The sequence below is a fragment of the Lactuca sativa genome, chromosome 5 (assembly GCF_002870075.4).
Source record: "Lactuca sativa cultivar Salinas chromosome 5, Lsat_Salinas_v11, whole genome shotgun sequence".
Taxonomy (NCBI): Eukaryota; Viridiplantae; Streptophyta; class Magnoliopsida; order Asterales; family Asteraceae; genus Lactuca; species Lactuca sativa.
In genome coordinates, this window is record NC_056627.2 from 301,246,437 (window position 1) to 301,318,525 (window position 72,089).

A 72,089-nucleotide genomic window follows, 5' to 3' on the forward strand; every position below is an offset into this window, starting at 1 on the left:
TCCATATATGGATTGAAACAAGCACCTCGCAGATGGAATCTTTGCTTCGATGAGAAAGTAAAAGAGTTTGGCTTTTCGAGAAGTGAAGATGAATCTTGTATATATGTCAAGGCTAGTGGGAGTATAATTAGATTTTTGGTACTGTATGTGGATGACATACTGCTCATAGGAAATGACATCCCAACCTTGCAGGAAATGAAATCCTGGCTTGGGAAGTGTTTCGCTATGAAAGACCTAGGAGAAGCTGCCTATATCCTCGGGATAAAGATTTTGAGAAACAGGAGTAAAAGACTAATTGGACTTAGTCAGAGTACCTACTTTGACAAAGTGCTGAAGAGGTTCAGTATGGAAAATTCCAAGAAAGGAGATTTACCTATTCAGTGTAATGCCAGACTGAGTAAAACTCAGAGCCCGAGTACAGATGAAGAGATAGTTGAGATGAGTCGAGTCCCATATGCTTTCGTTGTAGGCTTGATCATGTATGTTATGACTTGTACTCGTCCCGATGTTGCTTTTGCTTTAAGCATGGTTAGTAGATATCAGAGTAATCCTGGCAAGGCTCACTGGACTGTAGTAAAGAATATTCTCAAGTACCTGCGAAGGACTAAGGACTGGGTCCTTACCCTTGGTGGGAGTGATGACTTGAAAGTAGAAGGGTATAGTGATGCTAGCTTTCAGACTGATAGGGATAATTTCCGCTCTCATTCGGGCTGGGTCTTTACCCTAAATGGAGGGGCAATTACTTGGAAAAGTTCCAAGCAAGATACAGTGGTTGATTCCACTTGTGAATCAGAGTATATAGCACCAAGTGAAGCAGCAAAGGAGGCTATATGGATAAGGAACTTCATCGGAGACCTTGGAGTTGTACCAGCTACCAGGAAAGGAACCAAGGGCTCACGGGAGATCCATGCACATCGACATAAAATATCATTCCATTAGACATCGAATAGAAGAAGGAATTCTCGTGGCAAAGAGGGTATCATCAGATGAGAACCCGACAGATCCCTTCATGAAGGGACTGAATGGGGTTTAGCATCTTCAGCATGCTAGGAGCATAGGGCTAAGAGATGATATTAGTTTTAGAAGTTAGATAATTTTGAAATATGTAAAGTGTAATTGACATTTGATGATAAATAAAAGTTGTTGTTTATGAGTAAAGTGTTACTATCTCTTGTCAATCATTTACTAGTATTTCTTTTTGCATGTTTTGACTTCCAGAATAATTATGTTATGGTATATATCATATTATTCAAATTCTCCACAGTCAATCATATGTTGGAAGTACATATGAATCAAGACTGTCATGGGTTGGTTTGTAGAGGTCCAAGATGTTGGATAAAGGGGGCTACAACACTCATGAGTGCTCATAAGTTCTGAGTATTGGATTCAACCCACGCTCACTGGTATCACTTCATGGAATTTATCTCGAGTGATCGTGAGATGGTAATATCATATAAGTCTTCAAACCTAGACATATGATTTGTTACCTATGAGTTGGTTATGCATTAATTGTACGAAAACGCATTGGTAACTCGATGTTATAAAATGTACCTTTGTGTGTAATTCAACAAGTAGTAGAGCAAACATATGAATTGAAGTTTATCTGTTCCTTCTTGGATTAGAAGCGATATCTGGGCCCCTCAATGATTTTGTTTTGACCCATGTACCGGGCCCGGCCAGAACTGAATTGATGTGTTCAATTAAGTTCTATGTCAAACAAATCGGAAATCGGGAAACAACTGCTAGACAATAGAAAGACATTGTTCCATGTGTTTGTCCGACTGATATCTAGAACAGAGGATTATACGATCACTTATCTAAAATGGCACACCATCATCTTCTCGGTTCCGAGAGATCTTGAAAGAGCTACGATTTCTGATCGGTTCCTGAAGTCATACTTGCAACTATAGTTATTAGACTTATCCAAGTGGGAGACCGTTGGATATAGTGTCTAAGTTCATAACTATATTTGGTATGTACTTGACCCGACCCGACATGGTCCATTTGGGTTGCATGGCATCATGCACTTGGATAGACTAAATGAGAGAAATAAGACACTTATGGTTTATTAATATATTATAAGTTCTAATATATTAATAATAAGAATAATAATATTAAGTTAGTATTGATCAATAATTAATTTAGAATTAATTATGTGATCAAAAGAAGACTAATTAAATATATGGGTTGATTGTGTCAATCATCCATAACTTATATAGTGGGCCAAGGCTTCATGGATTATCAAGTTGGGTTAAACCCATAAGATGCTCCATGGGGGTTACATAACCCATGGGTCATGGAAATGAAAGGTCATGACAATTAGGGTTTACATGGTGTAACCCTAATTGTAACATACTATATAAAGAAGCTATTCTTCACCATTTTCGGCAACTAGAGTGAATAAAAGAGGGCTAGCCGAAAATACTAAGTGTTCTTATTCTCTTAAGAGTTTATTCCAAGTGTACTTGGTGTTGTGTGAAGCATTTGAGGCATCACACTTGAGGTGCTAGGCTCACAAGGTTTCAAAGGAATCCAAGCTACAAAGAGGTATGTAATTCTTACTAACTATTAGAATAAAAGATCCCCATGTATGCTAGATAGGATTATGAACCTTGGAAAATCATTTTGCATGTATCTTAGTCAAACATAGATCCAAGATTTCTAGGGTTGCATGTACACCATAGGAGTGTTAGAATGATCAAAACCCAACAACATAAACATAACAACCTGTGGTTATGTCAGGTCCGTATCAACCCCCGAGTCTGTAGCACCCCAAAATAACAGCAATAAGATGTATCGAATCCGTATTAACCCTTGGGTTCGTATCAACCCCGAGTCCATAATGACTCCGAGCCTAGATTAGCTCCATACATAAATCATGCAATCATATCAGTTAAACTCATACAATATCATACATTCTACTCATACAATACAGTGGGCCGGCCTTGGTGCCTTCGACCTACTTAAGATGGTAAGAAGACTCACCTCACAAATAGACGGAAAATAGCTAAACGGATCCCTGCTCCGTAAATCAGCTCCACCGGACACCTATTCCAAGACAATTGACCAAACTCAAATATAAATAAAAATGTCCAAAGTACCCATAGGTCAAACCTAGCCAAAACAATGTCAAAAATCAAAGTTAACGGCCAAGGTTGACCCTCCACATCGTGGCCATCCTTGGCCACATTGTGGCCTTCAAATGACAAAACAATCGCGTTTCTCCCAGTCGCCACGTCGTAGCAGCCTAGGCCACACCGTGGGAACTGGATCCCAAAACATCCTAATGAGTTAAGTTGAATCCTCAAATTCCAAAAGTTCCAAAGTTCAAATTTGATCATTTCTAACATCCAAATGGATATCGTTTCCACATTTATCCCTTAAGATCTACCAAGGACTCTAAATCTCAAGTCCTAGATCCAAAAAGGCTAAGAAATGGCAAGGAATTAACCAAGAAGCACTTAATCCCTTAATTCACAAGCTAATTTGCTCTAGAAGAGCTTATAACACCAAAACCATCTTGAAGATTGATGTTTTATAAACTTGCATGTCCAATGCCAGTATTAGACTCAAATTAGGTTAAAATGGGATCTTATGACCAAATATTTTGCATGGCACAAACCAACCATAAAACTTTAGATCTAACCCATGAACTACTCCAAATGATCCAGAGATTCATAGAGCTGCAACCTTTATGAAATTTCTCCATCCCATTTAACAAGATCAAGAGGAAAATGGGACAAGCTTGAGCTCGGCTCGTTTAATTTTGAGGAAGCTCGAGCTCGAGCTCGAGCCTTAAAACGAAGCTCAAGCTCAACTCGTGAACAATTTAGTGGGCTCGCGAGCCTACACACACACACACACACACATATATATATATATATATATATATATATATATATATATATATATATGTGTGTGTGTATGTATGTGTATATATAGGCTTGTTTAAGCTCGTTTAGGCTCGCGAGCCTACTAATTGAAGCTCGGCTCGAGCTCGTTTAATAAACGAGCCTCATATTTAGGCTCAAGCTCGGCTCAGGCTCGTTTAATTCGATCTCAAGTCGACCTTTTAACGAGTCGATCCCGAGTAGCTCACGAGTAGATCAGATCACTTACACCTCTACTTATAATAAAAAAGCTTAGAACTTGTGGACTTACAAGAGTCCAAAAGGTGCATAATAAGATGGTAAGAATAGTTGCTTGCTGAATCCAAGACTAGAAGTCACTTCCTTCTTCTTCAAATCTTCAAAAATCAACACATAAAACTTAGAGAGCAACAATAGAGGTTAGGGTTTGCTTGGAGGCTAAGAGAGTGTGATGGAGGCTGAGGGTAAGCACCCCTTAGCCATCACTTTCCTTTAAATAAGGCGCAAACCCCATAAATTAGAGTTTCTCATTAAACAACTGTCACGTCGTGGCCATAGGTTACCATGTCGTGGCAGACATTTAAAATATGTGACCCAACGGGCATCACCACGTTGTGGGATGCCTTCACCGCGACATGGAACTACCCAAAATCAAAAATATATTAATTTAAATACCTCCAAGAATCTGGATGTTACATCGACCTATCATTAGTGTATATATATTCCATACAGAGTATTAGGTATTATTATTTGCTTGTCTTCTCAACAATTCTACTTCTAATATTGTTATATAGTATTATCTATTATTATAAAATAGAATCATATTTGGTTCACACATAGCATTGCATATATATATATATATATATATATATATATATATATATATATATATATATATATATATCTTAACATATAATCCATGAAATAAGCATATAATTCACATACGACTATCAACAAATATTTAATACTTTAATTAATATTTGTATTAAATCATGTTCATGAAAGAGACTATGCACTCACCTAATAAAATTGGTGACTGAGGATTTTGGCAGTGCTTCACTTTGTACTTCCAAAGAGACCTAGACGTATAAATCACTAAGCCTTAGTCTAGTTTCATAATCCTGGCGACTATAATAATTATAGTCTAGGTTCCTAAATAATTTCAATGTCTACATCAAGATATATCAAGTAACGAATAACCAGGTAGGATCATATCGAAGGTCGAGTCTGTTTGGTATAAATAATATACTGTTTGGAAATCCCACTTTAAACACCTCACTAAATCCAGCCTAGTCATCACTCCCGTAAGTAGACCAATCAATATAATGACTTGGAATCACTGATAAATCTTAATTATAGGTTCAGAATAACGACTATGACTACAATTAAAAGTTACACTAAAATAAAATAAGTGTAGATTAACTTATAGAGTAATCTAGCAAAGATCGGGAATTATGCAGGCAAAACCCTGATCCAGGAGATTCTATTCATCGGCTACCCGACACCACAAGGCTTCGCCGAAGGGGCTGGAAACTTGGGAGTAAAAGGGACTAAGGGTGGAAAGTGTTCTAGAGAGAATCTAGGAGAGTGGTGTGAGGAAAGAGCTGATTTTCGAAGGTTTATATAGGCTAAATTAGAGTGTGCACTGTGCATTAGGTCGGAAGAGGGTGACGTGTTGCTTTTTGCATGGTGCCACGTGTCGCATTCTGGGTGATGTGGCAGTACGTGCTGCACATGCTGTCTGTGCATGCATGAATTTCTGTTTTCTTATAAAATTCACAACTTGCTCATACGAGATCCATTTTTATGGGTTTTATATCCATGTGTAGCTATCGACGAGATCTACAACTTTCATTTATACTTTGTCAACTAATTTTGACTTTATTTTTAAAGTCATATTTTAAACAGGATTAGACTATTAAAATCCGTTAAATTTTTATAACTCTCTCGTTCGACGTCCATTCTCGACTGTCTTTATATTATCGAGTTTTTATTAAGGAGATCTTCGATTATTGTTTAGATTGTTTCGGCTAACAATCAACCGATCTAAAAGGCGATATCAGTGTTGTACATTGCTACGTTGGAGCTTAGAAAAATCATAACTTCTTCTTACGAAGTCAGATTTGGACATTCTCTATATGTACACTCTCGGTTTAACGGCTGCTACGATTTTTGTTTAGGTTACTTAGGCTAATAAGCAACTTATATCCGATTCACTATTTACCATACACTGATCGATCATGAAACTTCAGAAGTCCACGACTTCTGCATATTGTAACACTCAAATCAGGTAAACCATTTTAATCTCTTTAAATAATCCAGTTGGCAAAATGGTCCCTTTTTAGTACGATGGGCGTACCTAAGGGTACACTTAGCGTACCATGGAGGAAGGATCGCGGAGGAGTTTCACGTACGCGGGGCGTATGCGACATAGGACCAAACCTTAATTTTCTGACTTAAGACCTATATAAGCATCCTTATCTCATTTGATCCTCACCCTAACTAGCATTCTTCACCCTCAAACGTCCTTGAAAACCCTAAAATCATTAGAGTGTGTGTTCTTGAGCATATTAGTGTTTAAACACCATCCTTTTGGTGTGTTAGCTACAAAGAAGAGGAGGAAACAAGCTTGAATGAAGAAGAGCTTATGGATCTTACATTTTGAGTAACCTAGGAAGCTTAAGGAGGTAAAAAAACTTTCACCTTTGGTCATTATTTTCATTTCTAGAGCTAGGGTTTTCTCTTTAGTCCCTTTTTATGTTCTTGGACCACCTCTTGAGAGTTTGAGCAACTCCAGAGATTAGGGAGGATAGATTTGAGGTCCTTTGGCCCATTCCTAGCATAAAAATGGAGGCTTGATGGGTGTTGACCTCATGCATGGATTGAGACTCTTGGAAAGGTCTTAATGGGTTGTTGGGAGCATATGGAACATGCAAAGGCATAAAGTTGCCAACTTTATGCCTTAGGACGTCTTAATGAACTTAGATCTAAAGATTGGACATTAAAACCTCAAGTATTAAGCACTTAATGGAAAAGGTGCTTAATCTGTTTGTACGTTGGGCGTAGCATAGTGTACGCAACGTGTACAACTTAGGGACTCAGTACCACAATCTACTATTTGATCAATGAACCATCCAAAACACATTTTTTGTTAGTTATTTAATCAATGGATTATCTAGAAAAATTAACAATATAACCACTATGATCTGACTACCGCAATCCGCTCCATGCTTTTCTACGAGCTTGCTCCATGCTCTCATTAGAGGAACAACACATGTCTCAAGTTCCCATATCTCGGCTGACCCATAATAGCTAGTCTTTTTCGTCTATAATACTTCACATATCAACTCAAGTCTCTAACCCTTCTATAGATCCATTGATAACTCACAATGTAACCACTACTCCAATCGTTCCTCTAACAAACGGAGATGTGAACATTATGAAAACCGACGTCCTCATGCGCTAATCGGCGCTTACAGCCAACCTACTTTTGTGTGGCTTCCATACAGTGTACTATGTCACACTTATGGTTGGGCAATGTCAACTTTTGTGGCCTTCTCCTCACACCTCTGTGGCCTTCTCCTTACCTACTAGCCACTTCCTCCTCACCTAACAGTCACTTCCAACAGCAACAACGCCATCAAAACAAAGCAACAACCAAGTTGTTGCCTCATCACAATCGAGTATAACCAACGCAACTCCCAACAGATCTGTGTTGCCGCCTCGCCAACACGACAACACCAATATGATGCACTTCATGCTGCCACGCCTTCTCTTTACCATGGGAGTGGTTCCCACCTTTTGATAATCAAGCTACCGACTTGGTTTAAGCCTTTGGCGCTATGTCCATTGATCAACCCGACACCGATCAGTATATGGACAACTGAAGATACTTCTCATTTAGACTCAGATACATCTCTATTCATAGATTTCAAAAACAATTTAGACGTTTTCAAACTGCAATGACGTAGTAGAGTATTAGCATGTTGTGCATTATTTTGTATAGGACCATATTTTATGTATTACCATTTATACATATAGATTAACCCATCTGATTGTAAATTATATTTAGAGAAATTAACTATCTTCCTACCTTGTGTTCCTACCAATCATCTTACCCATTTAAATGATGACATGTGTCATGTTAGTATCCTAAAATATCATTAAATTTCAATAAATGAACATTAAATGTTATATATATATAACTATTTAATTAGGTAGGAAAATATGTAGAAACAAAAAGTAGAAGAATATTTAATTTCTATGATATTTAATCTCCAAAATAATGCAATGTAACAAATTAAAGATTTACCTAAAAATTAACACAATATCGTTATCGTGATTTGTTTGACATTCACACAAAAAGAAGGTGAGTTGTCAAATGCAAATAGGCACATGCCATCTCTCTTATTTTCCACCTTCTTGAATGGCCAACACCATCAACCGAAATCGAGGAACCAAATCGGTCAAAGCAACCCCCTTTTAATCCACCCATCAAACCCTTTTCTAAAATTTTCAACAGAAACCGACAATTTTAATTCTTAACTCTTTTTTCACAAAACATTTGGTGGGGTTCCTCTATTTTCACAATTTCAAGAAAATCCCCCTGTAAAAAAGTCTCTAAAACATCCATTCCTCCCTCCTCAATCCCACCAAACCCCCCCTTTTTTATAATCTGTTTGGTACACTTTGAAAAAGTTGTTAATTTCTGCAGAAGTTAATACAATAAAGAATTAATCTTGATTGTCTCGAGTGTTGTTGTTTTTAATCCTGGGTTAGTATAAAGATTGGTAATATACGAGAATATGTTCTTTTCATTTTAATACTATATAATTAAATTTAGTTTTATCTTGAAAACAAAAGATAACAGTTGTATGTAACTGTAATAGTAACATGATCCTGTCGACCTTTACGAATCAGCTCTGCAAATTACAGAGCATAATTTTATGCTCTTATAATAAAAAAATCGAAACCCTTTTTGGAGTGTTTCAAGGAACTCCATCTCCTTCTCTTCATTGCTTGTCGCTCACTGTTTGTGGGTGTCCTTTGATCTAAACCCTTTTTCTCTCTCTTCTTTTATTGTTGCTTCAAGTTTTTACATGTTCAGTCTATTATTATAATAAGTAACAAGAGTTATTATTATTTTTATTATTTGGGTTTGATTCTTTTTGGATCAATTTGGGTTTTGTGTTTTGGGGATTACTAATTCTTCGTATTCATGGGATGGGTTTGATGGTGAAGTACTTCTTCTTGGTGCTTCAAGTTTGTGCCATTGCTAGTACTCTGGTTCTTGAAGTATCTTCAGGTAATTCCCTTATTACCCTTCTCAAGATTTTGGATTCTGTAAGGATAATATCCAAATCTAGCCATTTCTTGAGATCCCATTTGGGAAATTTATGAAATTTCGAAGTGGGTTTGATTGTTTCTTCCTTTTTGATTCTTATTCTTGTGTTTGAGCTACATTCCTGATAAATCTCGATGGAGCAAGCTGTTCTTGTTTTGTGATTACTAATTGCGAAAATATGAATTACTGTCAAAAAATGTGAAAACATGAATGGTAATTCAATCAATTTGTAATCATGATTTGATGTAATTCGATGAATCTTTGCAAATTTAGCAAAAAAAAAACTTATATTCGTCATTAGATTCGGAAGATTTATGATATTTCCAGAAAATTCATGAACTTTATCACCTTTAAGAAAATTTAAAAAATAGATTTCATTCTTGTATTAAAATATATTTATACTGTTTACTTTCAGGGCAAACAATATCACCATCGGCTAGTTTTTCTGGTGCTCCTCCCATTAATGAAGGCCAAATAATTAGCAATTCACCTGGTCCAACATCTCAACCAAATGGTAAAACTTTTATTTTATAAAAAAACATTTTTTTTTTCTTTTAAATCTAATTCAATTACAAATTCCCTTTCAGATCCTCCCCATTTTGAATCTCCAAATCAACCACCACCAAATGCAGGAGGTATATGCTCATTTACACTTTAATTTTCAAGGTCAAAATTTGAAATTTACATGGATTTGTTTGCATACTTCAAATGATTTTGAACTTTAATTAAAACTCAAAATAAGTCATATCAAAATTAATGTGACATTAATTGCAGGGCCAATCATATCAATCCCAGAAAGCTCACCACCAAGCCCGCCAGCTGTCCCGCCAACCGTTCCGGTATCCGTGCCACCAATTCCTCAACCGGAAAAGGGACCGGATTCCAAATCTCCTGTCAGTCCACCAACCATGTCAGGTAAACTGTGTTGTATGGATAAATGATATTTAAAAAGTAGATTGATTTGTAAAAAGTTAGTATTTAAATAGGAAAGTCTCCTTTATGTGACTTTCTATATTAAGTTATTCTTTTTGCAGTAAGTTAAAAAGAAACACCCTTATATATACATAGTTTACCAGATTAAGTCATGTCCCCATTAAGTCAAAAGGAAACACTCATTGCATTGACTTTTAAGAATTTTCAATGCAGTACAAATGGCACCACCACCACAAGACATGCTTCAAAATCCACCACCCGTGGCTCAAGTGCCACCATCCTCCCCCCAATCACCACCAATCATTTTGCCTGGTGCGTGTGTGTGTGTGTGTATATTAGAATATGATTGTGAAAGTTTGTATCTAATGAGGAATTATATTTAAAATTTGATATTTTATGTGTAGGGCCCATGGCATCGCCTCCAAACAAGTTGCCAGAGGCATCACCACCAACAAATCCTACATTGCCCATAACACCTCCTAACTTGCCACGTAATGGAATATCTATTTTTTTTTGTCTTTATTTGAAAATCCCAAACTATATAAGAAAAGGCGTATTGGAATTTTTAGTTTACTAGATGAAAACCGATATAAATTTTGTTTTGGAAATGTTTCTTCAGTGTTATATATATACAAAAAGTGCATTTGGGTGTGTGTAAATTGTAATTGATGTTTATTATAAGGTTTCTTGAAAAAGGTTGTTGTTGTTACCTGATATTTCCTGTGTTATTTGGTATGCAGTTCCTGTTGATTTACCACCAAGTTCACCGCCTACATTGCCTCCATCTCCTCCTATCTTGCCAGGTTTAAATTGAAACTGAAAATTACCTTTTTACCCTTAGTAATCATTGTCTTAGGATGTGCTTCTTTTGTTTGAAGTTGTAATCATCATATAATTAGTATTCCAAGTGTTTTGAATATTTTAATTAGTTAAAGAACTAATATATGAAATGACCAAAAGAAAAGTGACATTCTTTAAAACTTTAAAATATGATTTTTTCTTTTAATGTTATTTATCATAAATCTTTATAAATATGTGCAGTTCCTGTTGATTTACCCCCAAGCACATTACCAAGTTCACCTCCTACATTGCCTCTACCTTCTCCTAACTTACCAGGTGACTACAGATAAAGTTTACATTCAATTGAAAAAATTACCTTTTTGCCCTTAGTAATAATCATTACAAAAATAATATTTTGACATTTTTCCATAATCATAATCAGCCCCTTCTGCATCACCTCCAAGCACATTGCCAATAAATTCACCTCCAACTCCGCCTATATCCACCATACCTCCACCAAATTCACCAGGTGGGATAAAATCTTTTGGTTGATATTTTCATAAATAATATTTTTTAATTTGATTTTACGTTTTTTGACTAATATTTTCTCATAAAATTTGCTAATCAGCCCCTATGGCGTCTCCCCCTATCACATTGCCAAGAAATTCACCTCCAACTCCGCCTATATCCGCCATACCTCCGCCAAATTCGCCAGGTAAGCAAAAATCCGTTTCTTTAATAGTTTAAATGCAAGAAATAGCAACGTACTTTCATTAATTAGTTTGTTATAGCAATTTCATTTAATTATAACCAATTTTTAATGCTATAAAAAAGATTGATTTCCAAATACAATGCTATAATGTTGTAATTAAATGAAATGAAAGTAGGATGCTATAATACACAAATTAATCAAAGTATGTAGCTATTTCTTGTATTTTGTTCATTTGTGGCATAACTCTAACTACAAATTTATGTCATAAAATTTACAATCTTAGTGCCTATTGCATCACCATCACCACCATCTCCTGTTGCATCATCACCACCACCATCTTCTGCTGCATCACCTCCACCACCACCATCTGTTGCATCATCACCACCACCACCATCTGTTGCATCATCACCACTACCATCTTCTGTTGCATCACCACCACCACCATCTGTTGCATCATCACCACCACCATCTCCTGTTGCATCATCATCACCACCACCATCTAATTTACCAGGTGAACTATAAATGCATATTTTTTATGCAGCTTATCTATTTCCATTCATCTGATCTTTTTTTTTTTTTAATTAAATTTACAGGGCCTGTTGCATTGCCTCCAAGAAACTTGCCAGGAAATTTGCAGCCAATCCACCATAACTCATCCATTCCTCCTCCAAATTTACCAGGTGTCTTTTTTATTTTTTTATTTTTTATACTTCATCTATCCCAAAATATATATTGGTTGTTTAAAAATAAAAGGCTAAATGCAAGAAATAGCAAAGTACTTTCATGTATGTGTTTATTATAGTATCCTACTTTCATTTCTTTCCATTCAACATTCTAATTTCATTTTTTTGTGCTCAAAGTAGAATGTTGTAATAGGAAGAAATGAAAGTAGGGATGCTATATAAACATATAATTAATAAATTAATTATTAATTTTGCAGTTTCTCCCATATCAACTCCTATTCCAAGAGACATTTCTCCGGTTTCTTCTCCACCAAATCGAACAACCAACATCACTCCACCTCCACATTCTCCAGTTAAAGGTTTCTTTTTCTTTCTTTTTTTTAAATTCCTTATATATTTTTATATTATATGGAGTATAACCAAAAATTAATATTTTAATAATTGTTCTTTCTTTTATGTAGCTCCAGTTGTGCATCATGCTCCTCCTCCACATTCAGGTTACAAGTCACCACCTACAAAATCTCATCCGCCACCATCTTTACCACCATTGTATCCACCACCACCACCTGGACCAGCAAGTAGGCCAATGCACCACCGCCTACCACCACCGCCACCAGGTCCGGCGAGTAAGCCAAGCCACCATACCCCTCCACCACCAAGTCTAGGTATGCGTTATCTATGCATGCACACTATCATTTTAATTTTTTTTAATCTTTTCTACTTTTATATTGCAAAAAGTTACAATTTTTTTTTTCAAATGATTTGCAGATTCGGCTGTGCCTCCAATTGAAAACTCTATTTCACCTTCGTTCTCTCCATCTACAACACCTCCACCTGTACACTCTACAAGTAAGAAACTCCTCAAATGTTATCTGAATAAATGATGTGTAATATTTAATTGAGAAAATGGCAACACCCTTAGAAAAAAAAAAAAAAAAAAAAAAAAAAAAAAAAAAAAAAAAAAACCTAAATGAAGGAAAATTTGTTAACAGATAGGGCTTAATGGGGGAAAGCCTTCATTCCTTGACTTTCTCTATTAAGTCGTTCTTTCTGAATCAAGTCAAATTTGTAAACAAATAGGGATTAATGTTGTGTCAACAAAAATTGTTTCTTTTTCAGACCGAATGAACAGTCTGAATTTGATAAAAATGACCATTTTACCCTTCAAAAGCTTATCTTTTTATGATCTTTATATTTGCAAGTGCCGATTCTCTCTCCTAAAGTTTCCCCTTCTCGTTCTCCACCAATGATTCCAAAGCCATTTCAAGCATTACCACCTCCACCTCCCAATGAAGGTATGTAGATAAACTTTGCTTATTGAGTTATTTCTCTCATCAAGAATCGATTCAAGATTTCTTGATTTTACTCTTTTTATTGAATTTGTAGATTGCTCATCAATAGTATGTGTGGATCCATTGACAAACACCCCTCCTGGAACACCATGCAAATGTGTATTACCAATGCAAGTGGAGCTCCGCCTTAGCATCTCATTATACACCTTCTTCCCATTGGTATCTGAGCTGGCATTTGAAATGGCTTCTGGACTCTTTCTAAAATCAAGTCAAGTTCGAATCATGGGAGCAAATGAAGACAACCAAGATCAAGAAAAAACAATTGCTATAATCAACTTAGTACCCCTTGGTGAAATTTTTGAAAATTATACAGCATATGTTGTGGCTCAAAGATTATGGATGAAACAAGTCCCAATTAAGTCCTCACTTTTTGGCGATTATGAAGTTCTTTTCGTGAAATATCCAGGTATATGAAGTGATGATAATGAGTTTGTTTGACCTGAAAAGTCAAAGTGCTTATCTTGGAGAACTTTTTTTTTTTTTGAATTCAGGGCTTCCTCCATCACCACCTTTGCCATCTTCAAGCTATAATGGTGAACCATATGGTCATGGAAACAATGGAAGGGATGTGAAACCATTGGGTGTTGATGTGAGTAAACAGAGGCATAGCAATAAGCTGAATAGTGGTTTGATTGCTATAATAGCTTTCTCAGTGGTTGTAGCTGTGGTTCTAGTTGGTGTTGTGGTTTGGGTTTTGGTGTTTAAAGATAGGAACAGGGCTCAATCAGGGTCAAACCCACCGGCTACTTTGCCTTCTGTCACAAAATCATCAGGTAACTCAAAATTTATATAAAAGTTTTAGTGATTATAATTGTCATTGAACTATTGAAGAAGGTTTTTTTAGGCTAAAAAGATGAAAGTACACTATACTATGTATTTGGGTTCATTTACACCAAATCTGGGTGAAATTATACTGAAAAATGGTAAAATGACTGTTGTACCCTTGAAACTTAGAAGTACACCGAACGATGTAACTGGGTTCATTTACACCAAATCTGGAAGAAATTACACTGGAAAGTGGTAAAATAGTCATTATACCCTTCAATTCTGTTTTGAACTTAAGTCGCTAAACAAAAACTAGCCCATAGTTTGGGGGCTTGTTTGCCACGCTTACAAACCTCAGAAAAAATAAGTAGTTGAAAGTTATATTTTTTTCTGTATTGGACTAAACAGATGTGTATTAGGGCTATTTTTGTCATTTTTGGGAGGATGTGGTTTTGATGAACCTGATTGTATAGTTGGGTGTCCTCATTCGAAGTTTTTTATAGTTTGAATGACCTAAACGGAACTTTAATAATAGTTAGGTGTTTTTCCTAAACTTTATTACAATATCAGTAAATAAAGTTCATATTGGTTTTCAATTTTTTGACCCTAAAAGTAAAAATATAAGGTTGGCTATACATACATACATATACACACACATGTGTGAGCTTTATTGACGACTTTTATCTTAAGATAAATGATGTTTAAAAAATATTCGAAAAAACGACAACATGCCCGAGGGCAAATTTGTGAAAAACTTCCAACTAGATGTGGAAGATTTTCTCTATCAAGTCATTGTTTTTGTATAAAGTAAAAGAGAAACACTTATATATAGCTTATCAGATTAAGTCGAAAAGAAACAACACCTCATTTTCATATATCTAAAACTTGTATTTGCAGGGGTGGGTGCATCAATCGGAAGTGGGCCCGAGTCAAATTCACTATCATTCCGTTCTAGTATAGCATACACGGGATCCGCTAAGACATTTAGTTCAAGTGAAATGGAGAAAGCAACCGATAACTTCAATGAATCAGGAGTTCTTGGTGAAGGTGGATTTGGGCGTGTGTATAATGGTGTTCTTGAAGATGGAACAAAAGTTGCAGTTAAAGTACTTAAGAGAGATGATCAACAAGGGGGTCGGGAATTCTTGGCTGAAGTCGAGATGCTTAGCCGCTTGCATCATAGAAACTTGGTCCGGTTGATCGGTATTTGTACCGAGGAAAAAAACCGGTGTTTGGTTTATGAGCTCATCCCAAATGGAAGCGTTGAATCTCATCTTCATGGTATAGCTATGATATATTTTTTAAGATTAGCAGTGTGAGGACTGAGGAGGGTATTTATGTCTTTTAAATGGACGAGAAAAAGAGCGAGTCTATGCAGTGTCTTTTTGGGTGAGACAAAAAATTGCAATTTTTGTCTCGTTGACTTTGGTTCCGGTACAATGCATGACAAACGCAGTATAATGTAGTTTTTTTCCCATTGACATCCTAATACAGTACAACGTGTTTTGTCATGTCTTCCATCTTTTTAGACAAAAAATTACAATTTTTGTCCCATTGACATTTTGTACAACCTGTCATGTCATGTCATGTCATCTGCAACATAACAAACGTCAAATGTCATCTAAGCCAAAAAAATATTTTAGTCGACTTTGGAAGCTCAAAATGGTTGACTTTTTATGCTCTACTTTTGTTTATGAAGATGGTAAACTTTGGTTGTTTCAGGAATTGACAAGGAAACCTCACCCTTGGATTGGCGGGCCCGGTTAAAGATAGCCCTCGGTGCAGCCCGTGGGCTAGCTTACTTACACGAAGACTCAAGCCCACGAGTCATACACCGCGACTTCAAATCTAGCAACATTCTCTTAGAAGACGACTTCACTCCAAAAGTTTCCGATTTCGGGTTGGCCCGAACCGCTTTAGATGAAGACAACCGACACATCTCCACCCGTGTCATGGGCACATTCGGGTACATTACATCCTTCGATTTCTTTCCCTCCAAAAAAAAACATTTTACACTCCAAATCATACAATTTTCTTGATTTTTTTTTATGTAGATACGTGGCCCCCGAGTACGCGATGACGGGCCATCTTCTTGTAAAGAGTGATGTTTATAGCTATGGTGTGGTACTTCTCGAGCTACTGACCGGAAGAAAGCCCGTTGACATGTCAATGCCATCGGGCCAAGAAAACCTAGTTGCGTGGGCCCGACCCTTACTCCCGAGCCCAGAAGGGTTAAACTTGTTGATCGACCCGTCATTGAGCCCGGAAGTCCCGTTTGATAGTATAGCCAAAGTGGCTGCAATCGCTTCAATGTGTGTGCAACCCGAGGTGTCTCACCGGCCTTTTATGGGTGAGGTGGTTCAAGCTTTGAAATTGGTGTGTAATGAGTGTGAAGAGACACAAGATTTGGGGTCAAGGAGTTGTAGCCAAGAGGATTTAGCGTCCATGGAGTTTGACCAGCGGGCCGGGCCTGAATCAGGCCCGACCCGGTCCAACTATACGGGCTATGAGAGCCCGTTAGATGTGGAGAGCGGGTTTTCAGGGCTCGGGCTTGATGTAGATTCGTATAGGATAAGCTCGAGTTCCGGCCCATTGAGGCCCAGGAGACGATTGCAGTTATGGGAAAGAATGAAGAGGTTTTCGAGTGGGAGTATGAGCGATTATGGTGAAGTTTTGAGGTTATTGTCACGGTCACGTTGACTTTTTTTTTGGGGGTTTGTTTGACTTTTTTTTTCAAGGTTGTTTTGGCGGCAAATTGTGTTGTATGTGAAATGTATAGATAAAATGTTACATTGTACTAGGAATTTGTTTCCTTGGTATATTTGTAAATATACACATAATAGCAACAAATGAGAGGTTGGGCCGGTTTTTATAAAGTAGTAGTTTTTGTGTAACTTTTTCTTTAAAAGTTTGTGCATAATCATAATTTTTCAAGACTTGAAGGGCCATCAAGCAAATTCTGTAAACTTAGTGTGCGTAGTTGTATATTTAACATCAGGAAAATTGAAAGCACTCCTGAGTCGAAATTAGAAAATAACTGAAATGAAAGAAAAATAAAAAGCACGGGCAGAAAGGTTATAACTTGAAATCTTAATAAAGTATAGATTTTGAATATAACTAGACATAAACAGCAGGGATCTGTTTTGAAACTTTAAAATATTTGATATTGTAGAGGTATTATTTATTCTAATTTCATTATCAGAACTCAGAAGTGAGAAGCCAAAGGAGTCTTTCCCGTGATTAATAAAAAATAAAAAATTTATACTTTTTATTTTGTATAATTTAGTTATTGAGTTTTTTTTGTCTATATTTTTTTTATATACATTCGGTTAAAGTTAATTTAGAAAAAAATTACTTAATATGGTAATATAATTTTCATTTTGCATACATTTAGTCCTTAATATTTGTACATGCATTCAATCTTTATGACCGATTTCTTCATTTTTTTCACATATTCAATCTTTATAATCGGTTTCTTTGTTTTTGTGAACTAGGGATGTTATTCGGTCGGAACCGGACCGAACCGACTCTAACCCGAATAGCCTGAAAACCGAATAAGGGTAATTGTGTGAACCGAAAACCAAACAAAATAACCAATACGGGTACCGGTTCGGTCCGGTTCGGTTCGGGTATTAATCGGTTCAGTTCGGTTATTACCCGGATAACATGTACAAGATAATTAAGGACCTAATATAACTGAAAAGAATCTATAACCCAAATAACATTTATAATATGATTATAAACATTGTATTTTTTATGACTTTTGTAGTTTATGATTTCATAACAAATCTTTTAAAGAAACAAATTTGTTAATTAAAAATAATACAAAGTATATATAACTGTTTCAAAGGTGCAAAAAACGGTTAGAATTTGCGTAGTACGATCGAGTAGAAAGTTGACTTTGGAATACGATGCAATAGGGTTTTTTTTTTTTTTTTGAATGGACGACTCGATCACCGAAGGATGGACAAAGAAAAACACGACCGGATCAATTAGATGTAGCAAGAAAAATACGATTACAAAAAATGATTTTTCAATTCCGAGTCAGGTATTTAGAACCGAATAACTCGAGAACCAAATAAGCCTAATATAGATACCCGAGAATTGAATCGAATTGCTTATTCGGGCCTAATTCGGTTTGGTTGTGTTCGGGTTTCGGTTCGGTCGGGTTTTTGAGCCAAATTCTCATTCCTATTGTGAAGCATGTCTAAATTAGGAAAGACTCTAAACTTTTTGCCGAAGTATTCTTTTGTCTCAAGATTGCAAATTCGAGTTGGGAGAAAGCAATCGCAAAGAATCGCATTGTTTGTTACGGAGATAGATGAAACCGAAGCTGAAGACATCTTATGTTTGGAGAAAACTATGACATCAACATTATTTGACCGATTCATGAATTAGGTTGTTGATATGAGTGATGGACGAACCACGTATAAGACACCTCATTAATGATTGTTACACGTAGGATATCATGAATAAACCTAAAGAAACCAGTCACGAGGATTGAATATGTACAAAAACATTAAGGATTAAATATGTACAATCTGAAAATTATATTATCATATTAGGTCAGCCCGTTGGGCTGAATGTGTACAAAAAAACAAGTTATCTGATCAAATATAAATAAAAAAAACTTCAACGACTAAATGTGTACAAAATAAAAAGTAGATTACCCTCTTAAATATTAAGTCATTTTCCCATTAAAAAACATAAACTAATTTTGAGATATATCGATTCTTAGTGAAAAAAGTGTACGTTAGAAGAGTCCAACTAGAACCGAATTCATTTGGTGAGGTGATAGAAAGTTATAATATTTCATATCAATGTAAAATTTAATATTTCAAAGTTAATATAAGGACATAACATGTGTTTATGAATATTTTAGTTGCATAAAATTATATTCCGCAAGACATTAGTCCACTTTTTACGATAAATTACATCCAACATTGGGCGATTTGGAACTCTTTTGAGTTATTTTAGAGTAGATGGTTGGTTGGTTTTTTTTAGTTGACTATTTTTTACTATGTTTTTTTTTTTGGATTGGATTGTGTCCTTGTAACTATTTGTAATATGTTTAACTGATTTTAATAAATAAATATTCTAATATGGTGGATATCCATCCGTGTCATCCCTGCCTTTCGAAGCCATATTATCTCCTCTATCACCTTTTTTTTCTCTCTTTTCTCGTTATTCCACTCATTTCTCTAAACACATGTAAATCATGATCATCCCTTACACCCCTCATATTTGGGTACAACTAAGATTTATAAGATACAATGTAAAAGAAGAAGAAAAAGGATAGGATGCTCAGGGAGATCTTCTCTTAAATGGTTTTTTCCCTAAGTAACGGGACATTCGGGGCAGAAAAGGGGAGAAGAACGGAAATGAGAAGAGAGAGATAACAGGGTTGACTCCACAACGAGGGTTGAATTTGTTGGTGCCTCCGACATGCCCATTGGTACCCGATGTCCAGTGGCGGATGCAATGTACAAGTAGTGGGGTGTTTGGACCCCACTTAAAGGTGGGTCCCAATATATATATATATATATATATATATATATATATATATATATATATATATATATATATATATATATATATATATATATATATATATATATATATATATATATATATATATATATATATGTAAAGGTTCAAATGAGAACCAAAAAAGGTTAAGAACCGTAAGAACCTCTAATTTTAGATGTTTATAAAAGGTTTAGGGTTTAGGGGTTAGGGTTTAGGATTTAGAGTTTAAGGTTTAGGGTTTAGGGTTACCCTAAACCCTTTATAAACATCTAAAGTTAGAGGTTCTTATGGTTCTTAACCTTTTTTGGTCTAAACTGGAAAAAAAATACAAAATGTAGGGTCATTTATGAAAAAATCAATTAGTTTATCTGTTGGTGACCTAGGGTCCGAAACAACAAGTTTTCAGTAAACTTTGGGTCTTTTTCAAAAAAACTAAAAGTTTTAGGTTTAAAAAGAAAAAAATCAAAATATAAGGTTTTTTATGGAAAAAACCTTTCGATTTCTCTCTAAACCTGCTGCTAATCGACTTTTTTCAACCTCTCCTCTGATTTCTGTTTTTGAGTTCGATTTCAATCACCTCTCGTTGTTAAACTGATAAGACTGAGTTCGATTTTTTTTTTCAATCTGAAGTAAGAGACAACTAACGAAAGCATCATCATCAATTGATTGTGGTAAGCTCTCTTCTCTTCAACTGATTTCTATTTTTCTTTATAATTTCTTTCTTAAACTGTTGCCATCAATCATCACTTATGGACCGATTTGTTTTAGCTTTTTAGGAGTTGGAATGTTAATATAAGTAGAGACGGTTTGACTTATAGTTAGTTAAAGGTTCTTGATTTTAATATGCATAATATATTAGCTTTCAACGTTTCATTAATTATTATTTTTATGTATTTTTTATATTTGCTTTCACTCCCCTTGGAGAAGTCGGGAAAAAAAATGGGTATAAGTCGGAAAAAAAAAATCTCAAGGGGCTTTTAATGCATAAACCCAGAAAGAAGCAATTTAACAAAATATTGAATTAAAACCCTCCCTATTAACTCGTTTAGGTCATCTCTCTTCACTGCGCCACCATCACCTGCTCACCGGAATCCCTCCTCCGACCCCTTCTCCGGCCACCACATCCGCAGGCACCGGACGTTGACTACACCAACACGGGCTGGTCAAATCATAAGAAAATGGAGATACAGGTACGTATCTCTCGCAAACATCCCAATGTTTATCGTGTTTTATTCCTCTGTGTATGTGTTTTAGTTGTAATTTTGTTCTCGTAAATTGTCTGATGGATTATTGTTACACATGCTTCTATCAATATCAATACAAATTAATAATATGAATTCTATCTACTTAGCATGCGGATACTTACTTTGGTTTCAGGATTTTTCGGATGACATCGATGTCAAAGTTAAAAAATACCAGAGAGGTGAAAGTGCCGACTTAGAGGTACAACTCGCATCATTGATTGATAACCACAACACATTCGGCTTTGTTAACATTTCAATCTGAATTATTCCTCATTTTTGGTAGGGCTTGAAAGACAAAAAATTGAAAGGCCAGCTTGCTAATAGAGAAGAACTATATAAGAAGTCTGCTAATGCTGCTGCTAAAGCCGAGAAGGTGAAGTTTCATTGCTGTTGTGTTACACTTGTGGTTTTCTTCAATGCGTAATGTGTTTATGTGTTTACATCAGTGGCTTATGCAAACTGAGAGTGGCCTTCTGGAACCTGAAGGTATTGAAAAGACATGGAGGTTCAGTCAACAGTCTATTGCTCAGGAAGTGGATGTTGCTAGTAGAAAGAATCAATTTGATATCATCTTACCAGGTAGGCTCCCACCTGTTATGAATCTAATGCTCAAGTGCTTAATAACCTTCTGCACATAATTCAGAAGTGTTGAAGACATTTCACTTTTCTAGAAAGCTGAAATGATCTATATCTTTGTTATGTAACTAATGGTCTCATTTTTCTCCTGATAATGTTACAAACTGAATGTGGTTGAACAGATCTTGGTCCTTACACCATTGATTACACCTCAAGTGGGAGATATATGTTGACAGCAGGACGCAAAGGCCACCTGGCGATTATGGACATGCATACTTTGAAACCTGTTAAGGACTTTCAGGTAACTAGATTTATACTTTTTGCTTGTTTCTTATTACTAATCTTAATTGGGATTCTGGTATCTTACTTCATACAACATTTGTATGACATGATTTAATCATAATTACTTAAAAATTTGACTTGTTGATTGATTGTTTCAGGTTAGAGAAACTGTGCGCGATGCGGTGTTTTTGCACAATGAATTGTTCTTTGCTGCAGCACAAAAGAAGTAAAGATTCTTTTCCTTTTAGTAAACTAAGTTATAAATTGGAAAATCATCCTTATTTATATATCGAGTAAATGATTTTTCTTTTTTCTTTTTAATTATATACAGGTACACATATATTTACAACCGTGCTGGCACAGAACTTCATTGCCTGAAGGTCAGTCCCTCCATTCATATACTTTGAACTTTCTTAATGCAAGAAATAGCAACATACTTTCACTCCTATAATTGGATAGATTTTTCAAATTATATGTTTTTTTTTTTTATTTTTTGTTCTTCAGGAACATGGAGCAGTGTTGAAGCTTCAATTTCTCAAAAACCACTTCCTTCTATCATCCATAAACAAATCCAGCCACCTCCGCTTTCAAGACATCACCACCGGCCAAATGGTGGGAAATTACCGAACTGCCCTTGGCCGGTCAGACGTTTTACAACTAAACCCTTACAACAGTGTCATCACCTCCGGCCATTCCGGCGGCACAGTCTGCATGTGGAAGCCCACCACCTCCACCCCGCTAATCAAAATCCTCTGCCACCATGGCCCGGTCACCGCCATCTCCTTCCACCCAAACGGCCACCTCATGGCCACCGCCGGAATGGACAAGAAAATCAAAATCTGGGATTTAAGAACCTACAAAACCCTACAAACTCTTCCCGGAAATGCCAAAACCCTAAGTTTCAGCCAAAAAGGTCTCCTTGCAGCCTCCACAGGCTCATTCACACAGATTCTACAGACTTCAGATTCTTCAAATTACAATCGATACATGATTCATACAATGGCGAAAGGTTACCAAATCAATAGAATCCAATTCCGGCCTTATGAAGACGTGCTCGGAATCGGACATTCCATGGGATTCTCCTCGATTCTGGTTCCGGGATCCGGTGAACCGAACTTTGATTCGTGGGTGGCGAATCCGTTTGAGACGGTGAAGGAGAGGCGGGAGAAGGAGGTGAGGGTGTTGCTTGATAAATTGCCGCCGGAATCGGTGATGCTGGACCCCACAAAGGTTGGGAATATGAGGGAGGCGAAGAGGAAGGAGAAGAAGACGAAGGCGGAGGTGGAGGAGGAGAAGGCGGCGGCGGTGGCTGCCGCCAAGAGTGTGGCGGTTAAGAAGAAGACGAAAGGGAGGAGTAAGCCGAGTAAGGTGGCGAGGAAGAAACAGGAGGGGATTGAGAATGCAAAGAGGGGGTTTGTTGAGGAGAATGAAGGAAGGGATAAAAAGAAGCAAAAGAGGATTACTGAGGTGAATGAATTGCCGATTGCTTTGCAGCCTTTTGTTAGCAAAAAAGGAAAGTGAGATTTGGAGTTTTGGTTGGGTTTTTTGAGAAATTTTGTTAATTTTGTATTAGAGAACATAGAATCCAGAGCTTGAGAATGAATCTATTTATCAATCAGACGCCAAAATTTTGAAATGAATAGAATATGTCACATGAATTGGAATCTAAATTAAGGAATTGGAATGCAACTGATGTAGAAAGACTAGATTGTTTTTTTTTTTTTTTTGTAGTTCCTTTTCTTATTTTATAATAGTGACACAATGCTATTTACTAAAAGTTTACATTTATTAAGCTATATTTTGAACTCAAAATTTAAATAAAAAATAGCTATCCATGGCATCTATAAACGAAAGCTTGTAAAAGTTTTGAAAAAAATTGACATCTCCAGCAATAATGTCTGTCTGAATCTGAACAGATGAAGCTCATTCTCTTCATTTAACCCAATAACTACAAGACGTGTATCTATTTAGTCAAAAGAAATGTTTTTATATCTGTAGGGGTATATGTTATGCCCCTTTTTAAGTCATCAAGTAATATTCAAGTTTATAATTGTTCCACCTATACGATTCAAACATTTTATGAGATTTGAACATTCGAGTTAAGATTTTGTCTTTTTTTCTTTGGGGGGTGAAAGTTCAACCTATGTTAAACAGGAAAATTAGTTTTTTACTTCTCCATATGATTTTTTAGTTTTAAATTATCAAAAAGCTAGACAGTTTTTGAATCATTTTTTATACACAACTATAATTATTGTATTGTCCTAAAATTCCAAAAATGATATTAATTATTTTACAACACCAACTTCTAATTAAATGGTTTTAGGTTGAACATCTAAAAACTTTCAATAAAACATAAGGAACTTGATACTTAATTCTTTTATAAAAACTAAAAAATAATAAAACTTTATTACTACTAAATCACATTTACTGTTAATGTTAATAATAATAATAGTAATATAACATCAGGTAAGAATTGAAATAAATATAAAAATGAATAATTACAAAAATGACCCATCTCATAACATAACATTTGGGATTCTGATGAAACACCCGATTAGGCTAATTGGGTTGTAGTCCTTGAGTTTTTCTCTTCATAAGAGAAAAACTCCATTACATATACAACTGAACTTATATCTCATTATAATCAAATCTGTTTATTTTATGCTCTACACTTTAAATAATTTCAAACTAACAAAACTGTTCTCGACCATAAAAAAAAACGGATGGAACTATCCCTCATTTTCACCAAACATTCAAACTTTCTTTCTTTCTCTCTGCCTCAAACTTGACCATTTTGCCCCCATATAAACAAAAATAGAGTTGGAGATTCTTCTTTCAACATTAATTATTGCATCTTACTTTGAATTTGCCGATGAACATGCACCAAAAACTCAACATATGACAAACCATTTGGAGACTTGTCTTCCACCATATAAGAAAAGAACATCATTCCTGAAATAACATTCAAGGGCATTTTAGACATTTTATCAAACACTAAAATTATATTATCAACAACAAACCGCTATGCCTTACCTGATTGGTCACCTTTCTTGCATAATTTTAACCTGCAAAAAGTACAATGCCATTAAAAAAAACAATCATTTTATCTTCTTTAATTAAAAAAAAAACATACCTTAAGTAGTTACATCTTTGGCTTCGTATCTCATTTATGACCTCATGTAGCTTCTTTGACAAAGGGTTCTCATACTGCTGCAACACAAACTAAACACACAAACACAAGTCAGAAAAAGATCTTGTCTTTCACTATTTACAAATTTGCCCTCATTCATACATACCTGAGTAGGGATTTCACCAACAGACGATATACCAAACAGTTTTTGTGTTACATCAGGATCAACAGAGCTTCCAACATAAACTAAACAATCTTCACCATTTTCAAGAAGATAGATTCCTTCATCACTCACATGTTCACTAGATAAAGGTATAGGTGGAGGAATAACTGATCCAGATCCATCTGTTTCCTGTGGACTCACAAACACCAGATCAAAACCCAAAATGTATAAAAGATTCAATTTTTTTTTTAATGATTCATTCTATACCTTTGAAAGAAGGTCATGAACACTTATCATTCTAGGATACACAAGTGGGATTGCTAATTGAACAGAAAGAGAAGTCACATAGCTGATCCAAAATGATCTATCATCTATTCTCCCATCCGTTCTCAATCCAATACTTTTAATCAAAGCTGAAAAAAAATAAAAAAAATCAAGAAATAGCAATCGATTTTCTCATTCGTCTATTTATTATATGATTAAATGAAAGTAGAATGATATAAACATACCAAGAGTGTATAAAGGCAACAACTTGAGAGCTTCAGGAAGAATAAGTTGTCCAGATGATGAAACAGTTGCACAAAATTTCCTATAAGAATGAAGAATGTTGATACTAAGATCTGTGACTCGATCCCTCACTTGTAATAAGGGCGTAATAGGGATTTCATTTGCAGCTGTAAATATCAACATAAATGGAACTTTTTTAGCATATAAAAACAGAAAAATGAAAAAAAAAAGGAAGTTTATTTATTATTACCTTGCTTTAGAAAACAAGAAAATTGAGTGTCTAAATCAGCTGAACGGAAAAGATTGCTAAGCATGGTGGTGCATGGTAAGGATAAGGTGGACACTCGTATTCTTCTTTGTCCATATACAGTAGTATAAAGAAGTGCACACTGGATAAAATCATAAAATAAAAATGTACTTTCATTTAACACATTATTATACTTTGAAAAGTCAACACAAATATAGTGAGTTTAAAGTTTATACCTGGAAAGAACATTCTGTGCCATCAGTTAATTTATCATCATGTTTCAAGGTTACCATTAGAGATTTATCACAATCAACCTGAAAAATATCATTTTTTTAAATAAAAAATTAACAAGAATGAAGAATATATATATATATATATAAAGGTTGAAGTTTAGAGATTTGTATAAAACCGCAGGTAAGTCAACATCTGTAGGAATGCGTTTACAGAAGTTTCCTGAGTATTCTTGTACTTGAAGACCCTACAGAAAACAAAAGAAAAAAAAAATCAACAAAGGAAAAAAGACGAAAATGCCCTCCTTAAGATGATAAGCTCTCACCTGACTGCATCTAACACGCATCACAGCTTCAAAACCTTGTGGCCTTGTGACATTCCATCGAAGATCATTGTAGAGTTTTGCAGGATCAGAAAGGGCGGAAAATGGGTGGTAATAATATAACTGAAAAAAAAAAGTGAAATTTTTAAATATATAAAGTGTTAAAAACATCAAGAAAAGTGAAACAGAGTGTTTGATGATTGAATTTGAAGCATAAATATATACCTGGCCTCCAGTTGTCTTTGGGATAACAGAGATTGAAGCAATGTCAACATAACTTTGAGTAGTAATGAATACATCAACAGAGACCTGAAAATAATATTCATTTAAATTGGTAAAATAGTTATGATTTAATCATTTAATCAAAAAGAAAAACTTAAAAATTATAAAAAAGCTTCACCTGGTATTCTGCAAATTCAATAGCCATTGTCTTCATAGTATTGTCTACTGGTTGAAGTAATCTATGAGGTTCCTGCAGCTCAACAACATAAAATTAATGAATTTTCTTAAAAACTTATAATTGATGAATTTTTAATTTTTTTTTTTTTTGGAATGTAAGGGTAAAATGATCATTTTACTTAAAGCCACTAGATGTTTCTTTTTGGCTTAATGCAGAAAGAACGAGGTATTAGAAAAAGATGCTTTCCACATTAAGTTCATCTTTTTACAAATTTGCCCTTGTTTATTTATTTATTTATTTTTACTTCTATTTCCCCAAATATGATGTAATCACAAAATACCTTCTCTCCTGCAGAGATATTAGTTCTTCCTTCAGCCTCTCTAGCAGAAAGAGCAGCAATACCAGCAGAAGGCAAGACTATAAAATAACAAAACAGTCAAATTACGTTTCTGCCCTCGAATCTCCAAATATAAAAATACTGTAAACTTGCCTGATTGAAATACCAAAAGTTTGCCTCCTGTACTCTTCATTGCCAGAAAAGCAGCCTGAGTAGAAAAAAATTCAATTATTTGGATATATAATTTTGAATTTTGAATTTCAAATTATTTTTTATAAAACAAAATGAAAATTTAGTACCTTCATCCCAGCACCAAAAGCTGAATCAGCTGTTTTATTATTCTGAAACATAGTTGGGATGCTTTCCAGCAACAATTCCAGATGTTGACGACACTGTAATAATAATAATAATAAATTAATAAATAATAATAATAACTTTGAAACATAATATTTAATTTTAAACTAAATAAGAAGTAGAGAACTTTACCTCTGAAAGCTGAACAATAACATCAGTTTCAAGAGGAGTGTAAACATCTTCTATATCAGGAACTATGAGCATTAATGGCTGCAAACAACAAAATGTGTCAAGATTAAACACAATTTTTTATTTTTTTTTTTAAATGTTATATAATCATCTGTGATTATTTATTGTTCACCTGTTGCAATGCACGTTTCAGATTGTAAAAATGTATAGTCACATCAAATGTAGCAATTCCCACCATTGTTTGAGGACTCTCCTGTAACAATCATTTTATAAACAAATCATTAACTTTATACAAACTTTAGTAATAATTTTATAAATATTAAACTCACTGGAAGATCAGCAATAACTCGGCTAATAGCACTACAAGCTCCTGCAGTTGCACCAGTTTGCAAGGCATTCATTGATACATCAATCAGGAAGAAGAATACAGCTGGCATTGGATCACGTACCTGTGAATAATCATAATAATATAATTTTTTGTTTCTTTTTTTTTTTTTTACTTGATGGATAACAAACTAAAAAAGCTCACCAGAAATTCCCTTGTGGCAACAAATTCAACTGTTCCTCTACAAAGCTCAGGTCTTTCATCTGCATCTCTTCTTCTTCCATCTGGCCCAAGATTGCACTGATAGTCACGTGGAGTTTCATCCGTGAAGCCTGAAAAAAAAACATATTTTTTTTATTATTATTTATAACAATGTTGAGATATATTTATATATCATTATGTATAGAAATCAAGAAATATGAAAAGTAACTACTTACCACAGAAGTTACAGATGAAATGTTTTCCCTGATCAACAAATTTCATGAACGGATTGATGTAGCCTTTGCAACGAGAGCATCGAACAGGTCCACCTTCACCAAAATCCACTATCTGGAAAATAATTCACACATTTTTTTTTTGTATATTAATATTTCAATTTCACAATTTCAAGAAAACAAGTATTTTCCGATTTCTAGTCTTACTTGGATAGGCTCCTCAGATGGATGTGGAAGAGCTAATGGCTGAACCAATAAAGCCAATTGCATGCCAGATGTGTTCAAAAGATCTGAAGTGCAAGGAATCTAAACAAACAACAACCAAATGAATGTTACAATTAAAGTAAGCAAAAAAGATTTCACAAGAAAAGTAGATGAAAAGTGTCACCTGATTAATGGTGCACCTCATGTACCTAGGACTGCAATTTCCAGTGTCCCTTACAATAAACTCACTTGTAGCAGGCTTCAATATCACACAACATATATAAGAATATAAGATTAAAGCAATTGATTTCTAGCATATATATATGACATGTAGAGAAGTTAAGATAAATGATAAATGATAATTTCATAATATATTAATTATTAAATACCGGAGGGGGATTTGCCTGGTTTCCCTGGCGAGTTTCATGAAGAAGAACAGATGAAGTTGGAACAGGGCGTGGGATTTGGTTTGGGTCAATCTTTGATGGGCCTGAAACCACATTTCCACTTGGGCCCATTGCAGGTGATATTGTAGCCATTGATTGTTGATTATGAAGAGATGGTGGCATCCCAAACATTCTTGGTGGTTGAACAGAGCCAGGTGACAGTGAAGGTGGTGACATTAAAGGAGGTGGTGGTGTATTCTACAAACATTTATCAAGTTACAGATCATGAATCATGAATCATGAATCAAGAATCATGATACATGTTATGAAAAATACTTAAAAAAAGAAACTTACTTGTCGTGATTGCATTTGCCATGGTTGAGCTCCAAATGGAGGATTTTGTGGTGGAGCTGAAAATGTTGGAGGTCCTGAAGAGGGTGGTTGCATCTGCATGCCTCTTGGAGGTGCTGAAAATGGTGGTGGCCCTCGTGGTGGTTGATTATCAGGACCTCCAAGAAATGAATGCAAGGGTTGCCCCCCTGAAGATGATGATGACATGGTTTGTGGCATGGGTGGTGGTCCGGTTGATGGTCTTGGTCTCATGCTGGCGGCGGGAGGATATTGAGGGCCACCTTGAGTTGGCGGCCCGTTACTCATGGGAGGAACACCGGCGTTTGGCGGCAGTGAAGGCGGTCCGGTTGTCAAAGGGGAGGATGAAAAAGGACCAGAGGGCATCGGCCTTGAAGCAGATGATGGTGGTGGTGGATTAGCTCCAGGTGGACCTCGGTTGGCAGCCATGAAAGGAGGCAATGTACCAGGTGGAGGTCCAGTAGATGGAGGCATTACACCTCTAGGAACAACACCCGGTGGTGGAGGTCCTGGACGATTAGGTCTAGAAAATGGAGATGGAAAAGGCTGAGATTGCGATTGCGGTGGGGGTTGTTGTCCAAACGGCGGAGGGGGACCTCTAGGTCCATTGCCTAGGTTAGGTGGCTGATTAGGGCGATTAAGTTGAAGGTTCTGCATATTATCGGCGATTGAATTAGGGTTATAATTCGGCGGGAGATTACCTGGTCTAGGTCCACCGGGAGTCGCCATTCAAACGATCCCTAAAAACACTATATACAATCAAAATTCGCACAATTTCATACTACATCTGATAAAAGACCCAATTTTTACAGATCAACAATAAACAACAACGAAAACCCATAAACAGAACTTCATATAAACGCGAATTGATGAGCCGTTATCGAAATTTGAACACGGATTCGAAAAAGATCTAGAATAATTAGATAAAACTTATGCTGATAGACATACCTGTAGTTTAATTACAGTGATCGGATCAGTGAAGTGGAAATTATGGGGATGGGGGGTGTCAAAGACGCCAGCGATGATCGAAGAAGAAAGAAGAGCCCAAATTAAAACAGGAAGCTCTGGTCTATTGGGCGTAAAGAGTCACCATGACTCATGTCTCATGATGTATGGTTTGTACTATGTGTATCGTTTATTGTACATTTATGAACAGTAGGGTAGGATTCAGGTTGGACTCCACAAATAAATGATCCTCTTAATTTAATGCAATTGAGTCTATATGGATGTAGCCGATTTAAGTGCATTTTATTTAAGTTTGTTAGTTAGATATTTGATATGTTAAAGATAAAATGTAAACCAAATTAATTCATATATTTCTCACAGTTTTATTATTGTTTTTAAGGAAAGAGAAATTAAATTACCTCCTACCTTTTATGCCTACAATTATTCCTACCCATTAAAATTATGACAAATCATCATTCAATTTAATTGTAATTGATATATTCCTAATATAAGCTTAATGAGTTAGTTAAAAAAATATGGAATGATGACACTTGTCATAATTTTATTGGGTAGGAACATTTGTAGGCATAAAAAGTAGGAAGCAATTTAATTTCTCTGGAAAAAAACCATCAGTTTTATTATTGTTTTAATGAAAATACATCTCAAATTTGCACTCATAGAAAGACATGTGAAGAAGTTGTAATGGTAAAGGCAAAAAGTAGTTCTAGTCAAACCAACGAGAAGGAGCATCTTATAAAATGGGTCGAGTATTAATGGGTCGTATACGGTTTGCAAAAAAACTGCTGGATTGACTCGTGCCCATTTATATTTTAAAGGACACGTGATGTGCTTGTTGTATTGTGCAATGTGCATTTGGGATAAATGGATATTACTCTTTGTCGTGTAGGAAAGCATTTTTTATTTATTTATTTGCCCTTGATATCCTTAATTTTTTTTAAAAATATTTGAAAAAGATATGAGGAGTTATATTGTTTTTGTTTTTCGTTGTCTATTTTGAATGTGGTTTTAAGTGTACATATTTTTTGAGTCTTAGAATACAAAAAATAATGAAAATTTTATTACAGAGAGAAAAAAGATGGTGGTTGTAAAATCTTGATAAAAGAAAGGCTTCTTCTTTGTGTAAGACAATGGAAACCACTTGTTTGATTAATAAATTCACCGGTGATATATTTAGATAAAACAATACATTTACTGACCTGGGTATAATATTTGTATTTAGTTCATGTGTAATATATTTTTATATATGACCCACGAACTCTCGAATCTGACTTACAACCCACAAACCTGATTTTGACCAGTGAATCTGAATTTGACCCGTAACCCGTATAAATAAATACGTTGATAGGTCATGTTCAGATGAGGCCGCCAAGCGGCTACCTCGCCATTGGAACGCCGCCATAACACCGCTGCCGGCCGCAGACGTCATGAGCGGCTGGAAGGGCCACCGAGATCAAAGTTGAAGCTGGTTCGTCATGCGTTGGTTGAGAGCGACTGGGGAGCCATCGGTAAGTTCACTGCAACCCACCTCCTTCTATCTCTCGTTGTTTTATGTGGGTACAACGCCGGAAACGTCATAGCCGACGTCGGTGGCCGTGGGGCCGTTGTGTGCGTTTTCCAGCGACTCTTGCCGCCTAGGCAGCGGCTGTATGGTTGTATATTCGAGTGTACTTGTTGATTTCTGCGTTCTTGGGGATTATATGTGTGAGTTTGGCGAGAAAAACCCACCATGGCTGCCAACCATGGTGGTTACCGCCTCCTGCCACCGTGTCACCACCACCAGTCGCCATATGGTGGTGGCTGTGTGTATATGTTGTGAACTTGTGATATTAAGAGTATGGTTAGTAGAATGGGAATTGTTTTAGCATTTTTGGCGAAGGGATTGAGGAAAAACCACCGCCACCGCCGTGAGGTGGTGGTTGCCGCCGTGAGCCGCCGCCGACCACCACTGCCCGAGGTGGCAGTGGGTGGTTCCCGACCTAGTGGAACCCTAATGGACCTAAAAACTTAATTTTGGACTTGCTTGGCTTGTGTAGGTTGGAAACCCTAATTAGGGTTTAGAAAACCCTAATTTTGGGTTTGTTAGTTTGGATTTTGTCGGGACTTACGGTTGGACTATTAGATTGATATTGTGAATTATGTCTGACTTCATTATGTGAATGGCCTAGTGGAGTGATGGACTTAATGGGTTAAGTCCTTAATGGGTTAAGTGAGACACACTTAACCCTAATCGTCATTTTATGTGAAACCCTAATTTTGCTTGGGCCTTTCTATTGGGCTTTGGTGATTGGGCTATTAATGGACCATCCAAGAGCAATCATGTGGACTATAATATTTAGATGGGCTTTGGGGTAAGGCACATATGAGGGTTTGGGCCCAATTTGGAAAATTGGGCCATAGTTGGACCCAGTGTTCTAAAAGGCGCGCCATGGCGTGAGGCGTGACTCCGCCGTTACGAAAAAGCCTCATAACGTTGTTGTTAGGCGTGGCGCGTGGCAAGGCGTGATATGGCGCGTTATGACGTGTTATGGCGCATGTTTTTTCGTTTGAGACATGGTTTTTTGCTCTTTGTTATGTCTTTTCTAATCGGAGATACAGGTATTGTGGTTTTCGTTAAATTTTTGTTACTAGTTATTGATCTAACACTTATAAAAAGTAGTTATATTTAATATAAATTTATATTTATGTGGTAATATAATTTTAAATTAATACAAAATCGTCACCTTACATCACGCCTTGAAAAACGTCATGGCTCGCCATGGCTCGTTAAGCTTGAGGCTTGACCTTGCCGCCATGCCACACCTCACGCCATTTAGAACCTTGGTTGGACCATTAGTAAACCTTTATGGACCCATTTGGTATTAGGCCTTGGTGGGCCCAATGGACTTGGGTTATATATGGGTCGGTTTGGTGGACCATATTTAGACCTAATATGTGAAGGTTTGGTCTTAGATCCTAATGTGGTTAATTGTGGGTTTGGCTCAGTGTTAGAGGTCGGAGTACAACAACATCATTTATAGGATCTGTTCGACATCTGAGGTGAGTCTTCTCACTATACTTACCCATGTGGAAATTTATGTGTGAGCGGATGGTCATATTCGTGTTATTAACCGGAGGGTCCTAATTACATTATTGACCGGAAGGGTCTTAGTACATTATTGACCAGAGGGTCTTGGTACATTGTTGACCGGAGGGTCTTGGTACATTATTGACCGGAGGGTCTTAATACATTACTGACCGGATGGTCTTAGTACATTGTAGATCGGAGGATCTTAGTACATTATTGACTGGAGGGTCTTATTTGTTTATAATGTGATATGTGTTATTGTGTATAATGTCTTTGTGACTTATGATGTTAGGTATTCTGTGTATATGTTGATCTTATGTGCTTATACTAAGACATGTGATATCATGTATTATGTCTTGTGATTTATGTTGTATATTATCTTGTGCATTGTTGAGATAGGACCAAAGGGTCCACCTGAGTTGTGGGACCGGATGGTTCCACTGAGACGCATTGACCGGAGGGTCTTATTCGAGATATAGCCATGAGAGGCTAATGAGATGTGTGTGGTAGTTTGTGGACTCACTAAGCTTTGTGTTTACCATGTTATGTGTTATGTATTTCAGGTGCTTCTCAGGATCACGGGTAGGCACCGACTCGATTGTACACACGAGATGGAGTTATGTTTTTGAGGATCCTGGATTTTATTAAAACGACTATAAACATGTGTTTTTGATAATTTGACATTTTGGGGATATTATGATACGTGTTGACGAGATTTATGTGATTTTAAAATATAAAAAAAAATTGTTTGAAATTTTACGGTGTTATAAGTTGGTATCGGAGCCTTGGTTTGAGGGATTCAAATGTGCTCTCGGGTATGTTTGAACTCAAACTGAGGATTTGAGAAAATTTTCTAAAAATAAATGATTTTTCTAAAACGAGTAAGAGTTTTAAGGAGAAAACGAGATGGAGCAGTGTGTACAATCAGCCAAAGCCCAAATGGTGATTTCCCAAAATATCATTATTTGTTTATATTACGAGATATTCATGAGATTTTAGAGCTGCATGCTAGAGGATAGGCTAGGTATTTCAAAAATTAGGGCTAGAGTTGCCTGATTCATGATGCCTTAGCTTAGGGGATGCTATTGACTGATATTATCTGCTATTTGCTCTGTATGTACAGAGTAGAAGTACCAAGCAGAAATATTTTAGAGGGAGTCTTGAGTCGAGGAGTAATCTAGGAGAGATACCTAGACGAGCATTTGAGGAATCTACTGAGAGAGTAGTTGGAGATCCACAAACGGTAAGATTGCATGAGTTCGATGATACCTTTTGAGTTATGAAAAAAGCGAGTGGAGTGGTATGCTAGAGTGGTTTCATGTGCTAGTTATTCGATGCCCAAATATTACTTACTTTGTGCTTTGTGGAACTCTCGAATGATGGGAGTCAGCTACTAAGTGAATACGACAATATTCAGGAGGTAGATGGTTGGCATCCCGAGGAGTTCTTCAACAGCTGATGGCAGAGAAGTGAGAACCTAGGTAGTAATTATAGTCTGAGGAGTACGCTGTTTAGAGGTGAGTATTCGCTAGAGAGCGAACATGTGTAACGAGAATGGTGATCGAGAAGGTTGAGCAGCTACTTAGAAAATCTGAGACGGTCTGTGTGGAAAGTATGGGTAGATGTGGCAGGTAGTATAGGCTCGTAATACTGAAAGCATAGGAACCATACACAAAACATGGAGAATTCTGGAGGTTCTAAATAGCAGGATGAGGAGAAATAACATGGTTCGGGTACCATGATTCGTAGCAGAGTGTGTTTTCGCCTTTATCAGTTATCCGGTTATGATTATTCAGATTGGGAATGGATATGGGAGATTGTGGGACCAAAGGGCCATGTCGGTTGAGCTTAAATGGAGTATGCCCCGGGTGGGGAATTTTGAGTTTAGTTCTTGAGGGTTTTGACTGGTGAGGTGTCAGTTAGAGTCGCAAGACTCAAATAGGTGGTAGAGATGATGCATCGTGGATGATTGCAGTCTGAGTTGAGTTGTCAGGCGATGGCCTGTGATGTTAAAGTTCTATATTGAGGATTATATTGTTCCTGATTCCCATTTTAAGAGGATGAGTGAGTGAGTTTCTGATGTCAGAGATTAGAAGAAGACCTTGTGGGGCACCAAGTAGTTGCGATATTGGCACCAAGAGTATTTTGTTGTATGAGAGCATTGAGTTACATTCTTATGTTGGGAAAGAGCCACCAGTAGGGAATGTGACCAACGAGGGCTCGAGTATTCCTTGTTTTAGTTGGTAAGTCGTATACCAGCAATTGTTTCAGGAAAACGAGAGGAGTATATCGGGATGGCGGCTTTTGTGGCTATGCAGCAGATCAATTGTGAGAGTGAGGTCTCCCGTGCTATGTCGATTCTTGCAGTGGGGTGATCATTGAGGATTCAGAGAATGAAGTGTGTGATAGTCCATAATCTCCAGGAAAGAGATAGTGTTATTCTAGGATCATCAGAATAATTGCATGTGCAGCCGAACGAGGTACTAAGTGACTGGAGGCAGTCACATTGGGAGGATTCCGAGGTTTTCATATGGGGTTCAGGGTACTTGGAGTTATTTGGTCATTTTCTGAAAAGTCATCGAGTGTTGCGTGGTACGTCCCCTGAGTCGGGAATGATACATATGGAGAGCCAGTCTGTAGTGTGGTTGTTTAGGTATGACATTGAGTGATGGTTCAAACCCTAAGTGGGGGAGAACGAGGTATTTTGTTGTGTGGATCATCAATCAATTCAAGTTGGGGTTAGAAGATTGGGTGTCGGGAATTTGTGGTACGGACATATGAGACTTGGGTTTATTGGTGGACGAGGCAAGGTGCAGAGCGAGATGATGCATATTGTACGTGTTTAGGGAACAACGAGTGTATCCATGACGAGTAGCCATTGGTTAGGGATCGTATTGTGGTCAGGGACTCTTCAGGTTTGCAATGGTTGAGTTTGAGGCGGTTGGGTCATTGAGGTCAGGTTTCAATTGTTGAGATTTGCCAGCTCGGTGTATAGATTGCTATCTACACTCCGAGAGAAGCAGCGGTGGGTTTGTCAAATAGCTTCAGAGTCGGTATGAGTAGTTTAACATGGGATTGATCAGTAGTGTATGGGATTTTGGATTGTCGTCAATGCGTTCTCAATCACCGACGAATTCCTCTGTACTTCAAGTATGAGTTGAAGTGCTGCAAGGGTTCCGAGTGGTGAAAGCTGAAGATTCGAGGTAGTGGCAAGCTAGCGTGAGAGTCTGTGATGGTGTATCGAGGTATCCGAGTATGATGCCCTAAATTGTTGGATTATTTTGAGACTCGGGTTTGCAAGGCAGCAAGTGGAGTATCGAGTGATTATTGTTCTAGTAAGAACCCATCAACTAATTGTCACCGGGCTTGCATTGTTGAGCTTCCTTGAGTGTGTATGAGCCTTAGATAGTGAAACTTGTGCCTTTGTGAAGGATTTTGGAGCTTGAAGAGGAAGGAGAAAGAAGAGAAACAGTAGATCCGACATTTACCCTATATGGCCATCATATTGAGGTATAAAGTCGTTACCTTGATATCTAGTTGCTTAACTCCTCTTTCTTGGAAGTAAATGGCCATTTTTGGTGCAAAATGGAGTCAAACTCAAATTTGGACTTATCACAAGGAAATGGTTCCAGATCTGGACCTGGACCTCTCTAGGTCCCCAATGACATAAAGTTGCTCACTTTATATAGCTTATCCCCTGTCCATGCACTAAAACCTTGTAGGAAGATTAGTTTGGATGTTATATCCTTGGAGGGCCTTGCATGTACGTAAAGTTTGCAACTTTATGTGGTATCTGCACTAGGGGAGGTTGGATCTAATGTTTGGGACCTTAGATCCCACTGAAAAGGACTGAACATGAAAGGGACTGAAAGTAACTCATCGAGTCCCTTAGGTGACTCGACGAGTCGGGGTAGGGTTTGCCCGTTTCTGAGTTTCGGAATGAGTACAGTGAAGGGTTAGGGTTTTGGTATGAACGGACTTCGGTTTTTTGGACATTTGATGAACTCGACGAGTCACTAGGGTGACTCGGTGAGTTGATGTGGGATTCAGAGAAATAGACTCGGGAGGAACTCAACGAGTTGCTGGATGCACTTGACGAGTCGAGGCCAACATGGACTGTTACTGAGTAAGAGGGGTTTAGGTGTTGAAGGTCCAACCCTTCGTATCTGCACGCGGAATTAGAAAATTAACGTGTAGCAATAGTCCCAGAGACCCAAATCCTCATAAAGGATGCTCTGGTGAGGATTTGGAAGCGAGTAGGAGATCTGCTCGTGGGGACTCGGCGAGTTGTTCTTGGACTCGGCGAGTCGGTTCTCTCGTCCCTAGTAGTTAGTTAAGGGCGACTCAGTGAGTGAGAAGAGGGACTTATCGAGTAGGACCGGGTTAGTAGGAGAAGGACTCGGCGAGTCTGTGCCATGACTCAGCGAGTCCAGTCAACTGGAAGTTGACTTTGACCAAGGAGTTGACCTTGAACCAAGGGTGGGTCAGTCATCTGACCTAAGGGTGTTTATGAGTGGCTAACCTATGTTTATGATTTATAGTCGGAGGATTACCGGTTCAGCAGTTAGGCACTTAGCAAGCAGACTTTCAGCAGCTATTTTTCGAGGTGAATTTCCTTCCAGTAGGAACGGGTCTAAGGCACCAAGGCCGGCCCGTATAAACGATATGATAGTATCGGAGTGTGGGCAGAGCCCGTACCTCTTAGTTGAGTCTGATGATGATATATGCTAGTCTGGTAGAATTGTTTATACTCGTTGTCTGCGTGATACTTGTATGTTATGGTTTAGTAGCGGAGTGTGGGTGAGGCCCGTATCTCCTAGATAGCGGAGTGTGGGCGAGGCTCGTTTCTCCCAGCTAGCGGAGTGTGGGCGAGGCCCGTATCTCCTAGCTGCTCATTATATGATTGTATGATATGTGGTATTATGGGGGAACTCACTAAGCTTCGTGCTTACGGTTTACAGTTTTGTTTTTAGGTACCTCTTCATCAAAGGGGAAGGAGCTGGCGCAGTAGCGGCACATCATACACGCACATTGTTTTCCGCACCATGAGTCATTCTGGGATTTTGTACTCTGATAGTTGATTATTTTCATATTTCCGTTTTTAGACACGATGTACGTTATGAAATGGTTTGATCAGACAATGTTTTATTTACAATTGTTTTCTAAAGTATTGACTTAAAAATAAAATTTTTGGACATGAAATTTGGGTCGTTACAACTTTGGAGGGTATTTATGGTGTTCCGGGATTGTGACAAGTTAATTACATGATGATTATAGGCAGTTGAGTTGGAGCAGCAGGTGGGATATATTTGATCTTAGCTTGTCAATTCAACATTCGAGAGGTGAGTCTTCTTACCATACCAATGGGTCTAATGGACCAAGGCCGACCCATTTTATGATATGCGGTACACTAGCTGAAGTAGAGATATATGGTATGATAGTTAGCTATATGCTAAGTGGTATGCCAGTGATTATATGATATTTGCATGGAAGACCCCGGGAGGAGCCCGTGGCAGTTGGATATAAGACCATGTGGGGGAGCCCATGACATTCCTAGATAAATACCATGAGGGAGCCCATGACATGAAGGTATAAGACTGTGGGAGGATCCCACAACATCCTTATATGTTTATGTATGAGTTATGTAGTATGATAGATACTTCTGTGATGTGATATGCTAGTTGATTATTATGTTATTGCATGGAAGACCTCGGGGGGAGCCCGTGGCAGTTGGATATAAGACCATGTGGGGAGCCCATGGCATTCCTAGGTAAAGGCCATGGGGGGAGCCTATGGCATGAAGGTATAAGACCGTGGGAGGAGCCCACAACCTCCTTATATGTTAATATGCATGGCTTATGTGATATATGTAGCTTTTATAGCTAATGTGATATGTGTTATGTGGATTGTGTGTGGGGTATGCTCTGGGGGACTCACTAAGCATTAGCTTACAGTTTGTGGATTTGTTTCATGTACATCTGAGCCCAAGGGCAAGGCTTGATGGCGCGGCATGCACTCTCTCAGGCATTTTTATGGGACACTCAGATGTTTGGAAATAATATTATTATTGATATGATTTGAAAACAATTGTATTGAGATTTCACGGTTTATGGGAAAGTGTTTTGACTATTTAAAAATGAAAAATTTCTTTTGAAAATTTGGGTCGTTACATGTTGGTTATGTGATATACTGGTAGATCTGTATGATTACTTGTGTTCACTAAGTATGTATTAGATTGGTAAATCAATCAAATTATTTGTACTTGTTGGTTATTGATTGTTATTGCATATGTCGACATGTTATAGTTTGTGTTGGGTTGAGGCGGTCCTGCTTTGTGCCGAAGGCCAAGATACCTGGGGCGGTCCAGATAGGATGAAGGCCCAAGAGGTGGTCTAGTTAGGCTGAAGGTCCAAAGAGTGGTCTAGATAGGCTGTAGGCCCTGCGAGGCGGTCCAGTCAGGCTGAAGGCTTATATTTGCATGCTATTATCTGTTTAGTTGTGTGTGATACTTTTGGGGAAACTTGCTTAGCTTTGACTTACAATTTGGTTGTTATGGTTTCAGGTACTTCACATGATCGGGGAAAGACGAAAGCTTCATCGTGCACATCCTTTAGATTTTATGATATTTGATTTTGGGGAATACTTTGATTCGTGATTATAACTTTTGGAAACTATGTTTTGTAATAATTTTAGTTTTTGGCTTGATTTTAAAAATGAAAATTTTACCTTGATTTTTGGGATGTTGCAATTATTTTTTAAATTTGTTATTATTAATATTATTTAATGAATTCATATATAAATATATTTTATACATATAAAAACATATTTGTGTATAAAAAATATGTATAAATATAATAAATACATATGTGAAACGTATTTATATATTTTTTATACCTTAAAAACATTTTTAAACTTGTTTTTTCATTAAAACATATTTATATGTTGTTGATAAAGAACTAAATGATGATAGAACATATCGATACAACAAACATATAAGGTCATGCTTAAGTGCGGTGGAGGCCATGCTTAAGTATGCTTAAGTATGATGGACATATGACCATACTCAGACCATGTCATGCTTAAGTATGGTGGGCATACGGTCGTACTCAGCATGCCTAACTGGCACAATCTATACATAAGCCCACATAATATTTGTATGTGAAGATGGTGAAGATTAATATGAAGACACTCCTAACCTTAAGTGGTTTGAAGATTGATCTCCGATATTTTCTTTACCCGAGAGATGTATTTTCGGTTACTTGATATGATCAAATCTTTTGTATAGATTATGTTAGTTACGCATGTTGAGTATGGTCGTCTATCCACCATATTTAAGCATGGTTTGGTCTGAGTATGGTCGTATGACCACCAAACTTAGACATGATGAGTATGGTCGTCTGTCCACCGCATATTTCTAGTCCACCATACTTAAGCATGGCCTGGTCCACCATACTTAAACATGACCTGATCTTTTCGTTGTATCAATATGTTCTATCATCATCTAATTATTTTCTCAATAACATATAAATATGTTTAAATGAAAAAAGAACTTTGAAAACATTTTTCATGTATAAAAATATATAAATATGTTTTTCATATGTATTTATTATATTCATATGCATTTTTCTACGTATAAATATGTTTTTATATTTATAAATATGTATTTAAAGTATATATATATATATATATATATATATATATATATATATATATATATATATATATATGCATTTATTAAATAATATTATTAATAACAAATTGTAAAAAAATAATATACTTATTTGAGTTTTTAATAAAATAACAAAAATAAAAAATAAAGGTTTTTGTAGAAAAGTCTCAATATTTGGGTGGGTTTACGAAATAGTCTCAATATTTTAGGTCAGTTTATGGAATAGTCATAAATTAATTTGTTACCGGCTAATTCGGGAAGGAAAAATGGTCATAATGCAACATTTTACCGGTTTTTAGGATTTTTTGTAAGAAAATTAATTTGAGAATATTTTGTAAAGTAGTCCAAAATATTGAAACTTTTCTAAAGATTTCCCTTTTATTTATACATTATCTATCTATTTAAATATCTAAAAAAGGATGATCTATCATCCATCCCTTATTTGTCTTATTTATCATGTTGGGAAAATGACTTATGAGGGTAATGAATAATTAATTTTGTTCACATTTAGTCAATTTCATTTTTTTGTATGCCATATACCATCCAACTTGTTGAACATGTTTATATTTTACCATTGTGACCTGCTATCATATGTAAAAAAGTAACATGTGAATAGTTCAACAAGTTGAATGATACATAGTGTATAAAAGAAAAATAACTAAGGTGTTGTTTGTTTTTTTGAAGCCAAAATGTCTGCAGTCTGCGGACCACATCTGCAAGCCTCTGCGGCAGAAGAGGTGGACCAAATGTCTGCAATCTGCAATAAGAAGACTGTTTGTTTTTAACGTATGCAGCTGTTGAAATAAATTAATTTTTCAAACTTAATTCCATGTCATAAACATTAAAAATGTATTTTCAGCAAAAAGAGAAAGAAAAAAAAAACGGGTTTTTTTTTTTTTTTTTTTTTTTTTAAGGTTAAAATGAGGTCTGAAGACCTTTGAAGACAGTGGCCCATGTCTGCGCCAGGAAGACCTCGCGCAGACGTTTTTTGGTCTGCGCACTTCCAAAAAACAAACACTCTGCGATGGCATATGTCTGCGCGTTGTCTGCGCGGCGTAGACAAAAGTGGTTGCGCAGCTCTTCACAAAAAAAAAAAAAAAAAAAAAAAAAAAAAAACAACCCCTAAATGTGAATAAAAAAGAACCTCCACTACCACCTCCAACCACATCATCTGCCACGAAACACAACCTCTACCATCTCTACCTTCGCCACTATCACCACCACTACCCCCTCCACCATCGCCTTCGCCACCGCCACTGTCTCCATCATTGCCTCCGCCATTGCTTCCACCTCCACCACTGTCACCACCACCGCCTCCGTCATTGTTGCCTCCGTCGTTACCACCGCCACCTCCAACATCCACCACTTCTAACCTCTACCACCACCTCTAACCACCGTCACTGCCACTACCACCAGCACCCCCGCTATCACCTCTGTTGGAGACGGTGATGGAGGTGGAGGAGGTGGTGGTGGCAGAGGCGGTAGTGGAGGTGGAAGAGGTGGTGACGGTGGCAATGAAGACTGAGGTGGAGGTGGTAGTGGTAGTAAGGTGGCGATGCTGATGGTGGAGGCGGTAGTGGTGGTAGTGACGGTTGTAGGCGGTGATGGTGGCGGTGGCGATAGTATATGTGGTAGTGGTGGTGGTGAAGGCATAACTAATCATGGCTAGTTGTGAAAGAGGGCAAACTAGGCATGTGAACAGGGCCCATTGTTTTTTAGGGGCCCTAATTTTTTTTTTATATAATGTAGTTTGTATTCGTGAAAGTTGAATCACGCCCAAATATCATGTAACGAGAACGTCTGGCTACACTTAAAACCATTGGAATCTTTGTTGGGATACAAAAACTCCAAAAATTACATACAAATCCATGGCGTTTGCTCACAATTTTTCTGATTATATCTTTTGAGATTATTCCTTATTGTATTTTGATGTTCAGAGGCTTGCGTTTGTTTTGGCATAATGATAGATACAATGGAAAAAGTGAGGGTTCTATTTAGGAGATGGGCAAAGAAGGTTGTTGGCGCTACAAAGAAGGTATATGAATATGCTGGCAATAGTATGAGTTTCTTCTTTCTTTTGATTTATTGGATTTTATCCATCTGGGAATGATTTATCCATTGATGATTTAATTATTAGGGCACCATGATAATTAGGATAAAGCAAAAATGCCTTCACAGTTATGATCGATTTTGTATCTCAAAGTGATATGAACACCATAATATATTATATTTTATTTCAAGTAATATAAAACTAGGAATTTGTGTGATAGAAAAGCAACTCTACACAAACTTTTTAATGTTATAGCCAATTACATTCACCATAAAACATATATCAAATTAAAAAAAAATACTTTGTGAAACGGTGAATGTGAACTTGAACATGGATAAATATTGTTAAATCGTTAAGAATACAATATTTAAGAAGTCCACTACTAGACTTCTTTTATAAGCTTTTAGTTTTAAATAATCTATACACAATCAACTTCATATCATTGTCTTAAATGGTTTTTTACTTAATGACTTAACATGGATGACAAAATCAGATGTTCATCTTTTCTTGATTTATGTTCATTAATTGAATATATCTGTTAGGTGGATGCTTTTTCTATCATTTTTTTTAGTAAAACACTATGATTTTTCTATGTTTATTGTTATAAAATCTATCGTCGTTTTAAAAAAACTGCAATTTATATAAATTTAATTCGTTACACTTTAGGGCTTAAGGGCCTTTTTTCCGGCTCATTGCGGGTATTTGAATCCTCAGGACTGGCCCTGTAACTAATGGTGGAGGTGGTGGTGACGGAGGCGGTGACGATGGCGGAGGTGGAGTTGGTGGATGTGGATGTGGATGTGGATGCTGTAGTGCAGGCAGATGTGGTGGTGGAGGTGGTGGTAGTAGTGGTGGTGGTAGTTATGATGGAGGTAGAGGTAATGGTGATAGTAAAGGCAACATCGATGGTTGCAATGGTGGAGGAGGTTATTGGAGGTCGTGGGGAAGATTTTTTTTTGTTCACATTTAATATTTTTTTTTTGTATATTATATATCATCTAACTTGTTGAATACATGTTCAACAAGTTTGATGATATATAGTGTAAAAAAAAGTGACTAAATATAAACACAATCAATAGTTCCTACCTTCATAAATTATTTTCCGTTATATCAACATTGCTGTTCTATCAAGTGTATTAAAATTCACTCTTATCATGAAAATTATTCAATTTTCATAATATCTCGTTCGTTAATATGGGGTTTCATGTGAAAAATGTTTCACATGTTTATTTGCTTATATTATTATGAAGTTCTCGAAGAATTTTCATAAACATTATCGATATAAAAGCATCGACTTTATTATTGCCATTGAAAACTTTACTCAATTGTCATTGTCACAATGCCTCGTATATTATTATCCATTGAACATTTGTCGCTATCACTATGCTCCACATATTTTTAGTTCATTAATGATTAAACATCATAGAATCTTAAAAGTATTCCCAATAATTCCCAAAATTCAACCAAAATATTATAACAATACATTTAAGTTGTGTTTTTCACCATGAAAAATTGATTTTTTTTTTTAAATTGACATGATTAGTAAGGTAAAAAAATAGCTTATAAGTTATTTTTTATAAAAGCTTATTTATTAGAGTCGCTAGTTATTTATCTATTTATTTATTTTTAAATATATTTTTAATTAATTCCAAAAAGACCTATTATTATAAATGTCGTTTATATTATTTTACATATTTCAATTAGTCTTACTAAATGTTATTTTTTATTAGTCGACTTATGAATAGCTAAAACATAATATATTTTTTAAAGTGCAGATACTTTTTTACAATTTCAATTATAAAATCATAGCAAAACATCAATTTTATGAAGTTATAAATTTCAGAAATTAATTTTAGAAGAAATTAATTTTCAAAACAATTTGAATTTTGGAGATGATAATTTTCAAAGACAATAAGACAAAACATACACTCAACATGACAAATATAGATATTATTTGGTTGTCACTCAAAAACAAACATTTTTTAATTATTCATAATAGTTTATGATTTTTTAATTATTCATAATAGTTTATGATGGTTGTATTTTATTAAATATGATAATAGTTTATAATAGTTTATGATTTTTTAATCATCCTTTTTATAAGGATAATAAGGATAATCTTTTAGATGGTTGTATTTTATACCGACATTTTTTAATTATTCATAATAGTTTATGATTTAGATGAGTATCCTTTATTACTGTATAAAGAATAAATTATTATGTATGATTAAAATGTATAAGAATCACCACCATTTTTATGTTTATGGTAATTTTTTTAGCGTGTATTCATGATAAAACGAAGATACCAATAAAATTCCAAACTTGTTTATTTTATAAAACTTATTATCATAAAACCAATTATGCTGCATTAAAGTTGTGGTAATATGTATTCAAAGCGTTTTACAGAGGATATTAATTTTATTACTATATATGTTACTATTATAATTTGAACATATTTTTAAATTATTATAAATAAATATGAGTAAGTTTTAATGTTCCTTTTTCCTAAAAGACTGCTGCAAGTCTGTAACATTTTAAAAAAAAATGTATATCCAAATTCCAACCACATATTTTAATAGCACAACTACTTTTTATAACTCATTAAAAGTTCAATTATTTAAACAATTAATTGATTCTAAATATTTCACCAACATTTATAATTAAGCGACTCTTTTTTTGTTTTGTTGTGCAACCCCACACCACTCCGCATTACACTCCATCGTTATCCACGTGTCACCTTCCATCTGCCACCCTGTCATCTTCTTACTTTTCATTTTCTTCCACTTTTGTCACTATCCGTCTTTTTCTGCTTGATAATCCATATCAGTACAGCAGTCGTACACGCATATCATACCACCACTTTCTCTCTCTAAAACAGATTTTCTCTCTCTATATGTATATATATACTTAGACCCGTGAGTGTAGTAGTAGTAGTAGTGATAAACATTGCAGTTAACAGAAAAAAAATGGAGGATAACAATGGAGAAAGATCGCCGGTCGCCGGAGAAGACGGTGAGTATAAGGCGGAGGACGTGAGCGAGGAGGTAGACAGCATGGTGAGGTGGTTGTTCTCGATGGAAAATGACGACGAGGTAAATGCGATTGAGTTATCGAAGTTTCTGGAAGCTTCAGCGGAGAAGACGCATCCGATGAAGGTGAAGATCATCGACGATCCTTGCTGGCATCCGGTGATTTTTCAGACTGCGGCGTCGTACATTACGATTAATGGTAATGAGGAGCTGTGTGGATCTTCGTTTTCGGATTCGGATACTTCGTATATGGCGGGGATAGCTGGTGGATGTGGTTTTGTGTTTGGTGACGGTGGCGCGTGGGAAGGTGTTGGGGAGGAGACGCGTGGGTGGATAGAGGCGGAGGATGGGAGTTGTTTGGTCAATGCTTCGAGTAATGGTTACTGTGACGATGACATGCTGGCGAAGTTTTTAGGCGATGATGTTGGGCAGACGCTGTGCGAGTAAGTGTAATGCACGCGCCGTTGATGGGGTTTGGGGTTTTAGTTAGGGTTTTTGAATATGGGGTTTTTTAGGTAAGAAAATTGTACAAAGTTTGACATAGAAGAAAGAATTAAAACAATGGAAACGTGAAAGAGGACATGTACTAAAATTGGAAATGCTTGTTTTGGTTGCATACGTGTTTATATTTTCTTTTATATGTTCTTGGATAATAATGTAAATTCAACTTTCTAAATTAATAATTTTAAGATTTTTATCATAAATTCATGTAAAAGATCAACCTTTTTGCATTTTATCTGCAAAATCATAAAAATGATGTCGTTGATTTTCATAGATTTTTTTTGGAACCGACAAAAATATCTTATAGCAAAGTTAGGAAAAGACCCAAACAGGTCCAATATGGAAATAAAAAAAATAAAAAAAATTTGCAGACAATTTTATGAAAAAAGCACCGTTTAGAGTGGTTGTATAGTTCAATCCGCCCATTTAAGACTCCCATTACCATTTATGTGTTTCAACCAAACAAAAGTGATGGATTTGATGATATCTACAACTTTTGTAGGTGCCATTTTGTTTTTGTTCCGCTAATCGTTCCTAGTTTTCCAGTTTCCACACACTTCACATCATTCCGTAACATATACCAACGAATCTTACTCTTTTTTGGACAATTACCCCAGTTTGAGGGATAATCCAAAACATCAACCACCGAATACAAGCTGACCAAAAGGATTTTACACCAACTAAAAATCCACTCCACGACTGACTTTGCGAAAGGGCATTGTACTAAAATGCGATACATCGTCTCTTCCGCATTCCCGCACTATTGACAAATGTTTGAGTCCATCATCACCCCTCTTTTGATGAGTTATATAACAGTCTCTTATTCCCTATATATTATCATGTATTATTCATTATTAGGGTTAAGACTGAGGAAAAATATAGTCGTCAAACATAAAGAGGTTTCTTAGGTAGAGTAGATTTATTTTAATCTGGTCTTATAGTGTAATTTATTCCTCATATTCTTGAATAAATCGTTTGATCATTCGACATATCTTCATTATTGTGTTTGTTCTTATTTTACACATTATGTTCATCAAATTATTCTTAGGGTTTTGACCCAACAAGTGGTATCAGACCAGGTCTTTGAAGATCTATTGATTTTTGAAGTATCAGTTCTTGATTTGATGATTTTCAGCACAAGCTATTGAAGATTTTTGGTTTTTGGCGGTTTAGAATCAAGGTTCTTGTTTGTTTTACTGTTCATGAAGATTCATGATATTCTTCTACTGTTCATCTCGATAATTCTTTTGTTCATCTAGGTAATTCTTTATTAACCTGATTCGTATCCTGTTTGTATTTTCTATTTTCTGACTAGATCTGATTGATTGTTCTATTCAAGGTTAATCTGTTGCTTCCCAGATCTAGGTATATTGGTTTAGCCCAATTGTTTTTAATCTATAATCATTCATCATATGACATATTGTTCTTGAGCCCATCATCGTTGTATGCTATAGAACGAAGGGAGAAGAGCAGGGTAAAGGTTCAGGGCGGTTACAATATTTGTGGCGGGAATGCGTGAGGGTCTGCAAGACAACGAGCACAAGGAGGCGACTGATAATACTTCTTACTCTTATTCATAGAGATGGCGAGTCTTATTTTCCTACTAATATAGGGAGGATATTTGGTTGTGCGAGACGATTCATTCAAAGGGATTCTATCCTTCTTTTTTTCCGCAAAGACTTCGTTTCGGAGGATGGGCTATACTCCCTTTAATATTAGTCTAGCCCAGTCTAGGCCAACCATACAGCGATGCGGTAGACCTCCCAGAGATAGATACTTGATCTTAGGGGATTCACACGCTCAATGGTGGAAACTTAAGGAACCAGCTAAAAGTGACTAAACAGAAAAACCTTATTCATTCCATAGCCTCATCCGGTCGAGGCATTAAACAATCCATCCCAATCCTCTTTCCTATGCCATCCTAATGCGCTGCTAAATGGATGGATCTTATCAACGTCCATGAATGATAAATCATAGATCGAACCGTCAAATCGAAAAAATTGGGTGCTGTCATATAGCTTTGTATCGCCTAAGTTCACGGGTTGCTGTTCATTCTTTTCACTCAAAAAGCCCACAAATTTCGTTCACTGTTCATTGATCGTTCCTTTATTGCCGTCTGAAATCACTAAATCATGCATTCGACATATCGCTAAATTGTGAACGTTGCATCTTGAAATCCTCTGGTCAATCTAAGCGATTCATTCTTATATTCTGCTTGATTTCATGATTCACGACTCTTATTTGATTTAGTTAATCATTTGTTCTAATTTGATTTACTAATCGATTTCTGTTCTTGAGTCAAGATTTATGAACAGTATCATTCTCAAAATCGATTTTGATTTTGTTATTTGATTATGCTGTTTGAATCTATTTGCTTAATCTGTTCCTCATCTCGATTGGGTGTTTATTGAGTGGAAATTTCGAAGTCTTGTGATGTACAGATGACGAACGGATGGTCAAACCAGAAAAGTCATATTCAAAGTCAAATTCGAAATCAATCTTTGTTCTTAAAATCAATCTCGGAATTGAATTGATACTTGATCTCGGAACTGGATTTTAGAAGTGTAATGTCGAGTGACCTGGAATCGGAATGATCGTGTTTGCAATTGCTTGCCACCGATTAAAGTCAAAATTTTGTGTTCGGGAACAAAAACGAATTCGTAATTGCTTTGAAGACCTGTTCGCAATCGCCAAGTGGGTCTCGCAATCGGAGCTTAAAACAATCAGAACAAATGAAATTGGATTCACAATCGGAATTAATTAGGACTCGGATCTAGAACAGGAATCAAAATTAAATTGCTGAACTCGGATGTGGAATAAGGTTCGAAATCGGCACTGTGATTGATTGATTCGAAAAGAACGGGCTCACAATTGGAAATGTGACTGGTCTCAAATTCGTAACTCCCACGAATATCAATAAGCGAACTTGTGTTCGTAACGAAGGGTTAATCGGAGTTGTTTGATGTTTGGATTCAGAGTTCTAGTCTTCAAGATGTGAGTTATGAAGTTGTGTTCATTTTATCAGATATTAAATGGGGAAGATGACTTGGATTTACATTTTTTGTCCCTGCTACTTCAACGATATGACAGTTTATGTTCAATTTCCAAATTTTTTGCAAATCAAAGGGAAAATGATGTTGTTTTACGATTTCAGTCCCCTGACTATCAACAAATGACAATTTCTACCCAATTTTCGAAAATGATTACAAATTTAAGGGCTGATGAACATACTTGGTTTTTTAATGCATATATTTTTTCGTGAACAGAAAATTATGGATTCCATCAAGTCTTGGCTGTTCGGAAGGTTGTTTTTCGCGATAACGTCAAATTTTTCCGACTATTTCAGATTTTTAACTTCAATGTTTATTTCATTTTGTCGCAAGGGAGCATAGTATTTGTTTATCCATTCAAGATCATTCTCATGACCATTTGAAGGTTTTATAATCACGTTTTTTATTATAAAGAGGGGGGGGGGGATTGGATATGGTCATTCGAAATTGTATTTGTGACTTTTCAAATTTGAAGATTTTTGATGACGCTTATGATAGCGATATGCAGGTAGCTTTTATAAAGAAGTTCTCATCGAGCTCTTCTAAAGCTTTTATAGAGAAGTTCACATCGAGCTCTTCTAAAGCCTTGATATATCTCCGACTTCTAGTGTTTTCTCGATCAAGTGATGTTACGAATCTTAAATTTGGTTTGTTACATGATAATTTTTGGTGGCTTAGATCATTAGCTCATTTGAAGATCATCGTGACTTGGAGGGTTTGGCTTTCTTAATTCCGAAATGAATTTTTATGGCGGGTTTGGCTTTCTTGAAGATCTTTGAGATTACATTAGAAAATGAAGTTTAAAAACATTACTTCAGCGCTTGGTTTCGCATTTATATATCCTAGAACCCGTTTTGAAGACTATTGAATAATCAAGATTCGTGTATCGCTTTTGATATTCCTCGTCACGAGATCCTTTCTTATTTGCTAGATGCTTGTTTTGGAAGTTGAAGCATTTTCATCCATTCCATACTTTGAGGGGGAGAATGTAGGGTTCAAAGTACTTCATGGATTATGACAATGAGCCTCCTTGATGAAGTGTAGGTTATTAGGCCCAAGACTTGTCTTGTTCATTATATCTTGTCATGTATTATTCATTATTAGGGTTAAGGGTGTGGAAAAATGTAGCCGCCAAACGTAATGAAGTTTCTTAGGTAGAGTAGATTTACTTTAATATGTTATTATAGTGTAATTTATTCCTCATATTCTTGAATAAATCGTTTGATCATTCGACATATCTTCATTATTGTGTTTGTTCTTATTTTCTGCATTATGTTCATCAAATCTTTCTTAGGGTTTTGACCCAACAGTTCCAGAGTTTTCAATCTGACTCTCAATGCTTTGACTTTAAACTCATTTTTTTGCAGATTTATTCTCTTAAAGAGTGGGCCCTATAATGTGGAAACCGATTTTTTTTCGTCTTTTTCCTTGTTTACACAAAAAAGTGGAAACCGAATTTTTTGTACTTTTTACTTTTTTTTTTTCAAAAACACTCTCAAGCACATAGACCCTAAGTCCCTAATATTATGTTGATCTCATTTCAAAGAACAATAGACCCTAATATTATGCCTAAATGTTGATCTCATTTCAAAAAACAAATTTTATGGTATTAGAAGTATTTAACCATAAGGATATTGTCTCAATTGGTATGAGATTGGTCTAAATATGAATATGAAGGTCACAAATTGATAAAATTACAAAAACGGACCTTGTGGTTGATAAAATTATATTGTTTTGGTTCAAATTTTTTTAATAGTGTACAAATGATCCAACTTTGGATTTTTTTAATTGGTTTTGGTCTCTATACACTTAAAAACACAATTATGCCCTTATAACTTTTTTTTAATTTTCTTTAATTGCTTAAATGCATAAATTAATTTAATTATTACTTTTTAACTTTAAAAAAAATGTCCGGCCACCCCATTTCTCTTTCCATCTCTCTTAACAAACACAAAAAAAATCACCACTAATGGTTGTCACCACCAACTGCTACCACCATCCGCCACTATCACCATCGATTGCCACCACACTCCACCACAAATATTCAATCCTACCTTCACCCCATCGAAATCTGTAAAAATATTACAACTGATTTTTTGCCTCAAGAAAAATCCAATGGAAAACTGGTAGGTTCTCTAAGTCAATGATGATGATGAAAAATATAGAACTTATTAATTGTTCACCGTCCATACATAAATATGATTCAGATTTTAGGTTTCACTCAAATTGTGGTGATCACAATTTGAAGATCATAAACACAAAATCTGTGTAACCATAAACCTCAGTGGTAATTTTAAGAGTCTCAGGGGTTACGAATGTGAAAGTGAAGGTGATGAAGAAAAGATAAGATAGTTCTGAAGATAAAAATGTACCTCTGCTATATCGTGAATGACTAAGCAGTCAACTCTTAAATCAGTATGAGAAGAGTAGGGTAGCTCAATGACTTATGTGAATATTAGCCTGATTGGGAAGAAACATTCAGAGTGAAAGTTTCATTAAGGCTTTAACATAGAGTCACAGAGGCTTTGGTCAACATACAACAACATGCTTATCGGGACACTTAGCTAGTACATAGAATCGGAGTTATATACCTGCCCCATCATTCCGAATTGCAGTGACGAAATAATACCTAAGGTAACACGAATTTTAAAAATAACACACAAATAAGCAAAAAAAAATATTTTTGGAGTTTTTGATTTTCTAAGAAGATAAAACATAAACAAGAAAGAAAATATTTTTGGATTTTGGATTTTCTTGAAAAAGAAATAAAAACATAAAAGAAAATGATTTTTGTATTTTGAAATTTTTCTAAAAAATTAAAAACATAAAAGAAAATAACGAAAATACATAATATACAAAGGATACATGCAGTTTCGAGTCCTAGATGAACAGTAGACTCCGAGTCGCTCCGAGCGCTCGGACCCGTTCGGAGTGTGAACAGTGAGTTACGAGTACCTCCGAGGGTTCGGACCAGTTCGGAACTTGAGAGATGCATTCCGATTACGAAGATGGTTTTGGAAAATATTCTGCCTCTATCATTCCTAAGCCTTGTAGAATTCGATTGAAGGTTGTTACAGGTAAGGCTTTTATGAAGATGTCGGCAAGTTGATAAGAGGATCTTACGAGATGTACTTCGACGTTCCCATCTTCTACATGATCCTTTATAAAATCATACCTCAGTGCTACATGCTTCATCTTGGAATGTTGCACTGGGTTGTGATAAATCTGAATTGCACTTTCTAAATCACAATAGAGCGGAATCCTCTTTATGTTTATGCCATAGTCTTGAAGTTGGCTTTATATCCAGACGACTTGCAAAGTGCATAATGTAGCTGCGATGTATTCAGCTTCTGCAGTTGACAGGGATACACAAGTTTGTTTCTTTGATTGCCAACTTACTAGTTTTCCATCTAGAAACTGACATCCCCCAAAAGTGCTTTTAAGATCGAGACCACATCCGCCTAGATCAACATCCGAAAATGCTTGCACAAAGAATCCGGATTTTGATCACTTGATGGATACCATATTCTGAGAGAAGATGATATTTTGAGATATCTCAGAATATTCTTCACAACAGTCATGTGTGGTTCATGAGGATTCGCCTGAAACCTAGCACAATAACAAACAACAAACATTATGTCGGGTCGACTGGATGTTAGATACATTAATGATCTAATCATTTGCCGATAGAGAGTAATATCCGCTTTCATGTTATGAACATTTTTTGTAGGTAGTCCCTTTTTAGAGGACACTGTTAATAAAGATGATAAATAACAAGCAACCTATGAATTCATGGAACTGTATTTTTTTGGGGAAAACAAAACAATTTGTTGTAAAAACATTATAAATTTTAAATAAACAATTAAAATATCGAACAAAATTACTTTACCGCACATCCAATAGCCATAAAACAAAGTTAGAAACGATCAAGGTTCTAAAATGCTCCTCATGACAATTATCCTTAATATTTTGACCCATTATAAATGATTGAGGCTAGGATCCAAAATAACAATTCATAACTAAGAATGGGGATGCTGTAATCTTATTGCGGATTTATGAAGGTAGGTAAAAGCAATTCACCAATTTTGAACTATGAAATTCCTAGATCTTTTGAGATTCATTAAATCTATCGACGACATGTTTAATCTCAAATTATGCTCTACGATTTGTGACTGGAATACTGAGGATCACAAACTAGATGTTAATAACCATACAAATATGCTTAACACTCTCGATGTCATTTATCATCCCATTTTAATGTGTCAGTTAACAACACACGCTCCATTAATCAATGATAACTTTTGAGATGCCCATTATTACTCTTTATAATCACTATTAGTGTGTCGATTAACTACACATGTTCCACTAACTACTATATAGTAAAATGTGCTTAGTTTATGGAATATCATATTTTTCACATTTTTTCTGAAGTAACTAAGAGTGAGATTTTATAAAAGGTGTTTTAGATACTTTATTAGCATTATACTTTTAATGAAGTTAATGTCCTATTAGATCCGTTCTGCTAACGACCCCACACCAAACAAGAAAGCGGTGGGTGAGACTGGAGATACATTCAACTACCATTTTATAGACAAATTCCTTATACCCCCTTATAGTTCGGCTTTGTGAACGAGACATACTAGAGATCCAACTGACTTATTATATATATATATATATATATATATATATATATATATATATATATATATATATATATATTAAACAATTAATCATATTTATGGTATAAGGTGTATTTTAAACAATTTAAAAATACTAGGGATTTGACATTAATTATTAAAATTGATCAATATCTAAATTAATCATTTACACATTTACAAATTTATCATATTACTTAATTAAACAATTAATAAAGTCAAAGATTTATCTCCTGATTTATAGGATTTTATTTAAATATATAGCAAATTCGGATTTGACAGATATTTAAGGCATTTAATTACCAAATAAAAGGCATGAAAATGATATTAGGCACATAAATTTCAAAATTTTTGAATTCAACAGATCTCGCATTGTGAGCATAAACCGTCACGTCGTGAGATACCGAAAATTGAAATTTTTTGTTCGATCGATTCATCAATGTGCAATTTGATGAAAGACAAACATTTGCTTTGATACATGTAACATTATGATGATGAGGTATTTTCAAATTTTAACCCTAAGTATGAAGAATTGTTGCATTTTAGCCCTTGTGCATGAGAAAGCTTGCAAGATGGCCCATTGTGGCATTTTTGTAATTTGAGGGTGAGCTCACGTACGTTGGGCGTACCTAACGTACATGGGGCCTACGTACCTGATCCGTAAACCCTAATATTTAGGTTTTGGACCCTATATAAACATCATTGAGTCTTAAATGCTCATTGCCGTACTAGCCTCCAACCACCCTCATTTCATCGATTGCAACCCTAATCTCTTGTGTGTGTTCCTTTGAGCCTAAGAGTATGTGTTTGTGGTGCCTTTGACGCGAAGAGAAGATAGGAGCATCAACTTGGAAGATCAAGACCTCATAGATCCAGGAACACCTCACCTTCAAGCTTCATTTTGAGTTATAAAGTTCTGAACTTGACGATCATATCACTAGATCTTGCTCATGTTCAAAGTTTATGCTTATTTGTGACATCCCCAAATTCACGGTCATTTTAAAAATTTTATTTATGCTTATTTACAATCATAGTATCCATTTTAAAGAATAATATATCAGAATTTGTTCCCATAAAACATGATAAAGATATTATCAAAGCATTTTTGAAGAAATGAATTTTGTTTATATTAAAACATTGAGATGCCATCGTCAATATAAGAACATAAGCATAAACAGACCTTACATTCATCTAAACTAATGATTTACATCTCCTTTAATCTCTCAGTGTAATGTATATTCGTATCGACATCTATGATACAAATAAACTGAGTGGGTCAGGTTGGGAAACCTGGTAAGTACATAGGGTTTTCAACCCACAATAATATAATTGTTATGTTTAATCATCTAACAATTAACCTAACTTCCCATCCCTATTATCTTCTTTATTCTTATGGATCTATCCTAAGAATCTTCTATTCTTCATTCATTCATTCATAAGGATTGTCCTAAGGAATAGGCACAAAGTCCATCGCTGCCAGGGTTTATCCAATAGGCACTAAGTCCATAGTTGTCGATGTTATCTATTAGGCACTAAGTCCATATCTGTCAATGTTATCTATTAGGCACTAAGTCCATAGCTGCCAATGTTCATCTATAGGGCACTAAATTCATAGCTGCCAACGTTCATATATAAGGAACTAAGTTCATAGTTGCCAGGGTTTTTAGAATACATCTGGTGAACACGTCGCTCACAAACACCTACAGGTTGCGAGCCTTCTAGCGTTCCACTGGACTATCTAGAATAGTCTGTGGTCTTCATCTATACTCTGCTAGATGGCTGGATCATCATTAAAGTCAAGACTTTTCATCATCTTTCACCTCTCATCATCTATATCATCTTTCATCTCTCATCATTCATCTACCCATCTTTATGCAATATAATTATAGGTATAAAAATACATATACAGTTTAAATCATGTAAAACATGTATAAATCGTTCATCTAGCATAGATATCAAGAACACAGATAATAATCACATATAACATGTATTAATATTAAATACTTCATATTTATGTGTAAGATGAAAGTAGCTATGCACTCACTTGTTAAAGTGATGACTCAAAATTTGGGTAACACTTCGCTTCTAACAATCGTCTTTTCCTTTGATGAAACCTATCATTATTATCGCTAAGTTTTTAGTCTAATGCTTATTGTGACTAATTATTAGTCTAGATTTATCATCAACTCCAATTCTACTTTACGATCTATCAAGTAAGGAGCAACCAGGTAGGATCATATCAGAGTTAGGATCCGTTTGGTATACGAAGTATACTATTTGAAAATACCACTTTAAACACCTTACTAAATCACAACCTAGACATCATCCCCATAAGTAGATCAATTAGTATAACGACTTGGAATCACTGATAAATATTATTTATAGGTTCATAATAACGATAATGAACTTAAACATAAGTTATACTTAAAGTAGGGTAAACATAACTCACTTACAAGGGGGGTTTAGCGAGGAACTGGGCTCTGCGCGGACAGAACTTCTGAGCTGAAAGATCTTCTTCTCAGAGCCTTCTGGCCCTCCGAGACTCGCTACTAACACCTAGGAGGTGCAAGGGAAAAGCCTTGAGGGTTTTGGGGTGTTTGGGAGAGAAATGGATGAGATTGGTGTGGAGAAATGAGGAAAAAGAGCTCTATTTATAGGCTGACAACACTCGCGTACGTTGGGCGTACGCAAGGGTACGTTGGGCGTACTCCGAGCTACACTGGGCGTACTTATGCCGCATGACACGATCAGATGCCAAGCCGTGGGGAAGAAGGTGTGGCCCATATATTGCCACGTGTCACTTGTTGTTTAATCCGAAACATTAAATATCTTCTAAATTCCATAACTATCACATATGAGCTCCGTTTTTGACGTTCTTTGTATACACACGTAGGTAGCACATGATCTACAACTTTATTTTAGACTCCGTCGGTGAATTTTGACTTTATTTTTAAAGTTATATTTAACAGGCTTAGATAGTTAATGTCCATTAAAAATTCATAACTTTGTCAACCGACGTTCGTTTTCGACTGTCTTTATATCGATGAGCTCCAACTAATGAGGTCTTCAATTCTCATTTAGGTTGTGTCGGATAAAAATTGATCGATCTAAAATTCGATTTTCGGGATGCATACTACTATGCTAATTCTTAGAAAAATCATAACTTCTTGAAACGAAATCAGATTTGGACGTTTTTCTATATGCACACTCTCGGTTTAACATATACTACGACTTTCGTTTAGATCGCTAAGGATAAAAAGTAGTTTATCAAAAATTCACTTTTTACGATACGCGACACGGTGCTGGTTTAGTCGGAAAACTTCGACGAGTCATAACTTCTTCGTTTTAAGTCAAATTTTAGCATTCTTTATATATACAGAATCCTTGTGACATATACTATAACATTGGTTAAGACCATTTATTCTAAATAACCGTCTATCAAAAAGTCATTTTTAATGCTTATTATCTCTAAATTGACTAGCCCAAATCTGTGGGCGTTACATTGTTAGCCCCGTCTTCTTGGTCCTATTGGGTATCAGCTACCCTAGACGCAATGAGTTTTCCAACTGAATTATTCTTATATATATATATATATATATATATATATATATATATATATATATGTAACAGTCTCAAATATACAATTATTGAACAAATACACTTAATCTTCTTTAATGGTCCAAATAATCAACTTTTTTACACTTCATCTTCTTCAATGTAACTTCTTGTTGAACTCAATTCCAAGTCTTTCTCTTGTATGATCAATCTTTGATTCCTTATTCAAGCCATTTTAAAAGAATAATTCATTACCAAATGAAAAAGAAAAAACTAAAGTCCTTTGTAAAAATATGCAGACTTGTGAATTGCACAAAAACTCATAACCAAGAATTATAGAAAATGCACAAATCATAGAGGAAATATTGAGATTCCATTCCAACAGAATCAGAATTTGAGATTCCATGCATTCCGATATAATTGAAATTCAAGATTCAATTCTGGCAGAATTATCCTCACCATTATTTTATATGAATGCAAAATGGAAATTTAGAATGTTAAATAAAACAAAAAAGGGAATGTATGATGTAAGAGAGTATTGGTTGATTCCATATAGCACCAAATTGCATCAGGATATGTACATACATAACAATTTTCTTGATAGTATGATGTTGAAGACGATCAAACCATATAGCACTAAAATTGCATTAGAAAGTTTCTAAGTACAATAACTCTTATCAAAGTATAATGTCAAACGATCAATATACCTATAAATCAATTCTGAAAGGGCATTTCTTGTTTAACAAGTGTAGATTGTGGGGTGTGGTGCTCACCTTTCTGACTTTGATGGCTGTATAGACAAAAATTAATGTTTTCCAATATAAACATAAGATCTTGATTCTTGATAATACAAAATGAAGTGTTTGCATATCCATGATTAAGACAAATATCTAGTACACTTCTAAATCACACTAAAATCATTCACGTTGAAATCACATTGTTGTACTAATATACCTCTAAATTCAAAATTTCTCAATACAAAAGAACCTAAAACTGCAATGAAAAAGGTGAGGGTCTTACAGGCATTTTATCAAACACTTAGAGGGGCTGGAAAATTAAACAAAATTTCAAGAAATGCATATGATATGATTATAAACAAAACAATACCATAGATGAAAATCAAATAGGCATCTCGTATTTACTCAACAATAAACAAACCTTTTCAACATCACAATAACTATAAAAATCAAATAGCAATAAACAAACCTTTTATCCATGTTTTTTTTGCGAATCAGGTCATTGTATAACCTTCTACAAGAAATTAAGGCAAAAGTCATCCTCTAAATGTAATCACATACAAAAGAAACGCCCCTTTGAAATCATCTCCTGCTTCCGGTTGCCCTTATCTTTCTTCAAGAAACCTAACCGAAATCCCACGATTTGAAGCATTATATTTTTTTTGTCTTAGTTCTGCAACTAAGTCATCTAGAATCCATAGGCGTAGACTGTCTCAAAGTTCTATATTTGAGTAATATGTAAACATTCTGCAAAACGGCCCATCACACCTCCATTCTTACGTCGTAATCCATGGTTATGGGACTAAAACCCAAACATTTTCCTTCTCCTGATCAGTTCATGAACTCATCTTCTTTTCACTTCATTAAGGATATACAGTCCGATGCCGCCTCTTTGTTTCGTCAGATGCAACTGTCGATCGAGTGTAGTAACAATGGGGAAAAGTTATTTAATGGAAAAAATATAACGGATCCCCTAATTCTAGGATTTTAATATGGAAGTTATTTTATTTTAATTTAATTGTTATATGTTAATTTATATATTTACCCTTAGTATAGGATTTAAAAAGATTGGTCTATAATGGTTCCTACATCCACACAATAATTAGTTAGAATACTTGAAACTCTCTCTCTCTCTCTCTCTATATATATATATATACACACACACACACACACCTTATTATAAAGCATAGATAATTTACATGTATTTCACTGCATAAAGTCTTAAAATGACTATTACGTAGATGCATAAACTTTTTGATTTGGTTAAAAGAATTGAACTGCCACATTGATTTTTTGTCACACTTCCAAATTCCAACACCCGATATGCCTTTTGATCCATGTCTTTTCCTTTCCTTCCCACCTTTAAGGGCATCTACAATCCTACGCAAAAAAAATTACACTATAAATTACACTATAATGCTCAAACCCTATACTATATATGGTGTTGGATTTTAGTGTAACACTATATATAGTGTTGGATTTTAGTGTAACATTAAATATAGTGTTGAATAAAGAACAATATACATAAAATATTCTTTTTAGTGTTAAATATAGTGTAATGGGTTGAAGGACTTTAGGGTATACACTATCTTTTACACTATAATTATAGGTATACTATAAAAAAATGTTAAAGGTATCTGTTACACTATATTTATAGGTATAATGTTAAAGGTTGAAAATGGTTTAAAGAAACTACAAACCCATATCCCTTTACTTAGAATCTGCCATCACCAAGTTCTCACACTTCCTCTTTATGTCTTCTTTCTCGATTCACAAGCTCAACCACCATACTGCTGCCTCTCTTCTAGTCATCACCACCACAAAACTACCTTAACCTATTCCACCACACCGCTAAACAAAACTTACACACACACCCTTCTTAGTAACCCTTTGCTTCTCTTTAATCCGACACCGCTGCTCTTCTTATTTACCTCTAATGTTTCCATCGACTTGCTTAACTGTTCTGTCTAACTGTCTCTATGTATTTCGATCTAAAAACCCTACTGAAAACCCCCGCCTCATTTAGTTTGAAAATAGTATGTTTTATGGAATTTAATTCAATCAAAGTCTTTGTTATTCTCCTTAAAATAAGGAATTGTTTTGTAGTTGTTATATTTTTCAAAATCTTGATCTGCTTTTGTAGATCTTGCATTGGCGGAAGACGCTACAACTAATCGACATCTCTCCCACTCTATAACAAGGTAATCACTTTTCTATCTGTTTTAGTTTTTAGTTTAAGTACACACACACACACACACACACACACATATATATATATATATATATATATATATATATATATATATATATATATATACACACACACATAGTTCGGTTACGATGAAAACTTAAAAAATGGTGAAGACTGCGAAGACAATTCTCCACCACCAATTTCATCAAAGACACAAATGTCAAACTCAAATACTTGGTCGTGGTGCGTTCACATGCGACCCACGTCCGTGATACTTAATACGAACTTGAGGATTTAATTACGTGCGGCGAACGTCTATGAAACGTCATTTAAGTGAGTTTTTTTATTTATTTTCGTTTATGTTTTTTTATTTTTAAAAATTTTTTTGTTAAGAAATTCATTTTTTAAAATTGATATATGCTCGGTTTTAACGTTTTTTTCCCTTTTTTTCTACGTTTTTTTTAAATATATTTACTATATACTTGAAGGTACTAGTGTTTTTCTTTATTTTGGTTTTTAATTTTCTTGAGTTTTTTGAACAAAATATCGGTTTGAGTTTCTAATGTTTAACAATTATAAAATTAAAAAAAGAAGAATATTAAGGATCAAATATTTTCCGTTCATACTTCATTTTTTTTGAATCATAAAGTTTTAAATCAAATTATTTTGAATGTATTTTGGATCAAATCATTTTTGAATTATATGATTTTGGATCAATAATATATTCAATTAAATATATATATATATATATATATATATATATATATATATATATATATATATATATATATATATATATATGTTTTAAAAATATTAGGAATCATTATATATTTTGAATCATTTAATTTTGAATCATAAAAAATATAATTAAGGATTATAAAATATTTGAGTCTAAATATTTTTAAATCATAACAAATTTAATATAATAAACAAGTTTGAATCATTTTTTTTAATCATAAATATTTTGAACTATTACATTTTGGATCATGATATGATCAACATTTTTTTAAATTAATATTTCTTAAAATTAAAAATAAATACTTCAAAAACTTATTTTTGACAAAATCTTTTTACAAAGTCAATAGTATAATGAGTAGAAGCATCCTTAAATTTTTATGATTTTTGGAGAATTTTTTTTCTGGGTTTTTTTATAAAAACAAAAAATAAAGTTTTTTTAAAATTTTTTTTTTTTATGATTGTACTCATTTTGTAGAAAATTAAATTTTAAAAACTTTTGTATTTTTCATATTTTTTTCAAAGAAAAAAAAGTTATTAGAAAGAAAAAACTATAAATGAAAAATAAAAAAATCCAGCTAATGTGGTTGCGACACGTATAGTCTGATTTACCCGAGGTATATGTTGTTGCATTCTCTGTACCCCAATATTTCCTCTATTATGAGCGTTTTGAGGCGGTGGACCTGATCTAATATTAGGTTCCCCACCATTTGCGCCTGGAATTGGAGCAACTGTTGATAAGGAATTAGCATCCACTGTAGTGGATCCTCTGGGAATCCATTCTTGACGACGAGGAAACCTAGGTCTGTTATCTTTTCTATCACTTCTAACGTGAGAGCTCATATCCACCTATTAAGATTCGTTAGAGTTAGATTCAGACATGTTTGTTTTCAATGTAGACGAGGTATAAATAAAACCTAAAGCAAATCCAAGGCGGTTCAAATGAGTCGATGAAAGGAAAAAATGAAACCTAAAATTCGGAAATCCAAATTGAAAAACCTAATTTGAAAAACGATTGAACATGTCTAACAAGGAAATGATAAACCATTTACCTGATTGGAAGTCGGAGGCAGGTTTGAAAAAGAAATTGTTGAGATTGAATTAGCTATACAGATAAACAAATGAAGATCGATAGCCAAAATCCCAAATCTCATGAACCAAAGCTAACTTCACAAACTGTTTTTCCTGATTAAAAACTTGAAATGATAACACGAATTGGCGATGGAAAAGAAGAGTTTAGGAAATGAAAATGGAAATCTGTTTAACCTACCGATGAGGTACGAATTGGAGTGGCGAGCGGAATTATAGGGGAGACCGACATAGAGATCGTCGATTAATGCTTGGGGAGCAAGCGAAGCGAAGGTTTCGATAGAATCGTGTATCGATTGGCCAGTTCTTCGATGGAAGCAAAGAATTTGCATCAGTTTCCAACTGATGGCGAGAGATAACAGAAAAGATGGTGGCGACGTGAGGTCGTCTGGGGCCGAACATCGATGGAGGCAGGAGGGATACGGTTTCATGGGTGTTGATGGAAGAGACAATAAGGTTTTAAATAAAGTAATTTGCCTAAATTAAAGGGTAAATGATTTAATTAATTATTTATTAAAATAAAATAATACTTGGTCCATATTAATCCCTATATCCACACAATATTTGTTTATTCACATTTGAACCTACGTCTCGCTCGCTGTCTCTCTCTCTCTCTCTCTCTCTCTATATATATATATATATATATATATATATATATATATAGGAAGACTCATGCGAAAATGCAAATAATTTATGAAAACACGAAAACAATGAAAACTTATGAGATTGTGCCTCCTCAACCTTATATTTTGGACAAAAATCCATCCAAACTTTAAACTATATGATGATAATCGATAATACATGAGAAATTATTTCATATTAGCAAAACATTTTTTTTGACATTTTTATTATGAAAACTTGAATTTGAAAGTGGTTAAGGAGAGAGAGAGAGAGAGAGACGGTTGTTAAAACCACCTTTAATCTATATTACCATAACACTCTTCAATGTAAATTTATTATATTTACTTTATTGCTAATAAATTTAATTGCTAAAGTACATTTGCTTATTTTTATAAGATAAAATCTATTTTCGTATTTTTATAAAATATTTATGCTTTCACATATATATATATATATATATATATATATAGAGAGAGAGAGAGAGAGAGAGAGAGAGAGAGAGAGAGAGAGAGAGAGAGAGAGAGAGAGAGAGAGAGAGAGAGAGAGAGAGAGAGAGAGAGAGAGAGAGAGAGAGAGAGAGAGAGAGAGAGAGAGAGGATTATAGATATAATTACTATTCCATAATTACAATTACAATCGTTTTTAGTAATAGTTCGATTATATCGATTAATTATATTAAGGACATTTTCAATAATTTATTTGTTATTTTATTTCTTTTTGCCAATGACATACGAACTTGAGCCCATTCTATGAAATATCAGCCAACTTAATGGGTTTCAGCCCATTCTAGTGATAGTTAAAGTTTTAAACTACATTTCTCTTTGTCATGGACTCATATCAATATATCATAGCCCATATGGTCCAACTAATAATGTTTTTCAGTTTTTTTTTCCAATACTTTCAAAAATAAATTTAAAGAGTTTCCACTTTTTCGTTTTTATTGCATATTTGATATTGTATTTGTTTTCATATAAGATACTAAATAATTATTGCAAGAACGAATGACACAAAAAATAAAAATATTCAGTCAATTTCTATTTATTAAAGCATATTTTATGAAAACTAAACTGAATGCACAGGGACGGACCCAATATTTTGTAGTAGGTGTTGTCGGTTTGTAACAGGTGTTGCCGATCCATAGTAGGTGTTACCGGTGGCACATTTTATAGTAGAAAAAAGAAAAAAATCGAAACTTTTGCACTACGTCGAGAAAAACAAGGTGTTGCCGGTGCTACCGTTGGCACCAAACTAGATCCGTCCCTGTGAATGCATAAGTGTATAAATAAATAAAATGCTGCTATAAGTAATTCATTTTTCCTAGATAACCAAACCCTTATTTAATTAAAAATCTATCTCTTCTAATATAAGAATCATATTTAGGCTACATGACATCTTTCTACAACATGTTTATGCCATGTGACATTTTTATATGCATCTCATTTTTCAATTCCCGCTTACCCCAAAAAAAAGCTTTACTGATCCCGTCTTCATTACAAAAAAATCCAAATGAAATTGTATAACTTTCCATGTCCAATCCTAAATATCAACCATTTAATTAGTAATATTAAGTAAATTTCAATTTTGAATTCTACCTTCTTATTTGAATACCTAGAAATCAAGATTAGTTCAATGTTGTTTCCTTTTTTTTTTTTTTTTTTTTTTTTTTTTTTTTTTTTTTGTAATTTGATAAGTACCATTGTAATATATACACTTTGTTTGACGTATTGGATTCGATCCTAATTATCTCATGTCTCTTTCCCATGTCTTTTGTCCTCACTATTGATGAATTATGATTTCTTTTTTAATGGTTATGAAAAGCAGAACTAAATGCAAGAAAGAGGACAACAATATGCAAGACTAAATCACATTATACAAGTCTAAATCAGTGACATGGAAGCAAACAAGGTAAAACATCATACTTTCATCATTTTCGTTACACCATTGTACTAAACATGTCTCTTTTCTATTTAGCTTTTTAGTGATTTGAGTAAAATGAACATTGCTATATTTGATTGGACATTTTTATTGTTTCCACTCATTACCACTTGACAATAGATGACATGAGAAAAATGAGGAGTTCTTTATATATCTTGGAATTAATTTGTCATGTGCGAAATTACTTAAATGCCCTTAAGAGAAAGAAGGATTAATATTTAATAACATAACTCCAAAAGGAGTTTCAGGTTTCTTAAGATGATTATAGAGAACTGCTAAATGAAAGTATGGTACTAATTTTGTAGTTGAATTGATTCGGGTTAAATGTTAGAAGTATAAATTTATTTCTCTTTGTTTGCTTACTCTAATTTATTACCAAGTTATTAAAATGAAGTAAGTTGTGATTTTTTGTATTTTTCCTTTTTTTTTTATTAAAATGAAATGAATGATATCTTTGATCATCATCACATTACTAATCTTTTAAAAAATGTAGCAGTGCCCAATACAAGGAATATTTAGTGCAATAAATATAATTAGGTAGATTTTCGAAGTGCAACGCTTAATAAGATAAAAAGGAAGTACATCGATTCTTACATTTTGATGAAGAATTTTTATAGTAAATTGTTTTGTAGGTATTATTGTTGTTTTCTATCATGAAAATAACATGTTATTTTAATATCCAAACGATAATCGAAACGAGTAGTTTTAATCCTTTTTATGTTGGGAAATTTACAGGAAATACCATCATTTTTCACTGATTTGAAATTTTCTTTTCATTTTTTTAAATGACCTTTGTTTATGAATTGTATAATGTTACTAAATATACCATGAAGAAACTAGCAGGAGCATGACTTACCTGACGTTGTTATGCTTGAAGTGATCAACATGACAATATGTATGAGTATTTGTTAGAAATTTGGGGTAATAAAGACACTTGGATATTCTGAGAATTGTGATTCCACTTTCAAATCAAAGTATTTTGGTGGTACCTTTTAATCTTTGATTGGATAAGACTCAGAAGAGAAAAGAACAGAGAATGAGATGTATGAATATCGCGAGTACCAGAAAACTGACCAAAAATTGGTTAAAAATCTCCTTTGTCTGAAAACTGTCCAAATTGTCATAAAACAGTTTTTTCAACAGTCAAAACTGTCATACATCCTGGTTTTCTATAATGATTAATACAAAGCCAAAAACGGGTCAAATATTCAAAATTTGGATTTTCTGATGCATTTTTAATACAGCCCCTTGGACCCCGCCAGGGGCTGCCGCCCCCTTGGACCCTGCTTCCCGGGGGGCTGCCCCCGAACCTCCGTTCGTTCTGGGGTTTCACCCCTAAATGATAGTCTACTTTTAATCTTGAATAAACTTAAACAAGTGTACACTCCGCACCTTCCTTACTTGTTTAATATTCATCAAGATTGATTTTTGGTCAATAAGTCAACCCATTACACTTAAATACAACTAGGAAAGAGCCCATGCTTCGCATGGGTTGGAAATAATTTAAAGTTTCCTAAAAAAATTGGTTGGAAATAATTTAAAGTTTTCTAAAAAAAATTTGGCACAAAAGTGACAATTGTTAAAGTTTAATGGCGTTAGTGTAAAAAATCATCAAACTTTAGTGTCAAGAGTGTAAATAAGTAAAAGTGAAAGTTTCGTGGCAAAAATGTAAAGAAATAAAAGTAAAGTGGCAAAAATATGAATTGGAAAAGGTTCCTGTTAAGGTAAAAATGTAAAGAAATAAAACTAAAGTGGTAAAAGTATGAATTTGAAAAGGTTAAGGCAAAAGTGTAAGGAAATAAAACTAAAGTGGCAAAAGTATGAATTGGGAAAAGTTAAAAGTGGCAAAAGTATGAATTGAAAAAGGTTAAGGCAAAAATGTAAAAAAAATAAAAGTTAAGTGTCAAAAGTATGAATTGGGAAAAGTTACTGTTAAAAGTATCCATGTGCTTTAATATATATATATATATATATATATATATATATATATATATATATATATATATATATATATATATATATATATATATATATAAAATTAGTAAAACAAATCACCAACAAACCTCCCCCATTTAAGTGTAATCTTGATTAACTTAAAACAAAAAACATAATAACAAACTGATGCATAAATGAAATATCGTGACGATTGAATTTCACATTAGTATATCACTCATTCCAAATATTCGAATATTAGGGCGTCACTAAGGATTGAACCCTTTTTATTCTAAGTGAATACATGAAGATAATATACACAACAGTTTACATTCTCAAAGCTCTAACTTGACACTATATTTTACTAGCTTGTGTCCCATCCTTCAATAAGCATATCAAAGTCAAGTCCTAACTTCTTGAAACAACTAAACTTCATGCTTATATAGGTAGTTCTTTTGTTCTTGCACATGTAAATGCAATTTTTCAAAGAAGTATTAAAAAATTAAATTTCAACCTCCTTAACTTGCAGTACTGAACACATACCTTGGGATGATGATAATAATGTGTTCCAATATTCAAATATCAAGCTTTCCACATTGAACTCAGCATCTAGTATTGCATTATATGGGAATTGGGTATCTTAATATAAAAGATTTTAGGTGGACTTTAAACCCATCCAGCTGCCTTGTGTACAAGATCTCTAGCTAACCCTTTGATTAAATGATCGGCTAAGTTCAATTGAGTTCTCACAAACTCCACAGATATCACACCAGTCATGATGAGCTCACTAATCATGCTACGTCTAACACCTAAATGTCTAGACTTCCCATTATACCCTTGAATATAAGCCTTAGCCAAGGTTGCAACACTATCATACCTGATAGAAATGGTAGATATCGGTTTTGGCCAGAGTGAAAATTCATAAATCAAATTCCTTAACCACTCAGCTTCTTTACCAACGGCAGACAATGCAACAAACTCAGATTCCATGGTTGAGTTAGTAATACAAGTTTGTTTCTTGGATACCCAAGAAATGACACCTCCTCCAAGAAGAAGCACCCAACCCCTTGTAAAGGAGTGATCCTCTAAGTTGTTAATCCAGCTGGCATCAGAAGAACCTTCCAAAACAGAAGGATATCCACTATAAGTTAAACCATAATTTATGGTCCCTTTCAAATACTTGAATACTCTACGCACAACTAGCCAATGATGTGAACTAGGATTACTAGTATATCTACTAAGCCTTCTAACAACATATGCTATATCAGGACTAGTACTAAACATGACATACATTAGACAACCAATAGCCCTTGAGTATTCAAGTTAAGACACTAGAGATCCTTTATTAGGTAGAAGCTCAAGACATGGATCTATAGGAGTGCTAACTGGAAAACAATTCTCAAAATTAAACTTTTTCAATATCTTCTCAATGTAATGAGAGTGAGAAATTGAAATCCCATTGTTTCCTTGTTTAATTCTTATACCAAGAATTACCTCAGCCTCCCCCATATCTTTCATTTCAAAACTAGATGATAAGAATTTCTTGGTTTTATCAACTTCTTCTAAATCAATACCAAAAATCAACATATCATCTACATATAGACAAATCTTAACTCCTTTATCAAAAGTATCAAATTTTCTATATACACACTTGTCAGCTTGGTTTAATGAAAACCCATTAGACAAGACAACATCATTAAATTTTTGATGCCATTGTTTTGGTGCTTGTTTCAAACCATATAATGATTTCTTCAACTTGCACACTTTGTGTTCATTTCCAGGCATCACAAACCCTTCAGGTTGTTTCATGTATATTTCCCCATCCAATCACCATTCAAGAATGCAGTTTTCAAATCCATTTGGTAAATCAAAATATTATGTATAGCTGCAAGAGCTAATAATAATCTAATAGCGGAAATTTTGGCAACAAGAGCATAAGTATCAAAGAAATCAATGCCTTCCTTTTGTGTAAAGCCTTGGATAACCAATCTGGCTTTATACTTATGAATTATGTCATCCACCTTCATTTTCCTTTTGAGGATCCATTTACATCCTAATGCCTTGCAACCAGGAGGTAAATCAGACAATACCCAAGTATTGTTATGCATGATAGAATCAATTTCATCTTGAATTGCCTCTTTCCATAAATGAACATCCCTAGAAGCGATAACTTCACTGAAAGTATTTGGATCCTCCTCAATATTAAAAAATATTGATGTTGAGACACAATCTCATCCTTGTTCCTTTAACTAAATATAGCTGAAAATCATATCCAAAAGATTTAGCTTTTCTATCTCTAGTACTCTTTCTAAGTCCAGGCACAAAACTTGTACCACCAGAAGCATCTTCGGCTTGAGTTGTGTTCTTGCTGAAAGATTGTTGAATCATGTCCCTTAGTCTAGGTATATATGTAAATCTTTCTTCATCAATGATAGCATCTCTTGACTCTATAACAATGTTCACAGACACATAGTCATTAGATTCTAAAACATAGAATCTATAAGCTTTGGAATGCTCATCATATCCAATAAAGATACAATCTGTACCTCTTTCACCCAATGTTTTCCATTTGGGTTCAGTGAGCCTCACAATTGCTCGACAACCCCAAACTTTGAGATAACTCAAATTTGGTACCTTTCTACACCAATGTTCATAAGGAGTATTCTTACTCCTTTTTGTTTAGAGTTCTATTCAAAATATATCATGCAGTTAACATAGCCTCACCCCAGAAACCTTCACTTAAACCTGAATATGACAACATGGAATTAACCATTTCTTTTAAAGTCCTATTTTTTCCTTTCAGCTACACCATTTGTTGTAGTGTATAAGGAGCCATAGTTTAATGTATTATTCCAGTTGATTCAAAATAAATCGGATAATAATACTCACCACCTCAAACAATACGTAAAACTTTTATTAATTCATTTTTATGAAGTTCAACCTCTTGTTTATAAATCTTAAATTTATCAAGAGCTTCATCTTTGGAATGTAGCAAATAGACATAACAATATCTAGATGTATCATCAATAAAAGTAACAAAATACCTTTTTTCCAAGGGAAGGTGTTGCATTGAAATCACATAAATCACTATGTATAATGTGACATCCCCAATTTCACGACCAGAAAAGCCGATCTTGTTATGCTTTATTTGAAAATCAGAGTATACTTTTAACGAAATTTGTTGTGGAATTTGTTCCAAAAAAATATAGATAAGAATTTGTCAAAGCATTTATGAAGAAATGTATTTTCATTATATTACAAAACTTGGGATGTCATCGTCAATGCAGATCAAAAGCATAAACCAAAAACAACATAGGCCACAAAACAAAATAGGTTTCAAAAACAACATAGGCCTTACAACATATTATTTATTTCTACCAGCCTATAATCCATAATCTCCCATCAGATCATCGCATCTATGCTCTTGTGTCACTACCTGTAATACAAAAAACTGAGTGGGTCAGGCTGGGAAGCCTGGTGAGCACATAAAGTTTTCAACACACAATAAATAAGTTTATTCTTTTCATCAAATCATTCAACCTGATTACCCGTTCCCGTTATCCTCACTTTACGTCCCTAAAATATCTATTATACGGGACCTAGCCTAAGGATTTTTCATCGAGATGGACAACATTGCTTAGGGGATTCCTCAGCAATACATGTCAAACAAGGCAACCATGGGGGAGGGGGGGGGGGGAGGACGGAGTACATCTGGTGAACACGTAGTTCACATAAACACCTATTGGTTGTGAGCCTGCTAGCGTTCCACTACACTGTTTAGAATAGTCAGTGGTCGTCATCCATACTCCGCTAGATGACTGGATCATCGTAAACATTGAGGCCTCTCATCATTTTATTTCATCACATATCAACTATTTCATCTACCAATGTTTTACCCAATATATTTGTAGATACATATACAATTTAGATCTGAAAAAAAAAGTTTAAATCTTTCATCCAACATAAATCTCAAGATATAAAATACATATATACAGTGTAGATCTAGAAAAAAAGTTTAAATCTTTCATCCAACATAGATCTCAAGATATAAATTACATATAAAGTTTAGATCTGAATTTTTTTTTTAAATCTTTCCTCCAGCATAGATCTCAAGATAAACAGATAATATGCACACATAGCACATAACTTATATAAAATACTTCATATCTATGTGTAAGATGAAAGTAATTATGCACTCACTTGATAAGGTGACGATTTCAACTTGGACAACGCTTTGCTTCGATGAAACCGAGAGGTTTGCTTGAAAAACGGCCACTACGGGGGCAAAGTTTCGAGCCGAAAAACTCTTTTTCTTGGAGCCTTTGGGCACTCCGGGGCTTTCTTCTAGTGCTAGGGAAGTTTCCTAGGCTTGGGGGTGTTTGGGAGGTTTAGAGAGAGAGAGAGAGAGTAAAGAGAGAAAGAAATGGTTTTTGGTGTGAAGAATGAAGACTTGATATTTATAGGCTGGAAAAAGGTCCAAATCGTCAAGTTGGTACCACTTGTCACTATTCTGGTGGAGGGCAAGTAGTGGCCTATATTGTGCAACGTCATCCCCTTCGCAGTAGCACCCTTCCGACTTCTAAATCCCGTAAGTTTCGCATACGAGCTTCGTTTTCGATGTTCTTTATATCCACACGTAGGTATTGACCAGATCTACAACTCTCCTTTTGACTCCATCGGCTATTTCTCGACCAATTTTAAAT

General features: G+C 35.0%; 4 protein-coding genes across 6 annotated transcripts; 3 read left to right on the plus strand and 1 right to left on the minus strand.

The window, feature by feature from the left end:
* Positions 1-8,372: 8,372 nt before the first annotated feature.
* LOC111892623 (receptor-like serine/threonine-protein kinase ALE2) lies at positions 8,373-17,332 on the plus strand. 2 transcript variants are annotated; one of them, XM_023888676.3, is made up of 21 exons: positions 8,381-9,174; positions 9,629-9,727; positions 9,801-9,848; positions 9,988-10,128; positions 10,360-10,458; positions 10,551-10,637; positions 10,887-10,949; positions 11,188-11,262; positions 11,369-11,455; positions 11,555-11,641; positions 11,922-12,149; positions 12,232-12,318; positions 12,579-12,680; positions 12,783-12,986; positions 13,090-13,170; positions 13,524-13,616; positions 13,708-14,079; positions 14,165-14,446; positions 15,336-15,719; positions 16,161-16,404; positions 16,493-17,332. In XM_023888676.3, the coding sequence occupies exons 1-21, from the start codon at positions 9,093-9,095 to the stop codon at positions 17,136-17,138; spliced, it is 3,591 nt and encodes a 1,196-aa protein (XP_023744444.1). In that variant the 5' UTR covers positions 8,381-9,092; the 3' UTR covers positions 17,139-17,332. The 2 variants fall into 2 exon arrangements, with proteins under 2 accessions (XP_052627761.1, XP_023744444.1); XM_052771801.1 differs by lacking the exon at positions 10,360-10,458 and having other exon boundaries at positions 8,373-9,174.
* A 3,658-nt stretch (positions 17,333-20,990) lies between these two features.
* On the plus strand, positions 20,991-23,739 carry LOC111892531 (probable U3 small nucleolar RNA-associated protein 7). The gene is made up of 8 exons (XM_023888582.2): positions 20,991-21,157; positions 21,345-21,410; positions 21,495-21,584; positions 21,658-21,790; positions 21,970-22,088; positions 22,228-22,295; positions 22,401-22,449; positions 22,574-23,739. The coding sequence occupies exons 1-8, from the start codon at positions 21,146-21,148 to the stop codon at positions 23,588-23,590; spliced, it is 1,554 nt and encodes a 517-aa protein (XP_023744350.1). The 5' UTR covers positions 20,991-21,145; the 3' UTR covers positions 23,591-23,739.
* An 803-nt stretch (positions 23,740-24,542) lies between these two features.
* On the minus strand, positions 24,543-30,734 carry LOC111892521 (protein transport protein Sec24-like At4g32640). 2 transcript variants are annotated; one of them, XM_023888569.3, is made up of 25 exons: positions 30,556-30,734; positions 29,593-30,356; positions 29,242-29,496; positions 29,037-29,111; positions 28,856-28,954; positions 28,652-28,763; positions 28,419-28,546; positions 28,219-28,338; positions 28,062-28,142; positions 27,893-27,970; positions 27,706-27,798; positions 27,560-27,614; positions 27,410-27,486; positions 27,070-27,141; positions 26,895-26,978; positions 26,673-26,792; positions 26,526-26,594; positions 26,353-26,430; positions 26,120-26,258; positions 25,872-26,036; positions 25,630-25,775; positions 25,366-25,551; positions 25,203-25,291; positions 25,103-25,134; positions 24,543-25,021 (listed from the first exon to the last, which is right to left on the minus strand). In XM_023888569.3, exons 2-25 carry the CDS (start codon positions 30,334-30,336, stop codon positions 24,915-24,917), a joined length of 3,204 nt encoding a protein of 1,067 aa, XP_023744337.1. In that variant the 5' UTR covers positions 30,337-30,356; positions 30,556-30,734; the 3' UTR covers positions 24,543-24,914. The 2 variants fall into 2 exon arrangements, with proteins under 2 accessions (XP_023744337.1, XP_023744336.1); XM_023888568.3 differs by having other exon boundaries at positions 29,593-30,347; positions 30,556-30,731.
* Positions 30,735-46,230: 15,496 nt separating this feature from the next.
* Positions 46,231-47,001, plus strand: LOC111892604 (uncharacterized). The gene has a single exon (XM_023888658.3). It carries the CDS (start codon positions 46,323-46,325, stop codon positions 46,830-46,832), a length of 510 nt encoding a protein of 169 aa, XP_023744426.1. The 5' UTR covers positions 46,231-46,322; the 3' UTR covers positions 46,833-47,001.
* The last annotated feature ends 25,088 nt before the right edge of the window (positions 47,002-72,089 follow it).

Excerpts from the sequence above, each read along its gene's own strand:
- LOC111892623 (XM_023888676.3), top strand. The coding sequence starts at position 9,093 with ATGGGTTTGATGGTGAAGTACTTCTTCTTGGTGCTTCAAGTTTGTGCC. Across the intron at positions 12,150-12,231 it reads ACCACCATCTAATTTACCAG|GGCCTGTTGCATTGCCTCCA; the intron begins GTGAACTATAAA and ends TTAAATTTACAG. Across the intron at positions 13,171-13,523 it reads TCCACCTGTACACTCTACAA|TGCCGATTCTCTCTCCTAAA; the intron begins GTAAGAAACTCC and ends TATATTTGCAAG.
- LOC111892531 (XM_023888582.2), top strand. Across the intron at positions 21,411-21,494 it reads GTGAAAGTGCCGACTTAGAG|GGCTTGAAAGACAAAAAATT; the intron begins GTACAACTCGCA and ends CATTTTTGGTAG. Across the intron at positions 22,296-22,400 it reads TTTGCTGCAGCACAAAAGAA|GTACACATATATTTACAACC; the intron begins GTAAAGATTCTT and ends AATTATATACAG.
- LOC111892521 (XM_023888569.3), bottom strand. The coding sequence starts at position 30,336 with ATGGCGACTCCCGGTGGACCTAGACCAGGTAATCTCCCGCCGAATTAT. Across the intron at positions 28,955-29,036 it reads TGAGGTGCACCATTAATCAG|ATTCCTTGCACTTCAGATCT; the intron begins GTGACACTTTTC and ends TTGTTTGTTTAG. Across the intron at positions 28,764-28,855 it reads CATCTGAGGAGCCTATCCAA|ATAGTGGATTTTGGTGAAGG; the intron begins GTAAGACTAGAA and ends ATTATTTTCCAG.
- LOC111892604 (XM_023888658.3), top strand. The coding sequence starts at position 46,323 with ATGGAGGATAACAATGGAGAAAGATCGCCGGTCGCCGGAGAAGACGGT.